The sequence below is a fragment of the Dendrobates tinctorius genome, unplaced genomic scaffold, assembly GCF_039654945.1.
Source record: "Dendrobates tinctorius isolate UK_male_01 unplaced genomic scaffold, ASM3965494v1 ptg000138l, whole genome shotgun sequence".
In the NCBI taxonomy this organism is placed as follows: Eukaryota; Metazoa; Chordata; class Amphibia; order Anura; family Dendrobatidae; genus Dendrobates; species Dendrobates tinctorius.
The window spans coordinates 9,464,237-9,536,325 of record NW_027361806.1 but is presented as its reverse complement, the minus strand read 5'-3'; the positions used below and the strand labels follow the sequence as shown (position 1 = coordinate 9,536,325).

Below are 72,089 nucleotides of genomic sequence, written 5' to 3'. Positions count from 1 at the left end.
GGAACCAAAGAAGTGGGGGAAGGGAGCTGAGGCAAGGAAAGTTGTGAAGTGGGAGGTGAGGGAGGGTCAGAGTCCTCCTCTTTGTTTTTTTATGACGGTGGCCCGTCGTCTTGCTGCTGTCCTCGCTAGAGCCTGAGGACTGGCTAGACCCCGGGGACCGCCTTGAGCCTCTGGACCGCCTTGAGCCTCTGGACCGCCTTGAGCCTCTGGACCGCCTGGAGGCTGTGGACCGGCTGGAGCTGGGGGACCGCCTGGCGCTTGTGGACCGCCTGCCAGGATCTTGTACCTGCTGTGGCATGCTGGTGGTGGTGGATGTCCTGGCAGGGGCCGTAAATATTGAATGCGGGTCCCCCAGCTGATGCTGCTCCGAGGTGGTGGTGCTGGTGGTGGTGGTGGTCCATGCAGGCGTGGTGGCCGTGGCGGTCCATACCGGGGTGGTCCTCCCGCTGGTGGTGGTTGTGGCGGCGCTACAGGCAGGGGTGGTGACGACGGGCCATCCAGTGGTGGTGGCGGCAGCAGTGGTGGGCCAGGCAGGAGCAGCGCTTGGCATGGTGTTGGCGGGTAAGTGTCCAGCTGCACTCGGACTTGGGGTGGTATATTGGTGTCCGGGGCAGCTTGATGAAGGACCGCTTCGGGCCCAGGTTGCAGGGTGCTGCTCCAGGTGCTGTGAAAAGAAAAGAAAGAAAATACTACCATAAATTAACAATCGCCAACTCCTGTGGAATAGAAAAGCACAGAATAAAACACAATACAGCTAGAAAATACTTACGTTCGGGAGGCAAGGACCGGTCTTAAAAATGCCAAGGCACGATGGTATCTGTACTTCGTGCCGGTCCTTGCCGCAGCACCACTGCGAACCTGCTTCTCCTGACGGATATCCCTGTTGAAGCGGTCCTTCATCGAGCGCCAACGGGTTCTGACTTTGTTCACTGTGGTGGAAAAAAAAAAAAAGAAAAAAAGTAAGACTATGCACTGGAGGCTGTGATCATCCAACTGTGTGTGATGATAGAAACTCCATGGAGTTAATAGCATCACACACAGTTGGGTGATCCCGGCCAAGATCACTGCTGCATCACACTGCATTTAAATACTTACGAAAATCCTTGCGGACCCGGGGAGAGGCGTTGTCCCAGCCATCCATCAGCGATGCGGCCACCTCGTTCCAGAGCCGCCGGATCACCACGTTGTCCGAGTGCAGTTGGTGACGGGTGTCCCACAACGGGACTCGCTCCTGGACTAGACGGATGAGCTCGTCGTTGTCCAGGGCGAGGTCCTCCTCCCGCTGTGGAGCCTAGAAAAGAAAGACAAACATTAATCTTTGAAAGATTTTAAAATGAAAAATCTAGAAAAGTAGCTGAAGAGCCCGGCGCTGCCTGGGCATAGTAGAACTGTGGTTAGTTATAGAAAATTATAATTATCCTCCATCCCATAGTCCCGTGCCCATATACCATCATACATATCCTCCATCCAATAGTCCCGTGCCCATATACCATCATACATATCCGCCTTCCCATAGTCCCGTGCCCATATACCCAAACATACAAACAAACATACACACACACACACACACACACACACATACACACATACACACTTTGAGCTTTAAGATATTGATACACAAGCCATGAAAAATTTTTTTGTTTTAAATGAAAATAAATGCAAAAAAGCAACAAACACGGAAAAAAACAACCATGAAAATTAAAAAAAAAATCTTTAAAAAATGATTACCAAAAAAAAAAGAAAATAAACCAGCGTAGAAATTAAGTTTTAAAAAAATCTGTAACCAAAAAAGCAGCAAAAAAAACTAGGAAAATTACCAAAAAATACTAATAAAAATTTACCAAAAACATAAAAAAAATACAATACAATACAGTTCCAAAAAAAAAGAAAATAAACCAGCCTAGAAATTAAGTTTTAAAAAAATCTGTAACCAAAAAAGCAGCAAAAAAACTAGGAAAATTACCAAAAAATACTAATAAAAATTTACCAAAAACATAAAAAAAATACAATACAATACAGTTCCAAAAAAAAAAGGAAATAAACCAGCATAGAAATTAAGTAAAAAAAAAAAACAGTCCGTCTGTACTTACATCACGTCTTCCCGCCCGCACTTGGCCTTGCTGCTCCTGCCGTTCCTCCGGTGGTGGTGGCGTGGTGGAGGATGAGGTCTGAAAATTAAACAAAAAAAATTAACCACATGTGTTTATTTTTACCAATCCATACGGAAGCATGGTACTCACTTCTTCTGCCTCTTGCCCTGTCCCGGGGACATATTCCTCACCAGATGAAGACATGCTGCAATAAAAAAAAAGAGACATAAGTACATAGAAATGTATTGAAATTTCAGCCAGACATTAGGTTTTTCATACTTACATTGGTGCAGCTTGCTGTGTGTCCACTCGTTGAGCAGTCTGTTAAGTATTGTGGAATCCCAATGCCCACACCATTTTATCACCTTGTTTTAATTTTTTTTTTTTACTGTCTAGACCACATTCCAGACATGTTTATCTTAGAAACGCATGCGCATAAAAACGCAAGCGTGCGCAAGACCATGAGCACGCATGCGCTCCCATAGGCTCCAATGTGGTGTTTTTGCGCACTCCGTGCGCAAGCGTGCGCATGCGTTTTTTTGACGAGACAGGGCGGAACCAAAAATGCAACATGCTGCGTCTGACGCGCCTGGCGCAAAAGACAAAAAAACGCATGCGCACGAAAACGCAAGTATGCGCAAGACCATGCGCACGTCATGTTAAATATAGGTGCGCATGCGCACTGGTGCGCACGATGCGCTGCGCACAAAAGCGCAAATGTGAAACCAGCCTTAACTGCACTAAATAACACATTTTCCCAGTAGCCCATAAAATCCCATTATGTGTATTTTTTGCTAATTCGGTGTAATCGGGATTATGTTTCTAACTGACACCTTACAAGGCCACATGGCTATGTTAAATGTATGTAAAATTGTTGCTCAAATGTGCGCAATGTAATAACACATTATTGTGTCACATTGCAGTTGAGGATGTAATGAGACGCTGGCGCAGCATCCGCGACCAGTACAGGCGGGAACGTCAGCAGCGGGCCAGGAGTGGGGATGCAGCACCGACCAAGCGGAAGTATATCTATTATGACCGCCTGGCATTTCTGGCTCCCATTCTGGATCTCAGACCGTAAGTACAGACATCACACCACATTACACATATGCTGTTTGGGGTCAGATCTCCAATCTTTTTTTTTCTTTCACATTTCATAACAGAACTCAGTCCAACCTCACTGAGAGGAAGACAGGGTCAGATTCTGAGGCCATTATAGACCCGGTTGGGGGAGGTGAAGAGGTGGCTGGCCCATGTTCTGAGCCTTCCAGCTGCATCCCCCAAGCTCCACCTGCACCAGCATCAGTACCTGTACCAGTACTTGTTCCAGCAGCTGCACCAGCACCCAGCAGCCTTGAGGACCAGGCCAACAGCAGCAGCCCAGGCCTCCTGTCACATCATCCCGCCATGGGCGACGAAGGCGAGAGATCCCTGCCTCTGATACCAGGAGGCATGTTGACACGGGGATGCTCAATTACCTGTCCAGGGCTGCCCAGGATGAGGGTGAGGAGGCATATTCCCGCAGCCTGGCCCGGTACCTCCGTCCCCTACCCCGTGAGGTGAGGCTACGTGTGCGACGATCCTTTCAGATCCTCATTGATGCATGCACACCCCCCAATACCCCATATGAGGTATTTGAGTTCTGAGAGTGGTGACAGCTGTCACCCCGTAACCTGCTCTGAGTTTCCACCAACCCAGAAGGGCATGTTCAATATGGATCTGAGGCACCTCCTACACGGGTGCCTACACCTCACCCCTTCCCCCCCAACCCAACCTTGGCCACCAAAGGCCTAAATGGCAACCTATAACCCACCTGCCCAATATAGCCACTTGTTCAGACCCAGTGTTGGAGGCTGGTCCCAACCTGGCTTTGGACGATATGGCCATATTGGGGGGTATGACTCACGTGGCTACCAGAATCCCCAGGAGTATCGTCTAAATTATCCCTCTGGCCACTTCTCAACTCAGCAACATGATCCTGGCCACATCATACATCATGGCCAAGATTATGCACCCACACAGGGTGAAGGCCAAGTTGGGCCACCAAACCCAGCAACAAACTGGGGCTGGACTCCTGCCATCACCACCCCCAACCTACCAAAATTTGTAAATATTATTTTTATCTGATTTTGCTTTAGCAAAGTTCTGTTTATGTTAAAATATTTGGTTTAACAAATATTGTAAAAAAGGTATGCCCAAATTTCTATGGGCACAAAAGCCATATGACTGTAATATGGTTTTCGGTACCGAAAGTTATATTTTGGCTACATAAAAAGTTTCGTCTCTTATTGATTTCATAACTTAAAGCTCAAAAATAGAAATTGTATAAGATAATGTAACTGAAAACACACAACAACTTAAAGGAAAAAAAGATATTTATATCCACAAACATTTTGAACATACAATATAGATACAGCATGCTCTTGCCAGGGAGAAGCACCCTGAGGTGTTACAAAACAATTTGCGAAAACATCACGTACTTTCAGTCCAGAAAGCGGATGACGGTGAGGGATCACATGTGGTCTAGGCCCAACACACCTTCAGCACCATCAGATGAGGAGCAATCATGAATTCGGGTGAAGTTATGTAGGACCACACAAGCTTTTATGACCTCATTGACGTTGGCTTCACTCAGCTGAATGGCAGACTGGAGGACCCGCCATTTGGAACAAAGACTGACGAAGGCGCACTCCATCAGCCGCCGTGTGCATGACAGGCGCAAGTTAAAGATTCTGCGCCGGTGGTCCAGGTTTCGACGGGGATATGGCCTCATTACATGACGGGTTCAGGGAACATTTCTGCATATTACGACCGTAAAATACAAACCATATTTTTATACATTGGGTCCGACTCCAGCCTAAGTATCCAACTCTTCTCTGCAAAATGGAGTCTGACGCCTGAGGTATTTGCTGCGTTTTTTACAGTGCTTTTAAAAATTTTTGCTTTTAATACCACCAGCAAATGAGACATCTGAAATCTATTCTCCAGCACATGCTGATTTATTTTTTTACTTGCGGATTTTAACCATTAATTGGATTTTTCATGACTGCAAGATGTCATTTTTTAGCATTTTTGTGCATTTTTTCAATCATTCAAATTATGGTACAAAAAAGCAAGTAAAAAGCTATCAAACATGCATAAAAAATGTGCGTTTATTTTACGCTGCATTTTTCCTGCCAATGAAACGCGTTGGTAGTGCAGAAAAATCTGTTGCGAATACTCAACTTGTGCACGTACTCTAAGGCTGGAGTCAGCGTTTTCTATCAATTTATCTACAGTACCTTAGGCGTCTCCACTTTACTTGTTATAAGAGTCTCTCTATAATAAACTGAACAAATGTGTTCTAGTGGCCTCATTCACAGATCCCGTCAAATCTGAAAAGTGTTTTTATCCAATTTTGTGTCAGTTTTTTGCCCTCTTTGTCCTTTTTTTGCCATCAGGGTAGCATCCATTATTATTATATGCAAAAACTCTTCAATCTTGTCTTACCCACTAGAAAGTTAAGAAACAGACAAAACAGTGATAGAACAATGGTGGCAGTAATGTGTTGTGACTTTTTTTTCTTCCAAGGACTCATAGAATTATTTTGATCCACATATCTGTTTTTTTTTTTCTTCTATTTCTTTTTTCGGATAATTGGTCCACAATAACATAGATATTTGATGAAGCCAATAAACTTCAATGGGAACGAGAGCTATGCATAAAAAAGACGGATAAAACATGTAGGAAAAACACAGATGTGAATGGGATTAAAGTGTTCAGAATATAAAATGGACTAAGTACATGGACTGGCTGGCGGCTCTCCTGACCTGAAATTGACAGCTTCTTGTATTTCTGGTTGGGAGAGCCGCCAGCCAGTCCGTACGCTGCGATTCGATCTCGATCCGATTTATACAGCCCTAATAAACACTTTTTGAGTGCAAATGAGAGGAGAAAGAATAGTGGTTTATCAGGGAGTGTTGTTTTATTGTGACAGCTCTGCTTTAAAATTGGCCAAGGAAAAAATATTCTCCAATACTCGTTTTTATTATAATGATTAATGTTTTGCATCTGGCTCCTTTAAGAAACTGCAAGGAGAAGCTTTACAGTAGGAGCAGAATGGTTTAACCATCACACATATTAAATGCTCGGATATTTTACAACGCACCGAGAGGACCGGCGTAAGTAACAAACCATGTGTGCGCTGCTGTGTGCAGCCTCCACACTTTATGGCGGCTCCGGTTACACAGTAGAGAGAATATCACTGTAAGCTTACAGGACGTTACTCTACACATCTTTATACGGTTGTGGAGCCAAAAGTTGCTTTTTTTTAGGTTTAAAAGGGATGCAGGGATCACAGATATATGGCCTTCTTGTTGGAGCAAAATGTCAAAAAATTCTATATCGTTATATTATTACAATTTAACGTCCTTCGGCTCGACCTCAAGCCGTGGTGACTTGATGAATGAACGCTCTGCAGGAAGATGGATCTTGTGCACCCTAGATAGATCCACCAGGGTCTTCTCCGCCATATTCTTGATTGTTTCACGCCATCAGGTTCCTGGTCTTCATCTTCGCCTTGTTCTTTCTGATCTTCCGACCATGATGTCCTTCTCCAGAGATCGCTCTCTGCATATAGCCGCAGTGGACATCTGCAATACATCCCCCCAACCCTACCACTACGAGGAATTTGGGTGTGATGGCCACCTCTGCTGCTCCTATATCTAAGCCCTTCTATAGCAATATGAAGGCGTCATATGGTGATATGATGATAGTGTGATATGTTAGGAAGAACTCCCGGAGTGGACCCGCTGGACCGTGGCAACGAACCTCCCACGGACGAGCTGACCAGGTGGACCACCCCCTATACAGGGAGTGTTAGGGGCAGGCCCGTGGGTAACTATCACCACGACAGCTGGTACCCTGGGGAGGACACAGGAGTCACAACAGGAGGTCGGAGAGACTGGAGGGGGATCTCCCCAAGACAGGAACACAGATGGCGATCAGGACTGCAGTGACGGCAAAACGGCAAGGACCGGACACGGACTGGAAGACTGCACAGGACGGAGTGGAGCCCCGGAGTACTAGGACCTAGAAGAGAGAACAGCGGAGAGCACGGATAAGATATAGAGCAGAAGCTGCAGGCAGAGGAGCAAACAGAGGGACGAGGGGCCAGAATCACTAGCTAGGCACAAGTGATCATCAGGCACCGCCAGGAGGAAGAGGCGGCCGGATATAGGGAGTGTGCCTGGGACTTCCGGGTCATGACCTCCCCCCAGAGCAGAGAGAAGAAGAGGGCGCGCGCCTGCAGGAGAACTGGAGTGCGTGAATGCTCCTGAGCATAGTGTGGGCGCGCGTCCGAGGAGCAGGAAGCCAGGCAGGGGAGCAGGAGACTGAGCGGGAGCGCGTGCTGGGTGAGTGCGCCGGGGAGCTGGGAGCTGCGGTGAGGACCGAAGCGGGCGCGGTAGCGGTGTAGGAGCCGGGAGTGAGTGGGACGGCTGAGGCAGCGGTGAGGAGGCCGGCGGGGACTGTGGCAGCAGCCGCAGCAGAGGCGTGACAGTACCCCCCTCCTTACGTGTCCCCCTCCGCAGACTGGAAAGAAACTTAGTCATAATTCTGGGAGCCTGGATATTCTCCCGAGGCTCCCAGGATCTCTCCTCGGGACCAAAACCCTTCCAATCAACTAGAAAAATGGTTCTCCCCCTTTGCTTCTTCATGGCTAAAATGTCTTTAACCTCAAACACATCGTCAGTGGAGACAGGTAGAGGAGAATGGGTAGCAGAGGCATGGAACTGATTGAGGATGACAGGTTTTAGGAGGGATACGTGAAAGGAATTAGGGATGCGGAGCAAGGCGGGAAGTCGCAGTTTGTAGGCGACATCGTTGATACGAGCCAAGACCTCAAAGGGTCCAATGTACTGGGGTCCCAGTTTGCGTGAAGGGATCTGTAGGCGAATGTACTTGGAGGATAACCAAACCTTATCACCCGAATGATATAGTGGGGGGTCCAAGCGCCGTTTGTCGGCGTGTCTTTTCACCCTGTCACAAGCTAACTCAAGAGCGGTCTTGGTCTCCTGCCAGATCCTAGAGAAATCCCCAGACAGAAGATCTGCCGCCGGTACACCCGAGATAGGAGGAACCAGTAAAGGTACACCCGGATGTTGCCCGTAGACGACAAAAAAAGGTGACTTGGCAGAAGATTCGCTGACGTGATTGTTATAGGCGAATTCAGCCCACGGGATTAAGTCAGTCCAGTCATTCTGGTGGGCATTAGAAAAGTGCCGGAGATAATTCACCCAATTCTGGTTAGTCCACTCTGCTTGACCGTTGGACTGAGGGTGGTACAAGGAGGAGAAGTCAAGCGTGATGTCCAGAGACCGGCATAGGGCTCTCCAAAATCGAGAGGTGAATTGAACTCCTCTGTCTGAAACAATATGCTGGGGCAGTCCATGGAGTCGGAAGATGTGATGGATGAAAACCTTCTCCAAGTCAGGTGCAGAGGGTAATCCAGGGAGAGAGATGAAGTGGGCCATCTTGGAGAATCTGTCTACCACCACAAGGATGACGGTGCAGCCTGCAGACTTGAGCAGATCGGTGATAAAATCCATGGCCACATGTTGCCATGGAGTCGAAGGAACAGGAAGCGGATGTAGAAGGCCGGAGGGCAGCTGCCTAGGAACCTTGGTTTTGGCACAGGAAGGACAGGAGGCGACAAAACTCCGTACATCTTGGGGAAGAGTAGACCACCAGTAGTAGCGGGACACAAGGACAAGCGTCTTCTTAAGGCCGACATGACCAGCAAGTTTGGAAGCATGCCCCCAGCGTAAGACCCGTTTCCGGTCCTTCTCAGGCACAAAAGTCTTACCAGGAGGTGGCGAAACTAAGGCGACAGGTGCCACCGTAATGAACCTGGAAGGATCCAAGATGTGCGTGAGTTCCTCCTCAACATCTGCAGACAGGAAAGACCAGGACAAAGCATCAGCCTTGAGGTTCTTGTTACCAGGACGGAAGTGCAGGTCAAAATCGAATCGGCCGAAGAACAGGGACCACCTGGCTTGCCGAGGGTTGAGTCTCTGTGCCGATCGAAGGTAAGCTAGGTTTTTATGGTCCGTGTAGATTGTAAACGGATGTACGGCTCCCTCCAATAGGTACTTCCATTCCTCCAGGGCTAACTTGATGTCAAGCAGTTCCCTGTCTCCAATGGAATAGTTCCGTTCCGACGTGGAGAATGTCTTGGAAAAGAAACTGCATGAAACAAGCCGACCGGAGGGGGATTTCTGAGAGAGCACTGCTGCGGCCCCAGTAGCCGAAGCATCAACCTCGAGGACGAAGGGTTTGTTAGCCTCAGGGCGATGGAGCACGGGGGCTGTGGCGAAGGCTTGTTTCAGAGACAAAAAGGCGTTCTCGGCCTCGGATGGCCAAACATGAGGATTAGCTCTCTTGCGGATCAAGGAGGAGATGGGACCGGTCAAGGATGAAAAATGAGGGATGAACTGCAGATAATAATTTGCGAAGCCAAGAAACCACTGAATTGCCTTAATGCCATGGGGACGCGGCCAGTTGAGCATGGCTGACACTTTCTCTGGATCCATGCGTAAGCCTGAGTCGGAGATGTAGCCTAAGAATGGAAGAGAGGACTGTTCAAAGGCGCACTTCCCCAGCTTAGCATAGAGGCGGTTCTCCCTCAGGCGCAACAGTACTTGACGGACATTTCTCCTGTGGGCGGACAGGTCAGGAGAGAAGATGAGGATATCGTCCAGATACACGACCACACAGGAGTACAGAAGGTCTCGAAAAATGTCATTGACAAATTCCTGGAATACTGCGGGAGCCCATCCCTGGTGTTGAAAGCGGTCTTCCATTCATCTCCGGAGAGAATACGGATGAGATTGTAGGCTCCACGGAGATCTAGCTTGGTAAAGATTTGCGCCCCTCGCAGCCGATCGAATAACTCGGGAATGAGAGGAAGTGGGTACTTGTTCTTGATTGTGATCTCATTAAGACCCCGATAGTCGATACAAGGACGAAGAGACCCATCTTTCTTCTTGACAAAGAAGAAACCTGCTCCAGCGGGTGAAGACGACTTCCGGATAAAGCCTTTGGCCAAATTTTCCTGAACGTATTCGGTCATGGCTTGGGACTCAATGGGATTCAGAGGATAAATTTGCCCCCGGGGTGGAGTAGAACCTGGAACAAGGTCGATCGGGCAGTCATATGGCCGGTGCGGGGTAGACTCTCTGCCTCCCTCTTGTTAAAGACGTCGGCGAAGGCCCAATAGGCTGAGGGTAGACCGGATGGTCCCGAGACTGATGGCGAAGTCTTGGGAGGCTGCACAGGAAGGAGGCACTTAGTATGACAGGACTGACCCCAACAAAGAATGTCCCCAGATCGCCAATCCAGAACAGGTTCATGTGCTCTTAACCAAGGAAGACCTAAAAGCAAGGTATGAGATAAAGAAGGCAGTACGAAGAAGGCTATCTTCTCACGGTGCAAGGCTCCAATCTGTGACTCCACCTCTTCGGTTACCAAGGTAACGGTGTCACGCAGGGGAGCACCATTGACAGAAGCTAACTGCTGGGGAAACTCCAAGGACCTGACAGGTATCCTCAATCTTTCTACCGCCTCGAGTTGGATGAAGTTCCCTGCTGCCCCTGAATCAATATAGGCCACCTCAGAAAAACGTTTGAAACCCAGGATCAATAAAACAGAGAGGGTCAAGGGTAGAGAGATGTCAATGACACCTAGGGAGGCCTCTCTTACCTGTCCTAGGCGGAGGCGTTTCCCGACCTTACCAGACAGGAAAGCAGGAGATGGGCGGCCCTGCCACAATAGAGGCAAAGACCTTGCGTGAGCCTCTCCTGGCGACGATGTTCCGCTGGTTTGAGTCGGTCCACCAGCATGGGCTCCGGTGCAGAAGCCGCGATGGAAAATCGTGGACGAGAAGGGCTGCATGTAGAGGGAACTGAACGAGGAGGTCTTCTCTCCCTGGCGGCTTCGGGGGAGCGCTCCTGGAAACGGAGGTCAATACGGGTCGCCAGGGAAATGAGGTCATCCAAAGACGTAGGTGTGTCTCTCCCAGCCAACTCGTCTTTAATTCGAGCGGACAGGCCACGCCAAAAAGCCCCTACCAGCGCCTCGTTGTTCCATCCTAGCTCTGAGGACAACGTACGGAACTGGATAGCGTACTGCCCCACAGAGAGAGCACCTTGGCGGAGATTGAATAAGGACTCGGTGGTTGAGACCAGGCGACCGGGCTCGTCGAAGACTTTGCGAAAAGTCTCGAGGAAGGTTACAAGATGAGAGACTGAAGGATCGTCTCGCTCCCACAAAGAATTTACCCAGGCCAGCACCTCACCCTCCAAGTGGGATGCCACAAAGGCTACTCTGGCTCGGTCGGAGGGATACTGCAGGGGCGACAATTCAAAATGGAGGTGGCATTGATTAAGGAACCCCCGACACAGCTTGGGATCTCCGCTATAGTGCGGAGGTTTGGCCAAACGGGGTGACGGATGCGGTACCGCCGCCTGAACTGGAGCAGCAGCGGCGGTCTGGAGAGCTAGCAGACGGTTATCCACTGAGGCCATGTAACTCAAGATGTGGGCCTGGGTTGTCGCGCTGCTGGGCGAGCTTGTGCTGGAGACCGGTGATCAGGGAGGCACTCCCAGGATCAGAAGTCTGTAACGACGAGAGGCGGGACTCCATGGATTTAAGGAATGACATTATCCTCGCCTGATTTTCCCGGAGGAACAAAAGTTCCTTTTGGGTTGGGGTCAGGGTACCAGCGGGATCCATGGCCTGATAATTCTGTGATATGTTAGGAAGAACTCCCGGAGAGGACCCGCTGGACCGTGGCAACGAACCTCCCACGGACGAGCTGACCAGGTGGACCACCCCCTATACAGGGAGTGTTAGGGGCAGGCCCGCGGGTAACTATCCCCACGGCAGCTGGTACCCTGGGGAGGACACAGGAGTCACGACAGGAGTTCGGAGAGACTGGCGGGGGATCTCCTCAAGACAGGAACACAGATGGCGATCAGGACTGGAGTGATGGCAAAACGGCAAGGACAGGACACGGACAGGAAGACTGCACAGGACGGAGTGGAGCCCCGGAGTACTAGGACCTAGAAGAGAGAACAGCGGAGAGCACGGGTAAGATATAGAGCAGAAGCTGCAGGCAGAGGATCGAACAGAGGGACGAGGGGCCAGAATCACTAGCTAGGCACAAGTGATCATCAGGCACCGCCAGGAGGAAGAGGCGGCCGGATATAGGGAGTGTGCCTGGGACTTCCGGGTCATGACCACCCCCAGAGCAGAGAGAAGAAGAGGGCGCGCGCCTGCAGGGGAACTGGAGCGCGTGATCGCTCCTGAGCATAGTGTGGGCGCGCGTCAGAGGAGCAGGAAGCCAGGCAGGGGCGCGCGCCCGACGGAGAGCAGGAGACTGAGCGGGAGCGCGTGCTGGGTGAGTGCGCCGGGGAGCTGGGAGCTGCGGTGAGGACCGAAGCGGGCGCGGCAGCGGAGTAGGAGCCGGGAGTGAGTGGGACGGCTGAGGCGGCGGTGAGGAGGCCGGTGGGGACCGCGGCAGCAGCTGCAGCAGAGGCGTGACAGATAGGCGGTGTAATGTTTCATCCACACACGATTTGTGGCCAATCAAACCTATAAGAACACAATGGAAAGAGTTTCAACGTTTTTAAGGTTAAAGGTAGACTTAAGTCCATCGAGTTCAACCTATAGCCTGACATAAGACAAAAACCCATGGGGGCAGACACCAATAGATCCAAACTCAGGGAAAAATGATTTCCCAACTCCACATCCGGAAGTCTGACTAGTTCCCTGGATCAACGCCCCATCACAGAATTCCATTTATGGTTCTCAAGCATCAATAACATTTTGTTTATTCATTTTGTTTATTATTTAGAAAATAATATCAAATATGCCAAAAAAAAAAAGGCGAGAGATCTGGGTGGTGCTCCCGCAGACCTTCTGCAACTTAAATTCCTTCATTTGCCTGATATGTGCGCACGGTCTCCATAAAAAATTACAAACAGTCCGTGACATATGTAACGTGATCTAGAAGCCGCAGGTGCACCATTTCCTGTTCTCCAGAAAGAAATCCTGTTTAAACTTCATAAATTGAGTAATTGGATATTTCTGAGCATTAAAGAAAAATAAAAAATATAAAAATACTGAACGTCCTTTGAAATGTGTCCGGGGTTTTATGTGCAAAGCTCAGGTCCACGGGCCGGTTCCATTTACTTAGTGTAAGACCCTGAGGACTATTTCTCTGCAGTCTCTGATAGACATTCCTGCTGTTACGTGCCAGACAGAGAACACTGTCAGCAAGAACCAATGCACCAAATCAATCCCGACCCGGCATGAAATGCTCCTAATCTGCCGGATTACGTGCAATTTATTCAGAAAATCTCTACAAAGAGCAACAACTGATCTGAAGTGTAAAATACACAAATAGGAGAAAGAAACTTCTGAGACATCCGGATGAAGAGAAATAAATATACGGCTGAAGGGCAAAATGTAGTGACAAGGTTGTATAAAACAATCCTGACAGACAGCAACAATCCCGTGTGCCGTAATGCCAAGAGAATTAAAGGGATTGAACTTTTGTTTTTTTATTTGTGTCCCCTTGACAACACTTTCTGGCTGGGAATTCACTGACACATTGGAAGTAGGAAAGTTGAACTAGAACTAGAACTGCAGAGGTAAAATCAAGAATTGCAGTGTTTAATTCCTGGTGATCGGCTCCTATGATCAAGAGTGACTGTACAACTCTCCTACAGTGGCCACTACAGGTAATATGAGGTATTACACGGTGCCATTCAATGCAGCAGCTCTCAGCTCCGGCTAATACAGGTTTAGGGGAATATCTAATGGGGGTGCAGAAGTAGCAGGTGCATTAGTGTTTGGTTCCTTTGCCACATTAGAAAACACCAGTATTTTAAATGACAAACACTTATTCATTGGGGCCCAATGGCTTCAGGTTATACATTTGCAGGGGTCCTGAGCAGTGAACAACCCCCCTCATCTATTATGTCCAAGGACTTACGTTGTTCTAATGGGACAAATACTTTATGAAACTGAATTAATATTAAAGAGCATTTTGGCAAAAACAAATTTTCCTTTTCTCTTACAATGTTGCAATAATTCTTTGTGATGTCTTAAAGGGGTTGTCCAGTGTCCAAAAGTGACTGCAGACTTTCGACTCCCCTCAGCGCATGCACTGTGCACTGCGGGGATTCGCTGGTTTCTGAGCTGAACGGAGGGTATGTATGAGTTGTACAAACTCACGGACAGTGGGCGCAGCCTCGCTCAAAACACTTGCAGGGAACGAGACCGCACCCTGACTAGTGATGCAATTGTCCAGTGGGCGTGGCTGACTAGTGGGAGCAGCCTCGCTCCAAACAAGTGTATGGAGCGAGGCCACGCCTACTGGATGGGCTCTGGCCGGGAGTATTTATAGCTCATACATACCCTCTGGTCAGCTCCAAAATTGGCGAATCCCAGCAGAGCACAGTGTGTATAGTGTGTACAGAAAGTATTCAGACCCCTTTACATTTTTCATTTTTTTGTTTCATTGCAGCCATTTGGTAAATTCAAAAAAGTTCATTTTCTTTTCGCATTAATGTACACTCTGCACCCCATCTTGACTGAAAAAAACAGAAATGTAGAAATTTTTGCAAATTCATTAAAATTAGAAAAACTGAAATATCACATTCTCATAAGTATTCAGCCCCTTTGCTCAGTATTGAGTAGAAGCACCTTTTGAGCTAGTACTGCCAGGAGTCTTCTTGGGAATGATGCAACAAGTTTTTCACCCCTGGGTTTGGGGTTCCTCTGCCATTCTTCCTTGCAGATCCTCTCCAGTTCCATCAGGTTGGATGGTGAACGTTGGTGGACAGCCATTTTCAGGTCTCTCCATAGATGCTCAGTTGGGTTTAGGTCAGGGCTCTGGCTGGGCCAGTCAGGAATGTTCACAGAGTTATTCTGAAGCCACTCCTTTGTTACTTTAGCTGTGTGCTTAGGGTCATTGTCTTGTTGGAAGGTGAACTGTTACACACTCTGATACTTAACTGGGCTCCCCTGAGCCCCCGGCGCAATGCTGTTCGGGTCCTACGCCGCGTCTCGCCGGCACTTCCTGCTCTTCGGAGGGTCTGCTGCCCGTGCATGCGCCTTAGGTCGCGGCCGCGCGCTCCTTCAGCGCTTTATGCTGCGGGAGGGTCGTGACCCGCAAGCACCGCCCTGTCATGGTGGCCTCCACCGAGTATTTCGGGCTGCTTCCTGCTTGAAGTAAGCGCCTGATTGTTTGTGCCTGCTCTGTTGCCAGCCCTCGTGCTGGCACTTGTGCTGATCTATAGTCAGGTCCCTGGTTTGCCTCCCCGCGCACTTCCCACGAGTGCTTACACCTACTCTGCTCTTTTGTTTTCTAGTGCCCGTCTGCTCCACGTCTCTAGTCGTTCCTTGGATCCTGCTTCACCTCCCGGACCCACGGTTCCTGTCCTTATATCCCCATCCCTCGCTACCATCCCCGCATTCCTGCTAGCTACTAGCCAATCCTCCTGGTTCCCTGTGCCCTCTGTCACCTTTTCAGTCTTAGCCTCTTGTTCTTTTGTCCCTTAAGAGCCGCCCCTTTGGTACTGGCCGTCGAGATATTAACCCCTTTGGGCCTGCCCCTGACGCTCCCTGTATAGGGGGTGGTTCCATTAGATCAGCTCGCTCAGGACACTCTGGTATCCACTCTAGGTGGCGCGTCAGTGTTGTTACATGAACCTTCGGCCAAGTCTGAGGTCCAGAGAACTTTGGAAGAGGTTTTCATCCAGGACATCTCCCTACTTGGCTGCATTCATGTTTCCTTCAATTGCAACCAATCGTCCTGTCTCTACAGCTGAAAAAAAAAACCATAGCATGATGCTGCCACCACCATGTTTCACTGTTGGGATTGTATTGGGCAGGTGATGAGCAGTGCCTGGTTTTCTACACACATACCGTTGAATTATCACCAAAAAGTTCTATCTTCATCTCATCAGGCGAGAGAATCTTATTTCTCATAGTCTGGGAGTCCTTCAGGTGTTTTTTTAGCAAACTCTATGCGGGCTTTCATATGTCTGACAATGAGGAGAGGCTTCCGTCGGGCTACCCTGCTATAAAGGCCCGACTGGTGGAGGACTGCAGTGATAGTTGACTTTGTGGAACTTTCTCCCATCTCTCTACTGCATCTGTGGAGCTCAGCCACAGTGATCTTAGGGTTCTTCTTTATATCTCTCACCAAGGCTCTTCTCCCACGATTGCTCAGTTTGGCTGGACAGCCATGTCTAGGAAGACTTCTGGTGGTCCCAAACTTCTTCCATTTAAGGATTATGGAGGCCACTGTGCTCTTAGGAACCTTGAGTACTGCACAAATTCTTTTGTAACCTTGTCCACTTCTGTGCCTTGCCACAATTCTGTCTCTGAGCTCCTTGGCCAGTTCCTTTGACCTCATGATTCTCATTTGGTCTGACATGCACTGTGAGCTGTGAGGTCTTATATAGAAAGGTGTGCGCTCAAGTCCTATCAGTTTAATTAAACATAGCTGGACTCCAATGAAGGAGTACAACCATCTCAAGGAGGATCACATGGAAATGGACAGCATGTGACGTAAATATGAGTGTCTGAGCAAAGGGTCTGAATACTTATGACCATGGAATATTTCAGTTTTTCTTTTTTAATAAATTTGCAAAAATTTCTACATTTGTTTTTTTTCAGCCAAGATGGGGTGCAGAGTGTACATTAACCCCTTGCTGTCATGTGACATACTATCCAGTCCATGTGCCCTGGGACTTAATTCCCAGGGACGGGATAGTACGTCACAGCGATCAGCGGCGCCCACGTAGTGAGCGCCGCTGATCGCGGCCGGGTGTCAGCTGATTATCACAGCTGACACCCGGCACAATGTGTCAGAGGCGGTCACGGTCCGCCCCCGACACGTTAACCCCTTGCACACCGCGATCAAACACGATCGCGGTGTACCGGGGGTTAAAGGGAAGCATCGGCAGGGAGGGGGCTCCATCCGTGCTTCCCTGAGCCCCCCACAGCAGCGCAATATGCAATTGATAAGATGGCAACGGGGACCTTCGGGGGCCTGCAGGGAGCTGGCTTCCTCAGTGCCTGTAAAGCGCAGGCATGAGGAAAGCCTGTGCAGTGCCTGTGACAGATCGCTGATCTGTCACAGTGATCTGTGATGTGAGAGATCAGCGATCTGTCACATGACAGTTATGTCCCCCCTGGGACAATGTAATAAAAAAAATAAATAAAAAATAATTTTTAAAAAATCGCTAAATAAATTAAAAAAAAAAAAATATTCCCTAATAAATTCATTTTTTGGAAATAAAAAAAAACAATAAAAGTACACATATTTGGTATCGCTGTGTCCGTAACGACCCGCCCTATAAAACTGTCCCACTAGTTAACCCCTTTAGCGAACCCCTTAAGAAATAAAAATAAAAAACTAAGCAAAAAATAATGATTTATTATCATACCGCCAAACAAAAAGTGCAATAACGCGCGATCACAAAGATGCATATAAATATCCATGGTACCGCTGAAAACGTCATCTTGTCCCGCAAAAAACGAGCTGCTACACAGCATCATCAGTAAAAAAATAAAAAAGTTATAGCTCGCAGAATAAAGCGATGCAAAAATAATTATTTTTTATATAAAATTGTTTTCATTGCATAAAAGCGCCAAAACATAAAAAACGACCTAAATGAGGTATCGCTGTAACTGTACTGACCCGAAGAATAAAACCGCCTTATCAATGTTACCGCAGGCGGAACGGTGTAAACGCACCCCCCAAAAGAAATTCATGAAACGCTGGTTTTTGTTCATTCTGCGTCCCAAAAATCGGAATAAAAAGCGATCAAAAAATGTCACGTGCCCAAAAATGATACCAATAAAAACGTCAACTCGTCCCGCAAAAAATAAGACCTCACATGACTCGGTGGGTCAAAATATGAAAAAAATTATAGCTCTCAATATGTGGTGATGCAAAAACTATTTTTACAATAAAAAGCGTCTTTTAGCGTGTGACAGCTGCCAAAAATAAAAACCCGCCATAAATAGTAAATCAAACCCCCCGTTATCACCCCCTTAGTTAGGGAAAAATAATAAAATTAAAAAATGTATTTATTTCCATTTTCCCATTAGGGCTATGGTTAGGGCTAGGGTTAGGGCTGAGGTTAGGGTTAGGGGTGTGTTGGGGTTAGGGTTGGAGTTAGAATTGGGGGTTTCCACTGTTTGGGCACATCAGGTGCTCTCCAAATGCAACATGGCATCTGATCTCAATTCCAGCCAATTCTGCGTTGAAAAAGTCAAATGGTGCTCCTTCCCTTCCAAGCTCTGCCATGCGCCCAAACAGTGTTTTACCCCCACATATGGGGTATCAGCCTACTCAGGACAAATTGCAAAACAACTTTTGGGGTCCAATTTCTCCTATTACCCTTAGGAAAATAAAAAATTGGGGGGCAAAAATATCATTTTTGTGGAAAAAAAGATTTTTTTTATTTTCACGCACGGGCGTTATAAACTTCTGTGAAGCACTTGGGGGTTCAAAGTGCTCACCACACATCTAGATAAGTTCTGTGGGGGGTCTAGTTTCCAAAATGGGGTCACTTGTGGGGGGTTTCCACTGTTTCAATAGTTTAGGTTCATCAGGGGCTCTCCAAACGCACATGACACCCGCAGACCAATCCATCAAAGTCTGCATTCCAAAACGTCACTACTTCCCTTCCGAGCCCCGACGTGTGCCCATACAGTAGTTTTCTCCCATATACGAGGTGTCGGCGTACTCATGACAAATTGGACAACAACTTTTGGGGTCCAATTTCTCCTGTTATCCTTGGAAAAATAAAAAAATGGGGACTAAATGATAATGTTTGTGGAAAAAATATGATTTTTTTATTTTCACACCCGGGCGTTATAAAGTTCTGTGAAGCACTGGGGGGTTCAAAGTGCTCAGCACACATCTAGATAAGTTCCTTAGGGGGTCTAGTTTCCAAAATGGGGTCACTTGTGGGGGGTTTCCACTGTTTAGGTACATCAGAGGCTCTCCAAAAGCAACATGACACCCGCAGACCATTCCATCAAAGTCTGCAATCTAAAACGTCACTACTTCCCTTCCGAGCCCCGACGTGTGCCCATACAGTAGTTTTCGCCCACATATGAGGTATCAGCGTACTCAGGACAAATTGGACAACAACCTTTGGGGTCCAATTTCTCCTGGTACCCTTGGGAAAATAAAAAAATTGGTGACTAAAAGATCATGTTTGTGGAAAAAATATTATTTTTTTATTTTCACGCCCGGGCGTTATAAAAGTTCTCACCACATATCTAGATAAGTTCCTTGGGGGGTCTAGTTTCCAAAATGGTGTCATTTGTGTGGGGTTTCCAGTGTTTTGGTACATCAGGGGTTTTCCAATCGCGACATGTGTCCGATCTCAATTCCAGCCAAAAAAGTCAAATGGCGCTGCTTCCCTTCCGAGCTCTGCCATGCACCCAAATAGTGGTTTACCCCCACATGTGGGGTCTCAGCGTACTCAGGACAAATTGAACAATAACTTTTAGGGTCCTGTTACCCTTGGAAAAATAAAAATTGGGGGTGAAAAGATCATTTTTGTGGAAAAAATATGATTTTTTAATTGTACGGCTGTACATTATAAACTTCTGTGAAGCCCTTGTGGGTTCAAAGTTCTCACCACATATCTAGATAAGTTCCTTGGGGGGGTCTAGTTTCTAAAATGGGGTCACTTGTGGGGGGTTTCCACTGTTTAGGTACATCAGGGGCTCTCCAACCCCTTTTAATGGTGTTTTCAAGTTTGGGAGACTTTTTTTTTTCTACTTATTGGGTTATCCAGGACTAAATTAGCTTTTTTACTGTGAGCCAACAAAATAAGACGGGTAGTTGTTAAGTAGTTGACTACTGCCGCTTGTTATATACATGGTACCTGCTCAGAGTGGTCCTGACAGCGATACAGCTGCTCCACCTCAACAGATCGACTCTCCATCTACTGGGCTGCTCTGTCAATGTCATGCTGATTGACAGCCAACTTCCCGCAGTAATGGCCCTTTTACATTTAGCGATGCACCAGCGATCCCGACCACGAGACGACCCGGTCAGGATCGCTGGTGCATCGCTAAATGATCGCTAGTGAGCTGCCACACAGGCAGATATCACAGCGATGCAGCAGCGATACAGCGGACAATACTTACCTTTCAGATGCGGCTATCCTGACGTCTTCCCGCCCGCCTCCACACGTCGCTCGTCGGCGCCACAGGAAGCCCAGCAGGAAGCGCCCGACGAGAAATGGAGCCGGCCGATCTCACACGATCAGCGACAGACAGCGGGGGAGCCGGTCGGAGGTAAGTATCACACATAGCGAAATCGGCGACGTTATAGCGATATTGCTAGCGATATCGCTATGTGTAAAACCCCCTTTAGGCAGCGGGGAGCCGACTGTCAATCAGCATGACTTCAGCAGTCATGCCCAATCAACCGAACAGAGCAGAAGAGAAGCCACAGAATCGTCAGCAGCTGTGATCTGTGACCGCTATGTGCCGGCAGAGATCGGTGCCAGGCACAACAGGTAGGTAGTTAGAAGCTACCTGACTGTTAGTTCTTTGGTCCACAGTAAAAAGTTAATATAGTCCTGGATAACCAATTTAAATGCATTTGGGGCTAAAAATATTTATTTCTATTGGGGTTTCATTGCAAATATTGCATCGTTTGGGTTTTAATTTCCCTACAAATTCAACTTTGTCGTGGTCAGTGGTCATAAAATACCTGAGAGGAAGTACAAAAAGACAGACAGAAGAGCTATAAACTCTCTTTTCAGATCACCATAATGAGCTCACTGATGGTATTTCAATTAAGTCATTCTGCAGTTAGACGTAGGCAGCGCAACACAAACACTAGAGTAGGCATACGGTGCAAACGTTTTATGAAAACCCAATTGCCAAAGTGATTTTTAGCAACAAATACATGCAAATAAAAGAACATTGTCTCCAAAGGTAGAAAACCCTTAAGTTGTGTGACAGCCAAATAGTCGTGGACCACCCCTTTTACAAGTGCACAGTGGGGAACATAAATCTATACAATTGCACTAGTTGTGCCCACTCTATACTAGACGGGTAGGGGAACCATCACAGGGATGATGGGATCTGTCACATTTTTATTGATTTTGTTGGTTTGGGGACATATTTTTAAGGTCTCGTAAGATCAGATTTATTAGTTTGAACTTTTGGATGTTTTTACCCCATGAAGCACTTTGTGTTAAGCCGATAACTTTGGTGATGACCGGTTTCCCCCACTTTTGTTCTGTCCGATTCTCCCCTCCATGGCGCAGTTGTAGCGTTACGTTCCCTACAGCGCAGTCTCATCTTCCATCCCCGGTGGCGTTACTTACTGGTATCTTGCTGTAAACCTTTAATAGAAAACTTACCTGTATGACGTGAGAATATAAATCTAATATTTTTATATAAAATTGACTTTCGTTCTGCATTTGCTTCTTTTTCCAGTCTGCGGCAGGAGATGTTATACATTTTCTCTCCTCTCTGTGAATCCCAGGGCCTGTCAGGCACCCCGTGCTACAAAGGCAGGATCGTCCGCAGCCTCCAGCGCCGCGTTCTCCAGCAATCAGTGTGTGCCGGTCTGGAAGCCCCTCGGCCAAAAATAACAATAAATAACCTGTTCTCTTCATTGCTCCGAGGAGCGGAGAGCGTCCAAGCTCAGCTGGGGCCTTTCCCTCTTTGTCTGAAAAAGTCAGAGCACGCCACTACATTAATAATTACATCTGATCACACTCACATATAGAAATATATAAAAAATTATTAGCAAAAAATAAATCTCATTTCACAAGAGTTAAGTAAGAATCTATAATCGGCACCAAGATCTCATGGAAGCGCTGTCCATTTGGGAATTTTTGAGAATGTGAGGACTAGAGTTGAGAGAAACGGGTCGGTCAATTTCAAAAGTTGCCGACTTTTGGCAAAGTCGGGTTTCATGAAACGAAACCCGACCCTAGGATGAGGTCGGCGACTTACGCGCCAAAGTCGCGTTTGAAAAGTTTGTTTTGCGCTCTTTTTCAGCCAATCAGGATCCACGGACACTGTGGGCAACGTGATGACATAGGCACGGGTCACCACCATCTTTGAGAAGGGCATGCAAGTGATTGGCTTGCTTTGGTGGGCGTCACAGGGGGTATAAAAGGGCGTGCACGCCGACCGCCATCTTACTTCTGCCGATCTTAGCATAGGGAGAGGTTGCTGCTGATTCTGTAGGGAGAGCGTTAGGCAGGGAAGAAGAAAAAAAAACTGCTTCTGCTGCTAGCGATTGTGCCTGTACAACACACCAGTCACTGTGTGTGCAGTGCAAGGGGAGGCTATATTGTGGTGTATCAGTGGTCTTGGTTGTTGGGCTGCCTTCTAAGGCTTCCTGACAGCTGCATTGCTGTTTACCCACTGCTCTGCAAACTGCTTTTTTAAAAGCAATCCCAATTTTTTTTTTTTGTCCTGCTGAGGTACTGAGCTTGCATTTTTTCACACCATACAGCGGTGTACGCTCCTCACACAGTACCGTGTAACGGCTGTTATCACAGCCACAGTGAAGCTATCTGTGTGTCACTCTGTGAGAATAAGTCGAGGACATGTTCCGTTCTTACAGACCTGCACTCTAGGGAGATTCCTATTCTGCCCAATTCTACATACACCTTGTAGTTTGTGATACACTAGCCAATTTCTGCCTGTGACATAGCGCTCAGATATTCAGTGGGCCTCACACAATCCAAAAGTGTCCAGTGTCCACAAGTGTCTGCAGAAATTCAAAATCTCACTTATCCTCTAGTCACTTTGGTCACAGCTGTGCCATCGAGCCTGTGACATAGCGCTCAGATATTCAGTGGGCCTCACACAATCCAAAAGTGTCCAGTGTCCACAAGTGTCTGCAGAAATTCAAAATCTCACTTATCCTCTAGTCACTTTGGTCACAGCTGTGCCATCGAGCCTGTGACATAGCGCTCAGATATTCAGTGGGCCTCACACAATCCAAAAGTGTCCAGTGTCTGCAGAAATTCAAAATCTCACTTATCCTCTAGTCACTTTGGTCACAGCTGTGCCATCGAGCCTGTGACATAGCGTTCAGATATTCAGTGGGCCTCACACAATCCAAAAGTGTCCAGTGTCTGCAGAAATTCAAAATCTCACTTATCCTCTAGTCACTTTGGTCACAGCTGTGCCATCGAGCCTGTGACATAGCGCTCAGATATTCAGTGGGCCTCACACAATCCAAGTGTCCAGTGTCTGCAGAAATTCAAAATCTCACTTATCCTCTAGTCACTTTGGTCACAGCTGTGCCATCGAGCCTGTGACATAGCGCTCAGATATTCAGTGGGCCTCACACAATCCAAAAGTGTCCAGTGTCCACAAGTGTCTGCAGAAATTCAAAATCTCACTTATCCTCTAGTCACTTTGGTCACAGCTGTGCCATCGAGCCTGTGACATAGCGCTCAGATATTCAGTGGGCCTCACACAATCCAAAAGTGTCCAGTGTCTGCAGAAATTCAAAATCTCACTTATCCTCTAGTCACTTTGGTCACAGCTGTGCCATCGAGCCTGTGACATAGCGCTCAGATATTCAGTGGGCCTCACACAATCCAAGTGTCCAGTGTCTGCAGAAATTCAAAATCTCACTTATCCTCTAGTCACTTTGGTCACAGCTGTGCCATCGAGCCTGTGACATAGCGTTCAGATATTCAGTGGGCCTCACACAATCCAAAAGTGTCCAGTGTCTGCAGAAATTCAAAATCTCACTTATCCTCTAGTCACTTTGGTCACAGCTGTGCCATCGAGCCTGTGACATAGCGCTCAGATATTCAGTGGGCCTCACACAATCCAAGTGTCCAGTGTCTGCAGAAATTCAAAATCTCCCTTATCCTCTAGTCACTTTGGTCACAGCTGTGCCATCGAGCCTGTGACATAGCGCTCAGATATTCAGTGGGCCTCACACAATCCAAAAGTGTCCAGTGTCCACAAGTGTCTGCAGAAATTCAAAATCTCACTTATCCTCTAGTCACTTTGGTCACAGCTGTGCCATCGAGCCTGTGACATAGCGCTCAGATATTCAGTGGGCCTCACACAATCCAAAAGTGTCCAGTGTCTGCAGAAATTCAAAATCTCACTTATCCTCTAGTCACTTTGGTCACAGCTGTGCCATCGAGCCTGTGACATAGCGCTCAGATATTCAGTGGGCCTCACACAATCCAAGTGTCCAGTGTCTGCAGAAATTCAAAATCTCACTTATCCTCTAGTCACTTTGGTCACAGCTGTGCCATCGAGCCTGTGACATAGCGCTCAGATATTCAGTGGGCCTCACACAATCCAAAAGTGTCCAGTGTCCACAAGTGTCTGCAGAAATTCAAAATCTCACTTATCCTCTAGTCACTTTGGTCACAGCTGTGCCATCGAGCCTGTGACATAGCGCTCAGATATTCAGTGGGCCTCACACAATCCAAAAGTGTCCAGTGTCCACAAGTGTCTGCAGAAATTCAAAATCTCACTTATCCTCTAGTCACTTTGGTCACAGCTGTGCCATCGAGCCTGTGACATAGCGCTCAGATATTCAGTGGGCCTCGCACAATCCAAAAGTGTCCAGTGTCTGCAGAAATTCAAAATCTCACTTATCCTCTAGTCACTTTGGTCACAGCTGTGCCATCGAGCCTGTGACATAGCGCTCAGATATTCAGTGGGTCTCACACAATCCAAAAGTGTCCAGTGTCTGCAGAAATTCAAAATCTCACTTATCCTCTAGTCACTTTGGTCACAGCTGTGCCATCGAGCCTGTGACATAGCGCTCAGATATTCAGTGGGCCTCACACAATCCAAAAGTGTCCAGTGTCTGCAGAAATTCAAAATCTCACTTATCCTCTAGTCACTTTGGTCACAGCTGTGCCATCGAGCCTGTGACATAGCGCTCAGATATTCAGTGGGCCTCACACAATCCATAAGTGTCCAGTGTCCACAAGTGTGTGCAGAAATTCAAAATCTCCCCTGTCCTATAGACACCTTGTACCTTTTTTTACATTACTATATAGTTTGTTGGATTTTGTCTACATTTCTGCAAAAAATGAGGAAGGCTGGTGGAAGAGGCCGTGGAATTGGGCGGGGGTTGGCAGCTGGTTATGATGGTGTTGGTGGTGGATCTGATGGTAGTGGCAAGAGCAAAATAGGACCGAATGCAGGAGGTGTTGAGCCTGCGTCATCGTCTGGCTCCATAAGGCTTCGAAGGCTTAGTTTTCTAGGAGTTGGCAAACCGCTTTTAAAGCCAGAGCATCAGGAAAAAGTTTTGTCTTACATTGCTGACTCAGCCTCCAGCTCTATCGCTTCCTCTTCTACAGTTGTAAAAAGTAAAAGCACTGAGTCGTCATTGGAGGCTCATGTTCATGAACCACACCTTTCCTTGTGTCCTTCACCCCAACCAAGATTGAAGGATGACGCAGGCCATACTACTGATTACTCCATGGAGCTGTTTTCACATACCATGCCTGGATTATCAAGTGAAATGGTGAATTACCCAGGCCAAGATGAATCTGACATGGAGTGCACTGATGCACAGCCGCTGATGGATGATTCTGCTGGTACATTCACTCAGAGCACTACATTGTCCTCGCAGTGTACAGAGCCAGATTCTGATCCTGATGAGACTCAGGTGCCCCTTCCCGCACACTATACCACCATACACGGTGACACAGAGGAAGGTGCACATGACATTGAAGAGGAGGTGATGGATGACCCAGTTGTTGACCCAGATTGGCATCCATTGGGGGAAGAGGGTGCTGCTTCCAATAGCTCAGATGAAGAGCATCCACAGCAGACATCGACATCGCAACAGCTGTTATCTGGCAGGCCCGGAGCACTCCAAAGACAGGTTCCAAAAATCAAAAGAGTTGCTGGACAGCTTGTCCAGAGGGTCAAAACATCACAGCGTGCTAGGCCGCAAAATGTCTGCCAAAGTAGGAAGAGTGCAGTGTGGCACTTTTTTGAACAAAATCCTCATGATCAGGCCAAGGTTATGTGTAAGAAGTGCGCAAAGACCTTTAGCCGAGGGAAAAATCTGAAAAATTTGAATACCAGTTGCATGCTTAGACACTTAACCAGCATGCACTTGCAAGCGTGGACACAACACCAAACCTCAAGTGCCACATGTGCAACTGATCACAACGAAGGTAGTCAGCAACGCTACATTGTTTCCCCCACTGTAAGCCCACCGGTTAGCACAGCAGCAAATGTTGAGGTGTCGTTGCAAGGCCACAGCAGTCAGGGAATCCCACTGTTATATCAATGAAAGACTGATTCTAGGCCATCAGAAAGAACACCAACTCCATCACCATCATCAACCCTCTCTCAGTCCGCCCTGTCCACCGCTACTTCCACCATATGCAGCTCTCAAGTCCAGCTCACCCTTCCAGACACTCTGAGTAGGTCAAGAAAGTACTCAGTCTCTCATCCGCGTACACTGGGTTTGAACGCCCACATTGCCAAACTAATCTCGTTTGAGATGATGCCCTTTCGGTTGGTGGAAAGCGCAGTACCACGCTATGACCTACCCAGTCGCCACTTCTTCTCTCGCAAAGCCATCCCAGCCCTCCACCATCATGTGAAAGACCGCATTGTCCATGCACTCAAGCAGTCAGTGAGCGGAAAGGTGCACCTCACAACTGATGCATGGTCCAGTCGGCATGGCCAGGGCCGTTACATGTCCATCACTGCGCTCTGGGTTAATGTGGTGGATGCAGGGTCCACAGGGGACAGCGGTGGTGGGACAGTGCTGCCTAGCCCACGGTATAGGAAACAGTTGGCTGTAGGCATTTGACCCTCCTCCTCCTCCTCCTCCAGAAGCGAAGGCTCGTCCACAGAGCGCAGTCGTACGAGCACTCCATCTGCAGCTGCCACTGTTGCACACGAGGTGTCCCCCTATCGAGCAGCTAGTGGAAAGCGTCAGCAGGCTGTGTTGCAGATGATGTGTTTGGGCGACAGACACACCGCCGAGGTGCTGGCCGAGTACTTGAAGCGACAAACTGAGTCATGGCTGGGCAGTGTACATCTTGAGGCAGGCAAGGTAGTTAGTGATAACGGCCGTAATTTTGTGGCAGCCATAGCCCTTTCAAAACTCAGCCACATACCTTGCTTGGCTTACACCTTGAACCTGGTGGTGCAGTGCTTCCTCAAAAATTATCCGGAGTTAACAGCCCTGCTCCAGAAGGTGCGAAGACTGTGCGCGCACATCCGCCGGTCGCCTGTACACTCCGTTCGTATGCAGAAGCTGCAGCGATTGCTCCACCTTCCCAACCACCGCCTCATTATCGACATTGCAACAAGGTGGAACTCCACCATGCACATGGTGGAGCGGCTGTGCGAGCAGAGGCAGGCCATAATGCATTTGTGGGAGGATACACGGCCAGGCACTTTGAGAGCAGACATGGAGTTGACCGGTGTGCAGTGGTTGAAGCTGAAAGACCTCTGTAAAGTCCTTCAGTGTTTTGAGGAATGCACACGGCTAGTAAGCGCAGACGACGCCATCCTAAGCATGAGCATCCCACTTATGCGTCTGCTCATGCAAACTTTGACGCACTTTAAGGAGCAGGCTTCTGCAGCCAATGTTGATGAGGAGGAAGAGGAGGAGGGAATCCTTGATGACATTCAGCCATTGTCTGCTCAGGGACCTCTCCTGGATGAGGTGGAGGAAGAAGAGGAGGAGGATGATGGGGATGATTACTTAGGGGAGGAGGATGCATCTCGTGGGGCAAGTGAAAATGTTGGTGTGGCAAGGTCTGGTACAGGGTTTGTGCGTGACTGGAGGGATGTGGATTTGCCAGAAAGTGCTCCTCCAACCAGCACTCGCAGTGCATCATTGACACCGGGAACATTGGCCCACATGTCAGATTATGCCTTGCAGATCCTAAAAAGGGACCCCCGCATTGCCAAAATGATGAACGATGACGACTACTGGTTGGCCAGCATCCTGGATCCACGCTATAAAGGCAAATTACAAAACATCATGCCACAGGAGAACCTTGACCTAATATTGGCTAATAAACAAGCAACTCTGGTAAATCGGTTGCTTGAGGCATTCCCAGCACACAGCAGCGGTGATGGTTCTCATACGAGCCGTACGGGCCGGGGGCAGCTTGGCAGAGGTGTTCGTGGTGCACACAGCAGAAGTGGCGTTGGAGACAGGGGTTTCATGACAATGTTGTGGACTGATTTTTCAAGTACCGCTCACACAACTGGTAATACTGCATCGATGGAAAGTGACAGGAGACAGCAGTTGTCAACTATGGTTACAAACTACTTTTCCTCCCATATCGATGTTCTCCCACACAGGTCATTCCCCTTTGACTATTGGGCCGCTAAACTGGACACCTGGCCTGAATTGGCACAATATGCCTTACAGGAGCTTGCTTGCCCAGCTGCAAGTGTGCTATCGGAAAGAGTCTTCAGTGCAGCTGGATCAATCCTGACAGAAAAAAGGACCCGTCTGTCAACCCAAAATGTGGATGATCTAACCTTCATTAAAATGAACCATGCATGGGTTTCCAAGGATTTTGTCCCACCTTCCCCTGATGACACATAGGGTGACAGAAAAATGGCTTGCTTTGGTCCACCTCTTCCTGGGACTTGACCTATTTCGCCTTTTGCATCAGCTGAATGTCCAACATCAACATATGCCACTTTCAAAAACTCCCTAACTGTGCTGCCTCCCCCCCATGGCCGGGGTCACCACCTAGCGCACGACACCGTGCGAGTGCCGTTGCCCTGGACAGGTGGGTAGGCCGACTCTTGGGCGCGGGCACTGGCACAGGGTCCCTCATAGTGCAATCAAGTGTCTGACGGTGGTGGTGCACACCCGCCGTCAGACACACCGCCGTACTATGAGGGGCCCAGTGCCAGTACCGACGCCCACGAGTGGGCCCCCCTTGCTTGGGCAGGGCCCCAGCATTTGCAGTCTTTACCTCTCCCTGCTCCTCCGCTGTGTAGTCTGGGCCGTCAAATCCATACTGGGCCTAACACCGTCTGAGCCTGCCTCCTGATGTATAGACATATATTTTGAATGTGTACGCTATCCATACATGTTATCTGGGGATACGGTAACCTTTCTAACCTTTGTGCAATCACATGCAATCCATACTGGGCCTGACACCGTCTGAGCCTGCCTCCTGATGTATAGACATATATTTTGAATGTGTACGCTATCCATACATGTTATCTGGGGATACGGAACCCTTTCTAACCTTTGTGCAATCACGTGCAATCCATACTGGGCCTAACACCGTCTGAGCCTGCCTCCTGATGTATAGACATATATTATGAATGTGTACGCTATCCATACATGTTATCCGGGGATATGGTACCCTTTCTAACCTTTGTGCAATCACGTGCAATCCATACTGGGCCTAACACCGTCTGAGCCTGCCTCCTGATGTATAGACATATATTTTGAATGTGTACGCTATCCATACATGTTATCTGGGGATACGGTACCCTTTCTAACCTTTGTGCAATCACGTGCAATCCATACTGGGCCTAACACCGTCTGAGCCTGCCTCCTGATGTATAGACATATATTTTGAATGTGTACGCTATCCATGCATGTTATCTGGGGATACGGTACCCTTTCTCACCTTTGTGCAATCACGTGTAATCCATACTGGGCGTGAGAACGGCTGCCGAGCTGTTAAGCAAGCTACAGCACCTGTGGTTTGCACACGTAAGTTTTTCATTTTTTCAGGAATGACTGTTAGGCCTAATTCAGGAACTGCGGTTGACCTGCACTTACTGGGAAATCATTGTTCGCGGGTAATAATTGTAATCAGTGATCCCCATCACTAACGTTGTTCAGCGGGTTATCTGCACCTGTAAGCGACAAACGCTGGCCTTTTCAGTGTAGTGCACATGCAGCCACGGACATGTAAGGGCATGACACACCAGTTATTGGCCAATCTCATGTGCCAGAGCCTCACGTGTCCCTCTAGTAAGCCGGACTCGGACCGCGGGGCATGACGGAGTCTCGTTCGTTAACGGAATTAAGCTTGCAATGTGTGCATCTGTTCTGTAGCTGGCATGGTTGAGGTTTCCCAGGTGGAGTCGAATTTAACCGTAGGCTCCACTCCTGGTGGTGCCCTTCTGGACATTCCTTTAAGGTTCAGCTTTGCAACCATACTGCCCACGTAAAACAAACACTTTGCCTTCATGAACGCTGTTTGGAGGGTCATGACTCGTGGGAATAACGCCGCCCAATCAGTTAACCTGCTAGAGAGATCGTTCGTTGCTCCCAAGCATGACATCACACTCCCTAGGAGGAAGGTAATGCCACTGTGGCGACCGTACTCCTGGGGGCGACACAAGTGCACTGATGCCCAGCCACTGCTCGATGAATCTGCTGGTACATTGACCCAGACCACTACATTCCCCTCGCACGCTACACTACACGGCCTGAATCTGACCCTGATGAAACTCAGGTTACCCTTCCCATATACAGTTCCATCTTACACGGTGACAAAGCGGAAGCTGCAGATGAAAGTGCAGGTTCGGCCCACCCGCCATCAGACACACCACCGTACTATCAGGGGCCCTGTGCCAGTGTCGTCGCCAACAAGTGGGCCCCCCCTGCTTGCTCAGGATCACAGCACTTGCAAAGTTGAAATACTGTGCAGTGAGATGGAAGATGGGGACGACGAGGAGTCCAGACAAGTACAGGGATTCCCTAGCGAGGAGACTTATTTGATTGTTTTCAATGTTGGGACAGCAATTTTTGGGGAGCACTATACTCTGGAGAATGATAGATGGGGCCCACCATACACTGGAACATTCCAAAGGTGGACATCAGACACTGGAGCAGCATTTACAGGGCCCATTATACACTAGAGCATTAGAAATGGGGCCCATTATGTTTGGAGCATTATTTGGGCCCATAAGACAGTGGAGCTTCATCCATGGGGACCAACATATACTGTAGCATTATGTGGAGCTCATCATATACTGTTTCAAACATTATATGGGACCAATGATTCTGTATGGAGAAATAGATGGGCCTCGTCATGAGATGTAAAAAGTGAAGTATTTTTCATTGTACTATACCGCTATTTCTCTGCCGTATCGGAGCATGATGATTTGTGGTATGTGTTAAAGGGGCGCTCTTTCGCCCAGGGCACATGAAAACCTGGAGCCAGCCCTCCCCCCCCACAACTGTAGCCAAATAACCCCCATTTTTCAGTGCGTAACTTGTATTATGAAGTTAATTAAGGTTGACAAGCTTAAGTAAGAAGAATTGATGCTTTTGGCATTCAAATGGGCACTGTTGGTGTGTTTCCTGTCCTCCTCTCACTGCCGACTTTTATTCCACATTGACTTACATTGGGTTTCGTGTTTCGGGACGACCCCGACTTTTCCCTATAATCGGACGATCTTGCTCGACCCGACTTTTGGAAAAGTCGGGTTTCACGAAACGAAACGCGACCCTAAAAAACCAAAAGTCGCTCAATTCTAGTGAGGACACATGAGGAGCCCCTAGTATTTTTTATTAACATGACTTTTTTGACCCTCCTCCCTAGCGGTAAAGTGAAAGGTACACCAAAAAATGTAAAAGAACATGGGCAAATTATCATTGGTCTGTGGCCACCGGAGCGGAGCCCTGCCCACATCCTGCCACCCACCAGCATCCTCAGCACCTCTTTGGATTAGTAGGTCCCATATTATGACATTTTTGGCTTTTCTCATGCATGTCCTTCTTATGCCCAATTCTGCCATTGGCCTCCTTCTCCTTCAAGTCATTTCTGCGTTTCTGGGTCTTCTTTCTTTTTTTTGGCGCTGCCATTAACCAGTCCCCACATAGTAAAATATGACACGACGCATGGCATTGGCATCAAGTGTGTCATGAGGGCTCATAAGTGGTGGTGCCCGCCAGAAGATCCAGAAGGAGAATAAGACCGAAGTGGAAATATCCGAGGACCTTGCAGGGAGTGATGGGACAGGGCTGAGGAGAAGTGAGTATATTCGTTTAAGCTAGGTTCACATTTGCGGTTGAGTCCGCAGCGTATCGTCCGTAACCACAAACGCATGCAAAAATGCATGCTAACGCATAGTTTTTTAGCCGTATCAGCTTACGCATGGCTTAAAAAAAACGCTGAGTTTTTAGGCGCTTGCATGCGCTTTTGCATGTGCTTGCGTTTATTATGCGCATGCGTACCGTAGGAAAAAAATTTCAAGGAGATTTTGCTTGACACGAGCCATACCCAATGGGCATGTTTCATGGGATTTCTGTATATAGACCGTTGTACCGATGAAATCTTCAGATTTTGCTCCTGCATCCCGCGTCAAGATGGATCTTCGCATGGAGAGTTTCTATCGGAATCTGGATTTGGATATCAACTTGTTTCTTGCCTTTGCCTTTGCTTATGAGCAAGAACGGAAAAGACAAAGACGGAGAAGACTGCGTTGGCGCTTTTGGCAACACCCCATTGTTAAAGTCCGGGAGAGCCGTGGAGCCTACCACTCCTTATACAGTGAGTGCTATGAAAACCCGGATAAATATTTTGATTACATGAGGATGTTTCAAGAGAGCTTCAGGGATTTGCTGGGTCGTGTACAAGGAGCCATCAGCAGGCAGGACACCCAGCTCCGTAGAGCGATTCCTGCTGAGGAACCTCTGCTGGTGACACTAAGGTGCGTAATATATTAATGCCTGTCATAATTATTATTGTTCTGCAATGTACTTAATTTTTTTCCCCTTTTTTGTTTTTCAAAACCCCTGTCCTAAATATTATTGTTCTGAATATTTTTTTTCTTTCTCTGTTCGGCGGATTCTTGGCTACTGAAGAGAGCCTATCACCGCTCCATTTCCAGTTCCGGATTGGAGTTTCCACCCTTTCTGAGATTGTTGCAGACACCTGCCGGGCTTTGTGGGACGTTCTGCATGTGGAATTTATTCCCCTACCCACCATGGAAATCTGGCAGGAAACTGCAGAAAAATTCTTGGAAATTTGTAATTTCCCCAACTGTTTGGGAGCAGTGGATGGGAAACATATTCGTATTACCAAACCGGCTCTAAGTGGGTCCGAGTACTTTAATTATAAAAAAAAAATTTCCATAGTGCTCATGGCCATTGCAGCTGCGGACTGTAGGTTTGTCATTGTGGACATTGGCGCTTTTGGCCGTGGTAATGACTCGCAGACATTTAAAAACTTGGACATGTGTGGGGAAGGTGACTTGACGGACAGACGTGACTGGTAGTAGGAGGGGACGGTTTGTGCACAAGAGACGAAGATTGACAGGATAGAAGGGTGACAGCTAGAAAAGGTAGATAGGAGGGTGTAATACCGAGAAATGACCACAAGATGGCAGGGGAGAGTAGTTGAAGACTGAACATCAGCTAATGGCTCAAGAAACGCTTAGTCATGGGGGGTGGGGAGATAGGAACCCAGGAGGGGAATTCCCAGTGAGAGAGGGGATAAATAGAACTGATTGGGGTTCCAGAGAGGCTAGTCCCGGGAGGAGCTCAGGAAAGGAAGACTCAGGACAGAAGATCGGAGACAGTGGAAGAGCTCGACCAGGAGACTGACCGAGAAGAGACAGTCAGGGGGGTGGCCCTGACCCGAGGGACCGCAGGACAGACTGTCTCTGTCTCGCCTTTGCATCGCATGTTGTCTGTGTCATCTGGACAGGGTAAGCAGTGGTCCACCCCCCAAGCCCGGCCCCTACCACACATGGGCCAATGTTTATATGGGAATAATTTTAATTTCCCCCTCCCATGACCTCTTCCCAGCACTGAAGGCCCGCCAGTGCCATTTGTTGTGGTAGGGGATGAGGCCTTTCAGATGTGTGGAAACCTTCTGAAACCATACTCCAGCTGGGACTTGAACCACACAAAAAGGATTTTTAATTACAGACTGACCAGGGCCCGAAGAACTGTTGAGTGTGCCTTTGGTATTCTTGTGTCAAAATGGTGCATTTTAGGGACAGCAATTAATCTCAAAATTGAGACAGTCGATGAGGTGGTCAAGGCGTGTGTGGTTCTCCACAACTACATAATGGCTAAAGAGCGACCAAACGTCGAACTTGATGAACCTGTTTGTAACCCATTGCCAGATTACCATCATCACCCTCTTCGGACAACAATGGAAGTTGCCCAAATGAGGGATACATTTGCGGACTACTTTGTTTCTGAGATTGGACATCTGGCATGGCAAGATGAAATGGTTTAGTAAAATGTTCTTGCAACTTTATGTAATGTTATGTACCTGGAATGTTAAAATGTACCTTTAATGTTTGCTGACAATAAAAAACTAGTGAAACACCTGTCCACTCCCTGTCTCATGCAGATTGGGTTATGTCACCCATGCTTTACACTACACCTGTTCTCTCTGTCAGTGCTATGGTAGGTGACTTCTCATTAGCTCCATCGTGTCATGGTTATGACATGGTTAATGTCCTGTTCTCACAGGGTTAACTTTTGCCGGCCTCTCTTTGGATCTGGGAGGGGTATTTATACTCACTCCAGACCAGCATTCTCTGTCAGCTATACTGTTATTCTGGCTGTGTCTGACCAACCCCCCTGGTGTGCGTGTACTGCATTGCTTTGCTTGTTTGATTCCCGTGTATGGCCCGGTCTGTCCCCTCACTCTGAACTCCGTCTCACGTTTTAGGTACTATTGTCTTCTCTGGTTCTGACCTCCTGGCTTGGCTATTGTTACTCCGCTACCGTTTGCCCCTATTGTACCGTCTATTGCCCGTTCTGGTTTTCTGATCTATTGCTACGTCCTGACTATTCGCTCTGTCTAACCCTTTGATACTGTCCTGCTATCTCGTGCATTGACCCCGGCTTGATCTGGTTTCCGCCCCTGTCTATGCCCCTTGGTAGCTTGTCCCTTAGTTACCTTTCTAGGACTTTCCCTGCAGCTCCTAGCTCTGTGGAGCTTAGGCCACGCCCCCAGCAGTCACGTGCTTCAGGTCCTGATACTCTGAAGCACGCATTGTCACCACTGCTGCCCTGCTCCACAGGTATCTTTGAGCACTGTTTTTGTACTCAGGACATGCGCACTGGCTCAGTGAGCGAGTGTAGTGCGGTGTTCCTGACACATCGTCTCTTCTATATTTCAGTAGATTAATACACACTGAAGAGATAATGGAGCTAATCCACCTCATAGCTTTACTCGCCTGCCCATGTGTCAGAACTAGTGCACTCAGGATGCCGAAACAACATCCTGAGTGCACTAGTGCTGACACCTGGGCAGGTAAGCATTGCTATCCCCTGACTCTTTGTGCTGTATTACTTAATTTTTTTGGGAGGATTTTCAGTCCTCTTTGTGTTTTTTCCACCTCATAGCTCCATGACAGACGGAAGAAGCAAAGCTTCAGCGTAAATCAAAGAAAGAAAAGGAGGAGCAGATTGTGTGTCATGGAGCTATGAGGTGGCGAAGCCTAATAAATTGGGTGGTTATAGATAAAAAAAAAAAAAAAACTTCTTATAAGTGCTCTTTATGTAGCTGGATAATAGCGAGAAAATAGCAATTAGTAATAGTCAATTGTAAGGCCTCAAAAGAAGTGCTTAAGGGAAAAAGAATATATATAGATGCTGGTGGCAATCTTAGTTCCAACCTGAACAATCACAAACTAAAAAGGCATGAGTGAGGGTAAAAACCTGAAGTCACTGAACAGGTTATATACTGCAGGGTAATTCTCCCTGATAGTAGCTTAAAAAAAAAAAAGTCAAAGTCAAATTGCTCGTCGGTGGCAGCCTCCTGTCAGTGTACCTCCAGCTGTGGAGCAGACATGAGCGGCCTCTCGTGCTCCCGGCGTCTGTGAGCTGCTCCAGGTATACAGGACCTTCATGATGTGAGTCAACACATGACCACGTCAGTTTCACTTGCTGGTGGTTGCGACGGGGATCAATGGACTTTCCAACATGTTTCAAAGACTAACTGTCTTCTTCCTCACGTCTGCTCCACAGCTGGAGGTACACTGACAGGAGGCTGCCACCGGCCGGGGCAGGCCCTGTAACTCGTCTATACCCCAGTGTACAAACCCCCCCCCTCTTTTTCCAAGCGCTGGAGCAAAAAGCGCTATTTTAACCTGCACCGCTTACTGGAGTGAGGACTTCGCATCGCATTATCTTTACAGGTACCGCTCTCTGACTTGTGCATTTACTATTGCGGCTACTCTGCAAAGCCGTTCACAGGCTGCAATTTGACTTTGACTTTTTTTTTTTTCTTTTTTTAAGCTACTATCAGGGAGAATTTCCCTGCAGTATATAACCTGTTCAGTGATTTCAGGTTTTTACCCTCACTCATGCCTTTTTAGTTTGTGATTGTTCAGGTTGGAACTAAGATTGCCACCAGCATCTATATATATTCTTTTTCCCTTAAGCACTTCTTCTGAGGTCTTACAATTGACTATTACTAATTGCTATTTTCTCGCTATTATCCAGCTACATAAAGAGCACTTCTAAGAAGTTTTTTTTTTTGTTTGTTTTTTTTCTATAACCACCCAATTTAGATTTCCCTCTTCTTTGAGTGTTCCAAGCGCACACTAATATTATTAGTTATTTTACCTTATTTCTTTGACGCCCTTGTGACAGGTGTCTTAGTGTTTGCTGCTGGAATTACACTCATACACAAGCGCCACTGAATCTCCATTTGAAGCCTAATAAATGTGTGGGGTCTGGGAGGTCACGGATGGAAGTAGACACATTAGGAGTGGAAATATGGGACGAGAGAGACACATTGGAAGGGAGAGACAAATTGGACAACACAGATGCACTGGGAGGTGAGGGTGGTGGCGGTAGCCCAACAGTTCTTTTTTCACGTCTAGTTTCCCATCTCTTCCTCTTGTGTTTTCCATGACTTTATTCCTTGCTTTTTCGTCTTCTTGGAAGGGTCGGAGTGGTGGGTTCCGTAACCGGCATGGTGGTGGCGGTGGACGGCCGTGTTGTTTCCGTTACCGGCATGTTGATGGCGGTGGACGGTGGTGCAGGAACAGGTCTCTGCGTGTTGGTAGCGGTGTATGGCCATGCAGGAGCAGGACTCTGCGTGTTGGTAGCGGTGTATGGCCATGCAGGAGCAGGACTCTGCGTGTTGGTGGCGGTGGACGGCTGTGCAGGAGCAGGACTCTGCGTGTTGGTGGCGGTGGACGGCCGTGCAGGAGCAGGACTCTGCGTGTTGGTAGCGGTGTATGGCCATGCAGGAACAGGTCTCTGCGTGTTGGTAGCGGTGTATGGCCATGCAGGAGCAGGACTCTGCGTGTTGGTGGCGGTGGACGGCTGTGCAGGAGCAGGACTCTGCGTGTTGGTGGCGGTGGACGGCCGTGCAGGAGCAGGACTCTGCGTGTTGGTGGCGGTGGACGGCCGTGCAGGAGCAGGACTCGGTGTGGTGATGGAGTGACTTTTAACAGCACCCGGCATGGTGGTGGCGCTGTAGTGGAGTGCGGCAGGACTGGGCATGGTGGTGGCCATACAGGAGTATGCAGCAGAACTCGGTATTGAGGTAAAGCGTGTAATTGGTGGCACAGTTGGAAATGCCACGTGTGGCTGCTGGTAGTATTGAGTCTGCTGCATAGCCTGAACGTAAGCAGCATTGCAGGCCTGCATCACATTGAGCTGGAGTTCAGGCGTATGGTGTTCCAACATGCCCCACTCTATCGCAGAAAAAAAATGGTGTGCTGGCCTCTGGAGGTCGGCTTCCAGACCGTCAAGGCATTGGTGGACAGACTGGAAAAGAGTGTCAATATTGTTCAAACCACTTTCCAGTCTGTCTCCCACCGCCTTCTGGCTATTCTGGAAGACCGAGCTCAAGTGAATAGACTGGGGTATAAGTGTCCTGTCCGAGGCCTTCTGCCGCTGTTGGGAAGACCCAACAAAAAAAGAGGCTGAGGCCTGGGACAGGGGAACACCTGAAGGACCAGCTGCCTGTTCTCCAGCCTGTGACACCGGCCCACTTGCTGCATTGCTGGTGGATGGCTGGGAAGTGCTCCGAGGCTGTTCGCTAAAGGACCGCTCCAGAGGACGATCCAAGTTCGAGGGGTGCTGCTCCAGGTTCTGTGAAAAGAAAAGAAAAACATTACTACGCAAAAAAAGAACAATTGTACAAGCACCAACTCCTGTGGAATAGAAAAATTCATATTAGGGAACACAACACAATGGTATACAACACAAAAATACTTACGTTCTCTGAGCAAGGACAGGCCTCCGGAAAGCCAGCATTCTGTGATACTTGTATTTTCTTATCCTTGCTGCAGCAACACTGTGAACCTGGTTCTCCTGTCTCAGGTGCTTCTTGAAGCAATCCTTCATTGAATGCCAACGGGTTCTGTTCACTGTGAACTCGCAGGAGTTCATCGCATCACACACGGTTGTTGTGATCCTGGCCTTACAGGTTCACTGCCCTGTCAGTCCACATTGCAATACTTATGAAATTCCTTTCTGACTCATGGCGTGGCATTGTCCTAGTCATCCATCATCGCTCGGGCCACCTCATTCCACAGCCGCCGATTCATCGCGTTGTCCGAGTGCTGCTGCTACCGGGTGTCTCACAAGGCAACTCGCTCCTCCACTAATGTGATCATGAGGTCGTTATCCAGGTAGTCTTCCTCCCTTTGTGGAACCTAGAAATGAAAGAAAGATATTAATGTTGGAAAGATAAAACAAAACAAAAAAAAGAGAAGGAAAAAACAGTCAAGAAAAACTATAAACAGTCAAGAGAAAAAAAAAAATTTACACGCCGTCTTGCCACCGGAACTTGGGCCTCCGTCTGCTGCTCCTGCCTGCTCCTCTGCACTTGTTGAAGTGTCATGTAATAGAAAATACATGACTTTGCCACATATGTAAAGTGACAGTGAATACTTACCAATCAGTTTCAAATTTACTCACTTCAGACTCCTGTCCGATGTGTTCAGTGTGCTCTGGACTGGTGATATGGTGATGAATGCTGCAAGAAAGAGACAGAAATGATTACAGACTGCAGGGAGAAAAACAGACACACTGACATTAGCTTGTATACTCACATTTTGATAATTCAGTGTCTTCACAGATCTCTTCCACAGTCTGGAGTCTTCCAATCTCTTCCACAGTCTGGAGAGTACTGGACAATAAGTGCCTACACCCTCTTTTTATACATATTTTTGTGGGGGGGGTAGCTAAAACCAGTTCCTGGACATGTTTACTCAGAAAAATACATGCGTACACAAACGCAAGCGAATCCATGTGCTTGCGTACGCATGCGTTCCCATAGACTGTCATGTGTTATTTAGAGGCACTCCTTCCGCAAGCGTCCGCATGTGTATGGCGGCGGCAATTTGAAACCTCCAAAATTGCAACATGTTGCGTTAGCTGCGCCCCGCTGCACACCCCGAAACGACGTATGCGTAAGCAAACACAGGCGAACGCGTGCAAACGCATGCACCTGCATCCACAACGTAAAAGATAGGAAAACACGAGGCATGCGGACGTATGCGTCAGAAATGCTGCGGACACAACCGCAAATGTGAAACCGGCCTTATTGGGGGTTCAATCCCTTCCCAGCCATCATAGTTTCATAGTTTTAAGGCTGAACTTAGACTAACGTCCATCAAGCTAATCCTATAGCCTAACATGTTGATCCAGAAGAAGGCAAAAAAACCCATGAGGCAGACATTAGTGGCTCCATATTATGGGAAAAAATCCTTCACAACTCCACATACGGCAATCGGACTAGTTCCTCAGATCATTGTCCCATCACAGAATATAGTGAACATAACCTGTAATATTATATTTATCAAGAAAGGCATCCAGACCCTTCTTGAATCTTAGTAGTGGATCAACTGTTCTAAAGACATTCTAAAGACATACTAATAGGGAATTTAGATTGTGAGCCCCATCGGGGACAGTGATGATGATGTGTGCAAAATGTAAAGCGCTGCGGAATATGTTAGCGCTATATAAAAAAAAAAAAAATAAAGAAAGAAAAGAAAGAACTGTTACAACATCATGCAGCAGAGAGTTCCTTAGTCTCACTGCTCTTACAGCAAAGAATCCATAATCTCACTGCTCTTTCCTCATGTGCAGGCATTGCAGGACCTTAGGTGTCCATGGTTATGACCACTAATGTAGTGACAGCTAGTTGCTAGTGGTCGTAACCATGGATACTTAAGGTCCTGCAAAGCCTGCTCATGAAGAAATCTTGGATCTTGGAGATTGGGAATACCCTTTAAATGTTTGTGCACTCCTTTAGGCATCAGAGACATGGAGTGACTGCGGCCTGTGGACCCTCAGGTGCCATGATCTTCATACGGCCCAATAGCAGCATAGTCAGGAGTGCAGGGGCGGACATATCATTGATCCAGTCTGGGCAATGCACAGGGACCCTCAAAGTCAGGGGCCACTACCATCTCCAAAGCAGGTAGAACTGTGCATTATGATCAGATATTGGACTACAAGGGGCCCATATATCCTTCTGGTACAGGGGCTCTACTGTCATGGGCGTAGCTATAAGGGGCAGAGGAAACTGTCACAGCCAGACCCTTCCGGCCAGAAGGGGCTGTACGTACCCCATAAGAAGACACGAGGAAGATGGAGAAAATGACACGAGCAAATGACACGAGGAAGATGGAGAAGGAAATGTATAAAAACGGCCGTAATCACAATAAGACGGCTGTTAAAGGGACGTGGCTGTTTATCGTCAGCGCTCACGTGTCGCAAGGTATTATGGGTAGAGCTCACATACAGATCATATATGACAACACCCAACATATAGCATGAGTAAACACTATGTAAATCAGCGCTGACCGTCCCCCACCTGCGCCACCCAACACATAGCATGACTCTGCTACCAGGAACTGAATTGCTACACGCGATCCTCTGGATCTATAATCAACCAATCAGATAGCAGCTGTCATTTTACCAGTGCAAGTCAGCAAATAAAAGCAGATGTCTGATTGGATCTCCTGAATGATCAGGAGGAGCTATGGACTGAGTGCCAGGTGCATGGATCCTGCAGATCTGGGGTCGCACAGAACAGAACTCTGGAGCAAAATCTGAGCAGAAGGTGCGCGGACTGCATAAATTCAGGTTGTTTTACAAAATTGCAAATTAAAAGACATCCCTTTTAAATTACAGAATGGCAGATTACCAGGAGCAAAATCTGTAATTTGGTCACTGTATGGCGGTGTTGCTTCTGCACTGTATGACGGTGTTACTTCTGCACTGTATAGTGGTGTTACTTATGCACTATATGGCAGGGTTACTTCTGCACTATATGATGGTGTTACTTCTGCACTGTGTGAAGGTGTTACTTCTGCACTTTATGGCGGTGTTACTTCTGCACTGTATGACGGTGTTACTTCTGCACTGCATGGCGGTGTTACTTCTGCACTGTATAGCGGTGTTACTTCTGTGCTGTATGGCGATGTTACTTCTGCACTGTATGGCTGGTTTCACACTTGCGTTTTTTTTTGCGGGATTTTAGCGCTAAAAAACGCATGCGATTTTTTTTCCTATACTTTGCATGGGATGCGCTTATGTGTGCATACACATGCGTTTGTATGCGTTTTTCCGCGCATGCGTTTTTTTGCGGTATGCGCTCGGGCGCACAAAATGCATCCTGTTGCATTTTTTGAGCGTCTGACTTGCCTCAAAAAAACGCATGCGCACGCAATGCGTTTTTTTACAGCAAGACACCCATTATAAGTCTATGGGTGCGCATATGTGCGCATTGGCATGCTTATGTATGCGTTTTTTTGCGCATGCGTTTTTTTTTTTACCATTAGTTGGACAATGGAATTTAGGGGTTTGGGTTAGAGTTAGGGTTAGTTAAGGGGGTTTAGGGCTAGGGTTAGGGTTAGCTAGGGTTTAGGGTTAGGGTCAGGGTTAGGGTTAGGGTTAGGGTCAGGGTCAGGGTTAGGGTTAGGGTCAGGGTTAGGGTTAGGGTCAGGGTTAGGGTTAGGGTTAGGGTTAGTAAAGTCATGGTTTGGGTTAGTGTGAGGGGCCACCTAATGTTGGAAAAAAACGCAAACGCGGTAAAAACGCACTAAAAACGCATACAAAAGCATAAAAACACTGCGTTTTTTTCATGCATGCTCATAAAAATGCTTGAAAAAAATGCAGCATTTGTATGCGTTTGTATGCGTTTTTTCAATGCGTTTTTTTGCGGGAAAAACGCACTGCAAAAAAAAGCAAGTGTGAAATTAGCCTATGACGGTGTTACTTCTGCACTGTATGGCGGTGTTACTTCTGTGCTGTATGGCGATGTTACTTCTGCGCTGTATGGCGATGTTACTTTTGCACTGTATGGTGGTGTTACTTTTGAACTGTATGGCGGTGTTACTTCTGTGCTGTATGGCGGTGTTACTTCTGTGCTGTATGGCGATGTTACTTCTGCGCTGTATGGCGATGTTACTTTTGCACTGTATGGTGGTGTTACTTTTGCACTGTATGGTGGTGTTACTTTTGCACTGTATGGCGGTGTTACTTCTGCACTGTATGGCGATGTTACTTCTGCGCTGTATGGCGGTGTTACTTCTGCGCTGTATGGCGGTGTTACTTCTGCGCTGTATGGCGGTGTTACTTTTGCGCTGTATGGCGGTGTTACTTCTGCATTGTATGGTGGTGTTCTGCACTGTATAGCAGTGTTTCTTCTGCACTGTATGGCGATATTACTTCTGCATTGTATGACAGTGTTACTTCTGCACTGTATAGCAGTGTTTCTTCTGCACTGTATAGCAGTGTTTCTTCTGCACTATATGGCGGTGTTACTTTTGCACTGTATAGTGGTGTTACTTTTGTACTGTTTGGTGGTGTTACTTTTGCACTGTATAGCAGTGTTTCTTCTGCACTGTATGGCAGTGTTACTTTTGCACTGTATGGCGGTGTTACTTCTGCACTGTATGGCGGGTTACTTCTGCGCTGTATAGCAGTGTTACTTCTGCGCTGTATGGCAGTGTTTCTTCTGCACTGTATGACGGTGTTACTTCTGCGCTGTATGGCAGTTTCTTCTGCACTGTATGACGGTGCTACTTCTGCTCTGTATGGCAGTGTTTCTTCTGCACTGTATGACGGTGTTACTTCTGCGCTGTATGGCAGTTTCTTCTGCACTGTATGACGGTGCTACTTCTGCGCTGTATGGCAGTGTTTCTTCTGCACTGTATGGCGGTGTTACTTCTGCACTGTATGGCGGTGTTTCTTCTGCACTGTATGGCGGGGTTACTTCTGCACTGTATGGTGTCATTATGCACTGCATGGTATATTATTTTTGCAGTATGTGATGGTGAAAACTCTGTATAGCATTGGTAATTTTGCCATCCATATGGAGGCGTTATTTGACCAACTAATGGCTTGTAATTCAGAGCTGTATGGCGTTCTCATTTTTGCACTTTATGACTGTATGTCATGGTGGGTGAGGGCTTAAAAGAAAGGTCCACCCAGGCCACTTCCCGAAGAAAACCTCTCTGTATAATTTTTCTGTTTCATTGGGATAATGCATTAAACAAAGTCAATGATTATTATCTTCAGTTGTATATAGTTATACTTGTTATAAAATATATTTTTTAATATCGCCAAATTGTTAGTTATGTGACTTAGTGCCATGACTAATCTTCAGGAACTGGTCCCTGAAGAGCGAAAATCCAGGTGGTTCATGTTTTCGGCTGGTTCTATGTTATGTTTTACATCTACTCATGCCTTTGTATACAGAAGGCTCAGCCCATAGGACCCAGATGACCCGTATATCCCGTCCGCAGCTCTAATTGTTTGGGTTAAAATAATTAACAAAAAATAAATAAATTACCATCTGAAAAAGCATTTTGCAGGCTTAGCCCCGAGTCTTCCCATAAATGGTTTAACTCTCGGTTTTATAAGACTCAGATGATGTGATTCATCAAACAAGTGTCGTAGCTGGGCCAGCATATATGGCGGACTAATGGGAAATAGTACACAGAGCAATAAAAACACTGCCGACGGAGCCGGGGCCAGGCACCGAAGCTGATGCCAAACTTCAGGCGTTCCCATGCACCGCTTCATTAACCGATGGCCAAAAAAAATGTAGCATTGTATGGGAAGCTGCTCCTAGAGTAGTGGGGTGGAGATGTAGAACAGGGAGGATTAACACTGAGAAATGCACCTAGGTCTGGAATTAAGGGGATTGATTTACTTTAAAGGGTGTGAACACTTATGCACAAAACAATAATTGCAACAAGGCATCTGCAACTGAAAAATAAAGCGAGCAATTTGATTAAAAAATCCAAATATTTTGCTTTTACCGCTTCTACACAGATCTACGTGTATCCATTTCAATGGGGACGCAGAGCTCGCCTGAAGGTAAAGCCATTAGTTCATAGTCATTAAAAGGCTGTTTTCTTTCTATTTCCATAAGTGAAATATTTTGCATACGGTGGGAATAAAGTAGAGTAAGGTCGCAGTTCCAGGAGCGGAGGAAGCTAAGGGGGGAGGCAGAGGTAACAGGTGAAATCGAGTCCTGGTGCATAAGGGGTCAAAACACTTGACATTGTCAGCACCATTGCCAGCTCTCTCGGAAAGTCCGAGCGCCTCCAATATGCCCAGGAAGAGTTGTCATGTCTCCCCAGAACCTCCTGGAACGTTGCGCTCCATATTGCACCACAATAATTTGCCATCAGACTGAGCCCCCCGTCCCCCCCCGATGAAAATTTAGGAAGGAGATGGAACGTGGAAGAAGCTTGGACTGTAGAAGCCGCACAGCTACAAAAATTCGGCATCTTACATTCTGACCTTTGTGACCACCACCCTGACCCAGAACGACGCACCCCAAAATCATGTTTTTGGCCTAGATGTTTCAGAGGATAAAGGACGCATGCAGAAAACGGACATAAATAGGGGCTAAACTAAAGATGGTGGGCCAGAAGACATTGTGGCTTTTGCAAGGGTATTTAGCTATAGGGCTAGGGCAGTGCGCTGAATAATTGCCCCAGTGATGAAAAGCCTGGAGGTGAGTCTGATAAACACCGATAATCCATGGAAATAAAGGTTACTTTTGGAACACTCTTTACTTTCCAGCGCTGGGGTCCTGGATTCAGATCACACCAAGCACAACTTGACATTTCTGATTATCAGCACGCAATTCATGATTTTTGCAAGGATCAATCTTCTCTATGGGCCTGATATCATTAGGAAAGGGAGGCTGGCCGCCTGCTGCCTATTAATTATTATTATTATTATTATTATTATTTATATAGCACCATTGATTCCATGGTGCTGTACATGAGAAGGGGTTACATACAGATTACAGATATCACTTACAGCAAACAAACTAACAATGACAGACTGATATAAAGGAGAGAGAGGACCCTGCCCTTTCGGGCTTACATGCTACAGGATGGTGGGGAAGGAGACAGTAGGTTGGGGGGTTACAGCAGCTCCAGTGATGGTGAGGCGATAGCTCCAGTAGTGATGAGGGGGTAGTGGGATCATTGCAGGCTGTAAGCTTTCCTGAAGTGATGGGTTTTCAGGTTCCGTCTGAAGGATCCGAGTGTGGTTGATAGCCGGACGTGTTGGGGCAGGGAATTCCAGAGGATGGGGGCTATTCGGGAGAAGTCTTGGAGGCGGTTGGGTGAGGAGCAAATAAGTGTGGAGGAGAGAAGGAGGTCATGGGAGGACCGGAGATTCCTTGAGGGAAGGTATCTGGAGATTAGTTCAGAGATGTATGGAGGAGACAGGTTGTAGATGGCCTTGTAGGTCAGTATTAGTAATTTGAACTGGATGCGCTGAGGGAATGGGAGCCAGTGAAGAGATTTGCAGAGGGGAGAAGTGGAGGAGTAGCGAGGAGAGAGATGAATTAGTTGGGCTGCAGAGTTGAGAATGGACTGGAGAGGTGCAAGGGTGTTATCAGGGAGGCCACAGAAAAGGATGTTGCAATAGTCAAGGCGGGAGATGATGAGGGCATGCACAAGCATTTTAGTAGATTGAGGGTTGAGGAAGGAACGGATTCTGGAAATATTTTTGAGCTGGAGGCGACAGTAGGTGGAGAGAGCTTGGATATGCGGTTTGAAGGACAGGGCAGAGTCAAGGGTTACTCCGAGGCAGCGGACCTCCAGTACGGGGGAAAGCGTGATGTTGTCAATTGTTATAGAAAGGTCGGGTAAGGAAGATCTGTGAGATGGGGGAAAGAAGATCAGTTCAGATTTGTCCACATTGAGTTTGAGGAAGCGAGAGGAGAAGGAGGATATGGCTGATAGACACTCTGGAATTCTGGAGAGCAGAGAGGTGATGTCTGGGCCAGAGAGGTAGATCTGAGTATCATCGGCATAAAGGTGGTACTGGAATCCTTGGGACTTTGAGTTGCCCCAGACCAAGTATATAGATTGGGAAGAGTAGGGGTCCTAGAACAGAGCCTTGGGGGACTCCAACAGAGAGAGGGTGGGATGAGGAGTTAGTGTGGGAGTGGGAGACGCTGAATGCACGGTTGGAAAGGTATGAGGAGATCCAGGATAGGGTGAGGTCTTTGATGCCAAAGGAGGAGAGGATCTGTAGTAGGAGGCAGTGGTCAACTGTGTCGAAAGCAGAGGACAGGTCTAGAAGCAGGAGTATAGAGTATTGTCCATTAGCTTTGACTGTATGTAGGTCGTTGGTAATTTTAGTCAGGGCTGTCTCAGTGGATTGATGGGGGCGGAAGCCAGATTGCAGATTGTCAAAGAGCAAGTTATATGAGAGGTGGGAGGAAAGTTCAGCGTGAATGTGCTGCTCCAGGAGTTTAGAAGCGAATGGGAGCAGTGATATTGGGTGATAGCTGGACGTGGCTGTTGGATCGAGGGTTGGCTTTTTAAGGATAGGTGTGATTGTGGCATGTTTGAAAGCAGAAGGGAAGGTACCAGAAGTTAGTGATAAGTTGAAGAGGTGGGTTAGGGATGGGATAAGTGTGGTGGTGAGGTTGGGGAGGAGGTGGGATGGGATGGGGTCAAGTGCACAGGTTGTGAGGTGCGATTTGGAGAAGAGGCGATTAAGCTCCTCTTCAGTGATGTTGGAGAGAGAGGTTATGGGGTTTGGGCATTGGTCTGGTATACAAAGGGGTTGAGGTGGCTGGGCAATAAAGACTTGCCGTTTTTGGTCTATCTTGTTTTTGAAGTGTGCTGCAAAGTCCTCGGCAGAGATTAGGGAAGTCGGAGGTGGCAGTGGTGGGCGGAGGAGGTTGTTAAAAGTATTGAACAACTGTTTGGGGTTGTGGGATAAGGAAGATACAAGGGATGTAAAGAAGGCCTGTTTAGCAGAGGTGAGAGCTGATTTGAATGCAAGTGTTGCTTGTTTGAGTGCAGTGAAGTTGTCTTGCAAATGTGTTTCCTTCCAGCGCCATTCTGCAATTCTGGATGCTTGCCGAAGCTTTTTAGTGGTGTTGTTGTGCCAGGGTTGTCTATTGGTTCGTCGCACTCTGTTATGCATGAGAGGGATGACTGAGTCGATGGCTGATGCAAGAGTGGCATTGTAGAAACTAGTGGCAGTGGCAGTGTCGTGGAGTGAAGCTATGGAGGACAGTGGTAGAATAGAGTCAGAGAGTGTGCGAGTGTCTAAATGTGCGAGATTTCTGCGGGGGTGCGCATGCTGCTGGACATGGGTGACAGGTGAGGAGGACAGGGATGAGAAAGTGAGTAGATGGTGGTCAGATAAAGGGAGAGGGGAGATGGTGAAGTTAGAAAGAGAGCAGAGGCGGGTGAAGACCAGGTCTAATGTATGTCCATCTGTGTGGGTGGCTGAGGAAGACCACTGAGTAAGTCCAAAGGATGAAGTAAGGGACAGGAGTTTAGAGGCTGCCGACTGGTGGGTGTCAATGGGGATGTTGAAGTCACCCATGATGATGGTGGGAATGTCAGCAGAGAGAAAGTGAAGGAGCCAGGTAGAGAATTGGTAAATAAAGGAAGTAGTCGGGCCTGGAGGTCGGTATATGACGGCCACTTGGAGGTTGAAGGGAGAATACATGCGGATGGAGTGGACTTCAAAAGAGGGGAGGACAAGGGAGGGAAGAGTTGGGATTGGGCTGAAGGTGCAGTTGGAAGAAAGGAGAAGGCCCACTCCTCTGCCATGTCTGTTGCCAGGGCGAGGAGTGTGGGTAAAGTGGAGGCCGCCGTAACATAGCGCAGCAGCGGAGGCGGTGTCAGAGGGTGTCAGCCATGTTTCGGTGAGGCCAAGGAAGAAAAAGTTACGAGAGGTAAAGAGGTCATGAATCACATGGAGTTTATTGCAGACGGAGCGGGCATTCCAGAGTGATCCAGAGAGTGGGAGCAGGGTGGTGGTTGTCAGGGGCACGGATTTGAGGTGGGAAAGATTTCTGGTGTTTGTGTTGGTTTGGGAACAATAGAAGGGGGTAGTAATGGGAGGTATGAGCTGTGGGGGTCCAGGGTTGGGAGATATGTCTCCAGCAGTGAGGAGAAGCAGAGAGAGAGGGAGAGCATGTGGGAGAAGGAGGGTGGGTGGCTTGTTTTGTATTTTATTAGGAGATCTCTGAGGTTGAGGAACAGGTCATCTGAGGAGGTCAGGTGGGGAGGCAAGAGGGAAGGAGAGATTACTATTTGGTTAGCGGGTGCTGGGGTTTGTGGATAGCGAAGGAGAGTGAGGATTAAAGGAGCCAAAACAGTTACAGCGTATGTCATCATGGTAAGAGTAATTTTGAAGGCAAAACAAATTTAGTACATTTAAATGCAGCGTTTAGTTGTACCTTCTGGTCACTTCAGCCTCATTTCAGGCATTATTTCAGATATTATCCTTAGACGACATCCTTGGACAGACAGACCTTAGAGTCTGAATTTATAAGAAGTCAATTGCACATCAAACAAGCCAGGTGTGATCAGAAGGAGGGAGGAGCAGTAGGGAGACTGGTTAGACACAGGAGACGATTAATTAGAACTCAGAGAGAAAAAAAAATGGTCAGATCTAAAAGGACAGATAAAGCATTGATAGGAAACAGACACAGGGGTGATTGATTGGGGTTCAGGAGAGATGGGTGATGAAGGTATTGCAGGCAGGACACATACCTGAGGAAGAAGCAGATCGATTGTCAGATTGATAGTAATAGTGAAGCATAGTAATAATAATAATGAAGCATCTATAGCAGGGAGTTATTTTTCAGGCATTATTTCAGATAATATCCTTAGACGACATCCTTGGAAAGACAGACCGAGGCTAGACTGGTCTATAATGGTAAGTGAGACAGACTATGATGAAGCCATAGCAAAACGGGGGTGTGCACCCTCAGCTAGAGGGGACATGAGAAATCAACAGAAGGACAAAACAATAATGGCCTGTTTCACTAACAAGGGATACCTGGGGTAAGATGCGCAAAATGTATTAAGAGCAACACGACACTTAATGAATTCAGCACATCATCTCAGTGCTGTTCCCATTTTGGCACAGCTGCTTCAAACTGTAATGTCAAAAGTCGCAAACTTTTGCAACTTTTGAAAGTGTTTTATATAAGTATTCTTGCAAAAATGTTTTGATTATAAGAATATTCTTCTAAATATGGGGCAGTATTATAGTAGTTATATTCTTGTACATAGGGGGCAGTATTATAGTAGATATATTCTTGTACATAGGGGCAGTATTATAGTAGTTATATTCCTGTACATAGGGAGCAGTATTATAGTAGATATATTCTTGTACATAGGGGCAGTATTATAGTAGTTATGTTCTTGTACATAGGGGGCAGTATTATAGTAGTTATATTCTTGTACATAGGGGCAGTATTATAGTAGTTATATTCTTGTACATAGGGGACAGTATTATAGTAGTTATATTCTTGTACATAGGAGGCAGTATTATAGTAGTTATATTCTTGTACATAGGGGCAGTATTATAGTAGTTATGTTCTTGTACATAGGGGACAGTATTATAGTAGTTATATTCTTGTACATAGGAGGCAGTATTATAGTAGTTATATCCTTGTACATAGGAGGCAGTATTATAGTAGTTATATCCTTGTACATAGGGGCAGTATTATAGTAGTTATATTCTTGTACATAGGGGGCAGTATTATAGTAGTTATATTCTTGTACATAGGAGCAGTATTATAGTAGTTATATTCTTGTACATAGGGGCAGTATTATAGTAGTTATGTTCTTGTACATAGGGGGCAGTATTATAGTAGTTATATTCTTGTACATAGGGGCAGTATTGTAGTTATATTCTTGTACATAGGGGAAGTATTATAGTAGTTATATTCTTGTACATAGGAGCAGTATTATAGTAGTTATATTCTTGTACATAGGGGACAGTATTATATTAGTTTTATATATTATATATAGTGTTTTTTTAATATGGTAATACAGAATATACTATGTATTTGAATATAAGGGGCTATATCATAGTAATTTGATTTTTCTGGCCTTTAGTAATCTGCGATCTGTCCCTCATAAATTCTTCAGCATATCAGAAGAATTTCTGTGTCACCTCATTAGTCACATGTAATGAAATGTGTGGCGGTCGTGTTCACGGTGATCGATTACTGTGCGGTCCCTTTGCATGTGAAATAAGAGCCTGTCTCTACTCACTGTGGCTCTTGTCGCATTAGGGAAGGTTTGACTTTTATTCTCTAACTCCCAGAGAACTAGAAGGATTTAATGTGTCAGGCCTCTGAAGCAAGTCAGAGGTCAAACGTCACATTAAACTTTCTTTGCTCCTCTGACTGAACTCTTCCTTGTACAAATATATATATATTTGTAAAAATGGCCATTTTTTTATAGCATGGCATCTCATGTTTATTAATTCTCACTGGCTAATATTTAATGACGAAATAATCTATAGCAGTAGCGTGGCAAGATTTTCCAGCACCAGAGGCAAGGTAAGTATTTTACTTCCACTAACCTGTGGCCCTTTAGCGTTACCGACGTTCTTCCACCAGTCCAGTATTCAGCGTCGGACTGGAGCACCTTGAGTCCACCAGAGAAAATCATTCTTGCGACCCACTATGTAGCTACATAGAAATAAATGCAAGACCACCAATTGTGTGGTAAAATGCGCTAATACCCAGGGGTATAATAAGTTAGTCCACATCTTAATGATATAGCAGGGGTTGGGGTAGCCCCCTCATGGAATATAATGTAGACCCTTCATGTAGTATAATGAAGCACCCCTCATAGAATATAATGTAGCCCCCTCATAGAATATCATGCAGCCCCCATAGAGTATAATGTAGCCCCCTCATAGAATATCATGCAGCCCCCATAGAGTATAATGTAGCCCCCTCATAGAATAAAATGCAGCCCCCATAGAATATAATGTAGCCCCCTCATAGAGTAAAATGCAGCCCCCTCATAGAATATAATGCAGCCCCCTCATAGGGTATAATGCAGCCCCCCCATAGAATATAATGTAGCCACCTCATAGCCCATAATGCAGCTCCCCCCATAGGATTATAATGTAGCCCCCTCAAATAGTATAATGTAGCCCCCTCTTAGAATATAATGTAGCCCCCCCCATAGAGTATAATACAGATCCCTCATAGGGTATAATGTAGCCCCCCTCATAGAATATGTTGTAGCCCCTTCATATAGTATAATGCCGCCCCCACATAGAATACAATGTAGTCCACTCCATAGAATATAATCCAGCCCCACAGTCCTACAGTCTTATGGCCACCAGGACTCACTGATAGATATATATATATTATAACAAACACAATACTCACCTCTTCTCCTTGTTCCCCCGCTGATTCCGGCTCTGCTTCGGTATCAGCAGCTGCACAGTCATCTGCCTGGCACACAGCGGGTACTCGATGGAGTGACGTCAATGCGCACCAGTTGTGTCAGAGGCAAATGTGGGTGTGGGGAGCAGTGAATATTCATATCTATTTAGCAGCAGGCACAGGCTTTAGCCGCAGCAGCTGGCTCCTGCCTCCTGTCACCCGATGCTCCACTGCTGCTGCTCCACCACTGGTGCCGGGCGGGCACCCCTGACTCATTGGCCCCATAGCATTCATGGGCCCTGTAGGTATGCCGCTATTAGCGACACTCCACTGGCTGAGGGCCCCTGGGTAGCGGGGGCCTTAGGCAGCTGCCGACCCTGTATACCAGAAGATGTAAGTGCCTCGGCCCACCGGAGAATTCTGTCAGTCCAACCCTGCCATTATTGAACCCCTTCTCCCCCAAGCACATATATTATGATTTGAGGAAACTATTGGTGGAATAGTAGATAGCACTTTGACCTTTTAGCTTTTTATGCTTTTTAGTGGTGAGACATATTTTTTTTAATTTATGCAACGCTTTACTTTGTACATTTTCATTATGTAGCAATTTTAGCGTTTTTATTCTGTAAACCTAGCCCTAACTCTGTCCCTGATCAAACCCCTATTTCTAGTTCTAACCCTAAGGCCACGTTCACACGTTCAGTATTTGATTGGTAATTTAACATCAGTATTTGTTAGGTAAAACCAGGAGTGGAACAATCAGAGGAAAAATATAATAGAAACACGTCACCTCTTCTGTATTTTTCTCTTCAGTTTTCTCCTCTCTACGGGTCTTACTGTATATCTGATGCCATCACTGGCTGGACTCTACAAGGTCCAGTTGGGCATCATATTGAGTCTTTCTTTTTGGACTTTAACTTATATCACATACATTAAAGTTGAAAAGAAGAAGACCATAAAGGAGTCAATTGGGGATCGGCAGCGGTGGAAGAGCTAAGGGGGTAACGGGAGATGGGAATTCCACCTCCACCCAAATTAAGCAAATTGGCCTGAATTGAATTTTGGGAGTTTTGCTCAACTCTAATTAATTTGTATTGTATCTGTACATGAGATCATTCCATTTAGTAGTTCCCTGCTGACATCGCCACCAGTTGTGGTGGTGACATTTACTAGCTCGGCTGCACCATGTTGTAGGTCTGGTTAATCCTCTGAGGCTTTCACTGTTGACCGCGGCTCCGGCTCCACATACGGCCATTAGCCGCTCACACAGGGCGGGCGAGAAGTCCCTCCGGCTGTTTATTTGACACATTTGACAGCGTTCACTGACAACTTCTGAGAATAAAAATCCACACATGAGCTGCAAAAACTAAACACAATAAAATGAAACCCACCACCCCCCTCCCGGACCCCATCATAAGGAGCGCTCACAGCGTTACCCCAGCAGCACCCCTACTCCATGCACCCGCAACATCTTGATTTCATTTAGTAAACTAAAAGTTCTCCTGAGATCTCCAGCAGAAATCAACAAGGGGGCAGAATTGGGAAGTTAAGAGGTCAAGTTGCTTTGCACGTGTAATGGCAAAGTTCATGTTTGCTGGAGAAAAGAAAACTCTGCCAACCTAGAAAAACCGGATTCACGCAACTGCCAAGAGGTAAATATAAAAAAGAATGTTACAAACCCTGCAAATTTTAAGAGCAAAGTCCCCTGGAAGAAAAATAAAATAAAAATACAAGTCCCTGAGTTCTATTATTCTGCAAAGCTGCTTATATTGTACTTCAGAGCTGAAATCTCCCAGCGTTCCCTAATTGAGTTTCTGCACAAAATCTTCATAATGTTGACCTCCAAACGTATGCTCTGTTGACTAAGCGCCATCCCGAAGCCAAGACCCCATCATTGCTTTCCAAATCCATGACTTGTTAGGCTCATGCTGCATTCTACTACTCGACGCTTCTTCTCTTAGAGACCCTTCTGCTGATTTCTGGGCCGTTTGCAATGACTCTGTTGACTTATGATATATAAATAGTGGGGCAGAGGTCGGAGGTGGTGACTATCTGGCCAGTAAGGAGCATTGGGTGGAGGTCACTAGAATTAATTGACCTTAGAGTGGATGACAACTCAGCTTGTTAATATTAACATGCAAATTAAACACATTTCCCAAGTAACCTGGGCTCTGCTTCCTTCACCTCGGTCCTCGGCCCTCTGTTGTGCTCCACATTAAGTTTTATAATTGCCCGTCATGGCACAGTGACTTCATCTCCCTAATCCTACTTAAGGCCTATTATGACACACAGGTGGGTCTTAGGATTGAGACTCAAGACTTCGAATTGTTGTACTCCATCTCCTGTGCAAACCGTACTTTAACTTACTTCAATCCCTGCTGGCTTCGCTTCGTCCATCCTGCTCCCAAGATTACTGAATGTGCCAAGTCCTCACTTCCCACGTGCTTTCCTGTTTTTCATACCAACGCCGGGGGCCCACCCGGATCGGAGGATTAGAGTGTGCACTTTACCAGGTGGGCCTAAGCAGAGATATCTTTGTGGGCTGCTTACTGTTCGGTATTGGCTAAAGTGGGTCATCAGCCCTTGTGATTATCCTTGAGAGTCTGCTGTTGACTTTGGAAGCCATGTTGGTATAGCTAAACCCAACTTAGGTCATAGTCAAGTCCCTTTTGTAAAAGAGGTTTACAGGTGTTAGGTATTGATGACCTGTCAATGGGATAGGTCATCGATATTACATCGGTGAAGGTCTGAGACCCAGCACCCCAATCACCTTCTTCCAGTAAAGAACTGGAGCAGCACACTTTCATACACTGGTTACTGGCCGTTCCTCATTACTAAACCTCAGCTCCCAGTCTCTTTAGTTGGAGTTGAGCTGCAGTACCGGATAAAGACCACTAAGCGGTGTATGGAACGGGGCTGTTCCAGCTCTGACTATGGGTTTAGGTATGGATAGGTAACAGGCTAATAGTGGGGTATAAACCTTTTCTGCTGGAATCTTCAAACTTAAGTGATAGTTTAGCCTACACCTTAGCGAAAATACTACATGGGTCCATAACCCATTGCTCGGCAAACAGGCAGGGAATTGAAGTTTTATCGTGGCTGTAGAGTCACAGAATGGAATCCACTACTATTTCAGGACTTAGCACCATTCCTTTGACATAGCACGGGGAGCAGGTTGGCAATGATTTTGCATTACGGTCATGTTGCTTCTTGTCTCGCCAGATCTGGGCTTTCCTTGAGAAGACCTGCAGAAGTGTCCCACAGGTGACAACAGCTCGATGGTTGATGTAGCAGCAAGTCTTGCAGATGTTCTAGACGGCCGATTTGCAGAATAAATATCCCTTTTTACACTCGGCTTCATTTCTTTAATGTAACATCAGCCTCCTAATAGTTTGTGCCCGGGGGTCATTACTCCTGACATTGCAGCAGGTTCCTTGTCCGAGCAGCTCTGAGCCATTAACTATCATTTTGTTCAAACGCCGATGCCGCCGACCGGGGCAAGTGCATCCCGAGACGCCACAAAGGGACCTTTCAGAGGGTTTCTTTAAAGTGGAAAATGGAAACCTGATCTGTGTTAATCACTGAATGAAAATCTGCAGCCAATATTCAGTCGGTCCTGAAGTCTGACCCTGCGGTGAACTGATTCAGGGCAATTAGGGGGCTGTTGGAGGTAACAGGGACCACCACTCACAAAACAGGCTTAATATTAAGAAAATGCAAACTGACACCCAAAGTGTAACCTCTTGCCTCTCCTGAAGAGTTCAGCAGATATTTTTTCTGGGTTTTGGTTTTTGTTTGCTACAGTATATGATTGAATGAGAGTTTCCAATGAAAAAAAACAAACCAATAAATATCAATGGTAGATTTTTTAGCTTGTAACAGCGAGTAGCAGCCAATACAGCTCCCATAATGGGGGGGTCTCCTATTTTTATTAGGCTTTTTAATGGTAAGCATCTATAGGGGCAGGCAGAAAGCCACACTGCAGAGGGGTAGGTGGATAATGGTCAAAGTGGCTGGAGTGATGACCCCCCCAGTGTAGCTGATTGTGGGAATGATGGTAATTGCAGCCCCCTCCCTCTGCTTAGGTACTGATAGTGATGCCAATGGCTGGAGAGTCTCCCTGTGGGGTGTACATGCTTGGTTTTTGTGGTGACAGTGGCAGCCAAACGTTGCTCAAATTCTTCCCAAGTCTGTGGCAGACTATGGGGAATACATTATACTATATGGAGGACTATGGGGTACATCTTTCTATATGAAGGACTATGGGGAGTACATTATACTATATGGATGACTATGGGAAGTGTATTATACTATATTGAGGACTATGGGGAGTGTATTATACAATATGGACGACTATGGGGAATGTATTATACTACGTGGAGGACTATGGGGAGTGTATTATACTATATGGAGGACTATGGGGAGGATATTATACTATATGGAGGAAAATGGGGTGCATTATACTATATGGAGGACTATGAAGAGTCTATTATACTATATGGAGGACTATGGGAAATGTATTATAATATATGGAGGACTATGGGGAGTGTATTATACAATATGGAGGACTATGGGGTATGTATTATACAATATGGAGGATTATGATACACATTATACTGTATGGAGGACTATGGTGCACATTATACTATATGGAAGACTATGCTGCTTAACCAGCATCACCTTTGGTTTTACAAACCCCCTAAGTTATTAAAAAAATTAAGTCTGTGTATTTTTGCAACCATTGCTTTCAGTTGAAATTTAATTAACTAGTCTTTTTGTACACAGCTCTTATGCAGAATTATGCATAAGTATAGTTACCGACTACAAACAAGCCCTGTGTCGTCTGATCCTGCAGTCTTGAGTGACTCCACCGCCTTCTTACCTCCACTTCTACTATCTGTAGATTATTATGAAGAGGAATATGAGTGACTGCAAGATCAAACTACACAGGGGTCGATTGTAGTCTGTAACCGTGGCGAAACAAAGGTTTGGATAGACGTTGTGTACATAAAATGTTAAGGAATGTTTAGATCAAAAAGTTGCTTCATATTATAGTAGAACTTCTTAAGATCGTGCTGACTTTTTGTATTTAACATTTGTTTTCCTTTCTCTTCTTCCAAGAGTGATACATATTTTTTGTTTTACATCTACATAGCATTATTAGGGCTTTTTATTTTTTGTAGAATGACTTGTGCTTTTGATTGACACCATCCACTTTACTAAATAATGCAATGAAAAACATAAGAAAAAAATCCAAGCGTGCCGAAAAGATGGAAAAAAAAACAAATTCCACCATCAATTTTATGGTTTTGTTTTACAACATTCTTAAGGTTATAGAATTATGGTGATCTCAAGCTTTTACAGTTTTTTTTTTATATTTTAGCAGTAAAAAAAAAATCAGAATATTGTAAAAAAAAATTTGGATTGTGTCCTCATTTTCTGAGTTACTTACCTTTTTTATTTTTCTGTCTACTATGTAAGGGCTTATTCTTTGCTTGCAAAGCTTTAGTTTTCATTGGAATCATTTAGGCTGAGTTCACACGTACCGGAACTCTCGCGGAAATTACCGCGAGAATTCCGGAATTCCATTCCGCGGGAAAATCGCATTTTAAATTCCCGCGATTTTCCCGTGGAAAAACTAGCATTTTGTAAGCTTAATTAGCTTGCAAAATGCTAGCGTTTTCCAAGCGATCTGTAGCATCGCTTTGAGAACTGATTGACAGGTTGGTCACACTCGTCATACATAGTGTTTGACGAGTGTGACCAACTTTTTACTACTGAGGCCGCCTATGCAGCATCAGTAGTAAAAGATAAAAAGTAAAAAAAAATAAAAAATGGTGTTATTCTTACCTTCCGACGTCCCGCGCAGTCTTCCCAGTAATCCTTTGCGAAAATGCCCGCGATGGCGTCCGTTGTCGTGGGATCGCGACGTCTCGCGGTGATTCGCAATGACGTCGCGCGAATGACCGCGACACTTCGCGATCCCGCGAGAACGGACGCCATCGCGGGCATTTTCGCAAAGGATTACTGGGACCTGGAGCGTGGAGAGAGGCGGGAATGCTGCGCGGGACGCCGGCAGGTGAGAATAACAATATTTTTTATTTTAAATTCTATTTTTTACAGGGATATGGTACCCAAAGCCCGGAGGACAGTCTCCTTTCCTCCGGACCGTGGGTGTGGTGTGCACAGCCACATGCGGAAAGTAAGCAGAACAATGCATTCCTATGGGTGCGGGATCGCCGCGATTCCCCAAAATAATGAGCATGCTGCGGTTTTTACTGCAAAGCGATTCCGCCGCAGTAAAAACCGCAGCATCAGCACAGCATTGCGGAATCCCATAGGAATGCATGGGGTGCTTATTTTTTGCGTTTTCGCGGCAAAATCGCGCGGTTAAAACCGCCGCGGAAACGCGAAAAAAACGCCACGTGTGAACTCAGCCTTAGGGTTACATACAATATTTTGATCCCTTTTTTGTAGCATTTTTAAGGGGAATTTCATTGACTGGCTATGTGCACACATAGGAAAAGTGTTGCAGAATTTTCTGCACAAAATCCGCATCTCCTGGCAGAATCCGCAGTCGCGGATTTGCCGCTGTTTTTATGCAGATTTTGTGCGGATTTGCCGCGGTATTGATGCGGATTTTCTGCAGTTTTTGCCACTGCGGATTTCTATCATGGAGGGGTCCAGAAACGCTGCAGATCCGCACAATAGAAGTGACATGCACTTCTTTTAAATCCGCAGCAATTCCGCACTGATTTTTCTGCACCATCTGCACAGCGCTTTTTTTTTCCATTGATTTACATTGTACTGTAAATCACAGTGCAGATCTGCAGCGTTTCTGCGCGGAAAAATCCGCTGCGAATCCGCAGCAAATCTGCATCGTGTGCACATAGCCGTAAACTAATTCTGGTATTTTGATTTTTTTTTTTACACTGTTTACCATATGGATTAATTAATTTTATATTTCCCTTGATTGGACTTTTACAGCTGCGGCGATACTGAATATGCTAACTTTTTTAATTTCCATATTTTTAAATGGAGGAGAGAGGTTTTTATTTTCTTTTGTATATTTTTATTACATTTTCACTTTTTTTTTTCTACTAATTTTAGTCCTCCTAAAGGATTTGAACCTGCCATCATTTGATCGCTTGCACTAAGTCCTGCAAAATATCAGTTTTACAAATCTATGAAGCATAAAGAAGAGGTACCGTTTACATGACATTTCCAGTTCGTGTAACCCCCAACAATGAAATATTACGTGGATATAAACAAGTGATACTAATATGTTGTGTGCTACCTATTTCAGGGTCAAAGCGAGGCGAGGGATACCTCCGGATTTCTCTCTCATGCTATGCGCCGCCCTCTGCGGAACACAATGTATCAATTTTGTTCGGAATGTTCCTTTATGTTACAATGTTTGGTCGTCTCTTAATTTTCTCCTAAGTGACTCTTATGCTCATTCCTTTAAATAGCAATCACTACGGGGCTTATAATTAATTAAACGCAAGAATAGGAGATCCATCAGGCTGACAGCGGGTTAAGGTCTTGTGTACACTGAGTGAAGACGGGAGGATCTGGGGGCTGAATCAGAGCTTCAGTGTAAATGTCAAAGACACCAGACAAGTTTCCTACAGCCCACAAGACTCAGGTCAGCCACAGTAGAAGAATAGATATGAGTCATGCCCATGCTAGGCCACATCAAAGCCCTCTCGTGTCCACCTTCTCTGACAGATTCACTCACGACTTGACCTTGGTTTGGCTTTCATTACCTGTAACAACAAAACTCTTGGGAAAAAAAATGTTACTTATTGGCATGAAAAGTGAACTCAGGAGGAAAAGTCATGATTCAGCTTTCTAAAAGTAATTTTAGAGGGTTGGTCCACTGCCGACCTTCCCACTCTCTAAGTAGATGATGACTCCCTAAGTCTTTAGTTGTCCTACTATCCTATCTGTGGATCAACTGACCTCATGACTTCAAGCTGTAAGTGATAAATTAGCGTGACTGAGCAAATACTGTAATTCTTACACCCGGCGTTAAATGAGTGAGTTGGCCACTATTCGGCCATATTGGAATTTAAAGTGCTGCTTATGTCCCCGACAGGTAATTTCAGATAAGTTGTAATTATAGATGGTGCATATCACTTTGTAGGACCTGATCCAGTGGCCATGTTGGTGGCAGTTGTATACGCGCCTCCCCTTACCTGATGGCATCGGTGGCTTATATGATTAGCCGGAGCGAGGTTCTCCGATTCACAGCTACTCCATTGGAGTTATTTTATTGGCCGCCCTCCCATACTTGTTGTTTTAACAATTGTATTATGATGGATGTTGTTTCTTTGTAGATCATCAAAAAAAGAGAAATGCAGATTGAAAACTTATTTTACAGAAGCCCCTCATGTAAATCCATCTTTTATACAACCCAGGTACGATATTTTGAGGCTTGTATCTTTTCAAAAAGTTGCACTTTTTTTTTTTTTTTTTTAAATCTAATTGTCTTGTAGAGAAGAGCAAATCAATTCAATGCAAATCAAATTGTCCAATTTTAAGCAAATTCTTAATTTGCAAGAAAAGCATGAAATCCATCCCAGAAGATTACATAGGCCAGAAAAGGATCACGTGATGATCATTGGTGAGTCTGGAGGGTTTTCCCATAATGCCTTGAACTTTACGCATCACATGGTATAGCACAGTCCATCAGGAGGGACCATCAGAGCCTGTATAAAAACAGAGGCAGGGAATGCAGCAGCCACTTTATTGTTAATCTGGATAGCAAGAGGATATTACAACTTACAATTAAGAAAAGAGATAGGGAGAGAAAGTCATAAAACACTCAATAAACATTACACATAGTGTGTGACAGCACAGCAGCGAGTGCAAGGAAAAGAGTCATGCACATTTTTTAGCTGGGCAATTGAAGGTTTTCGCAAACTTTTGATTGAGCTGCCAAAATTTCTAAAGGTTCATTAATCTCTACCTGCATTAATCTTGGGTTACTCCGGTCACATTCAGAGCTGCATTCAGAATTCTTCTGCTTTTTTGTTAATAGGATGAATTGCATTGTGGGAGACCATATGACGGGCACTTGTAATGTTACATGTCTGATGTGCAGATCAGAAAAAAAATGCTGGAGGAGCTGTGATGGTGAAAGGAGAATCAATCGAAATCTGAAAAGCAAATTAAAGAATTTACTAAATGACGCCACATGTTACAAAGAACTAATGAAATATTATTAAAAGCGGAGATTGAAAGACTATAAACACCTCGTGCATTATGTAAAATAAAACATTTCTGCAAATCGTTACAAAATAATTTTCTTGTATTTTTTGGGCAACAGATTTTTGCTGGGGTCGACCATTAACAATTGTTTCCCTTCCAGTATTCACTATTGACATTTTCTAGATTTTTAAAGGGGTCATTAAAATATTCGATCTGTTGGATGAAGCTGATTGTTGGCTTTTAGTATCACAGTAGAGGAAATGTAATGAATTTATCATTTTCAGGAATAACAAGTAAATCCTATACCGGGGCGCCACACAGGAGACCGTGCAATTAGGATGTTAACAATAGGGAAAAAGAAAATCTCATGGATTACTGATGTCATACCTTTGAGAACACAATTTTCAAAGCACAACTCACAATTTCGATTTCTTTGGGGAAATACATGGAATTCCTGGGCTATTAATTCCAACTGCTAATTGTTACTCAGCCGTTCAAGGCCATAAGCAGTTTCCCTCGTTACACAGCTCTGATCTGAATCATTGACATATGTAAGCCAATGAAACAAATCCCTAATTACGTTCTAAAGCATAACATTACACAATGACTGGACAATGCCTTTATTACTGTAAGACTCAAAATCATCATCCACAATACAATTTTTGGCCAAAAATCTCCCCCAAAAAAAGAATTTAACTACTGTAAAACTGCCCCCGGTGTACAAGAATATAACTACTATAATACTGCTCCCTATATACAAGAATATATCTACTATAATACTGCCCCCTATGTACAAGAATATAACTACTATAATACTGCTCCTATGTACAAGAATAGAACTACTATAATACTGCCCCTATGTATAAGAATATAACTACTATAATACTGCCCCTATGTACAAGAATAGAACTACTATAATACTGCCCCTATGTACAAGAATAGAACTACTATAATACTGCTCCTATGTACAAGAATAGAACTACTATAATACTGCTCCTATGTACAAGAATAGAACTACTATAATACTGCCCCTATGTACAAGAATAGAACTACTATAATACTGCTCCTATGTACAAGAATAGAACTACTATAATACTGCTCCTATGTACAAGAATAGAACTACTATAATACTGCTCCTATGTAAAAGAATAGAACTACTATAATACTGCCCCTATGTACAAGAATAGAACTATAATACTGCTCCTATGTACATGAATAGAACTACTATAATACTGCTCCTATGTACATGAATTTAACTACTATAATACTACCCCTTATGTACAAGGATATAACTGCTATAATACTGCCCCCTATGTACAAGAATATAACTACTATAATACTGCTCCTATGTACAAGAATATAACTACTGTAATACTGCCCCTATGTACAAGAATATAACTACTGTAATACTGCCCCTATGTACAAGAATATAACTACTATAATAATGCTCCTATGTACAAGAATATAACTACTATAATACTGCCTCCTATGTACAAGAATATAACTACTATAACACTGCCCCTATGTACCAGCGGCGTATCTAGGGGGGGGCAGCCGGGGCAGTTGCCCCGGGCGCAACCAGCAGGGGGGCGCAGTCGGGCCGCCTAATGCAGTGGTCCGCAGTGTCCTCCTTGGCGGCTGCGTTCTGCCGCCCCCCCTGGCCTGAGAGTCGGCGGTTCTCTGTGTCAGCTGTCAAGCTGACAGCCGGCGCAGAGGAGCGCGTGCCGGCTCCCAGGCAGCAATTGTATTTGTAGAGGGGATGGCGGTTAATGTGTGGGGATATTTAGAGTGGGGATGGGGGTTAATGTGTGTGGGGGTTAATGAGTGGGGATGCCATGGGGTTAAAGTGTGGGGGGATTTGGAGTGGAGATGGGGGTTATTTAATGTGATGGGGGTTAATGAGTGGGGATTGGGTTAATGTGTGCGGGGGTTAATGAATGGGGATGGGGGTTAATGTGTGGGGGCGTTAATGAGTGGGGATGGGGGTTAATGTGGGGATGGGGGTTAATGAGTGGGGATGGGGGTTAATGTGTGTGGGGGTTAATGTGTGGGGGTTTATGTGGGGATGGGGGTTAATGTGGGGATGGGGGTTAATGAGTGGGGATGGGGGTTAATGTGTGTGGGGGTTAATGAATGGGGATGAGGGTTAATGTGTGGGGGTATTTGGAGTGGAGATGGTTATTTAATGTGTGGGGGGATTTGGAGTGGGGATTGTGTTAATGTGTGCGGGGGTTAATGAATGGGGATGAGGGTTAATGTGTGGGGGCGTTAATGAGTGGGGTTGGGGTTAATGTGTGGGGGGATTTGGAGTGCTGATGGGGGTTAATGAGTGGGGATTGGGTTAATGTGTGGGGGGATTTGGAGTGGGGATGGGGGGTTATTTAATGTGTGGGGGGGATTTGGAGTGGGAATGGGGGGTACTTAATGTGTGTGGGGGATTGGGGATGGGGGGATTTAATGTGTGGGGAGATTTGAGGACACAAAATAAAGAGTATGTATGAGGAAACAGTATGGGGGATTGGTGCAGACAGTATGGGGAGTGAATGGGTTAATGTAAGTGGACACAGTATGGGGAGTCAGGGGTATGTGTGAGCAGACAGTATAGAGAGTGAGGGGGTAAATATATGAGGAGACAGTATGGTGAACAGAGGGGATGTTAGAGGAGACAGTATGAGGAGGGAGGGGAATAGTGTGAGGTGACAGTATATTGCAGATATATTTATTTAGGGGCATTATAATGACACTTCTGTCTTTAAGGGCGTCGTGTGGAGATTTGCTGCAGGAGACCGGAGAAGATGGACATCTACAGAGACGAGATGTGGATGAGAAAACTCATCATGGGGTCTAGAAGAAAAGGAGAACGACTCCAGAGACTACGTCATCTATGAGGTACCTGGATGTAAATGTTATTTGTGATTCTGACTAATTCTCATGTTTTTATTTGTTAGGAACATTAAAGGGGTTGTCCAGGTTTGTGCTGAGTCTGCTGTCATTCTATGTGACTGCAGACTTCTGAATTCTCACAGTGCTCACTGAACACTGTCAGAATTCTCTCGTGCCGGTAATTTACATACATGCGGTCACATGCTGACTAGACATGTGTGGCCTCACTCAATGAAAATGAACGGAGCGAGGCCGGGCACGTCTAGTCGGAATGTGGCCAGAAGTATATAAACCACATACTTGTGCTGACATGACTGTATATCGGCAAGGGAGAATCCTAAAAGTGTGCAGTGCATTCGTTGTGAGAATTCAGAAGCTGCAATGTCAGGATTCAGCTCTGCAGGCTCCAGTAGTCATCACATGGACACTTCACTCATATGCGATTTTCATAGGTATGGTCCTGTGACAACGAGCTTCTCTTCCTGCTTCTCTCAGTTTTTTACTGAACATTGAGAGCATTAGGAAGAGCAGCTCGCAGGTACATGGCTAAGTGTGCAAGTCACATGTGTACTTGGGCGGGGGGGGGGGCGCCGAACCGAATTCTTGCCCCGGGAGCCAGAAAGCCTAGATACGCCTCTGCTATGTACAAGAATATAACTACTATAATACTGCTCCTATGTACAAGAATATAACTACTATAATACTGCTCCTATGTACAAGAATATAACTACTATAATACTGCCCCCATGTACAAGAATATAACTGCTATAATACTGCCTCCTATGTACAAGAATATAACTACTATAATACTGCCCCCTATGTACAAGAATATAACTACTATAATACTGCCCCCATGTACAAGAATATAACTACTATAATACTGCCTCCTATGTACAAGAATATAACTACTATAATACTGCCCTCTATGTACAAGAATATAACTACTATAATACTGCCCCTATGTACAAGAATATAACTACTATAATGCTGCCCTCTATGTACAAGAATATAACTACTATAATACTGCCTCCTATGTACAAGAATGTACAGTAACTACAATAATACTGCTCTAGTGTGCTAAAATATAACTATTATGGGCAGCACAGTGGCCTAACACTGCTGCTTTGCAGCGCTGGGGTCCGGGGTTTACATCCCACCAAGGACAACATCTATAAGGAGTTTGTATGTTCTCCCCATGTTTGCGTGGGTTTCCTCCGGGTTCGCCTCATTCTGAAGACATACTGATAAGGAATCTAGATTATGAGCACCAATGATAGTGATGATAATGTCTGTAAAGTGCTGTGGAATTAATGATGTCATATAAGTTAGTAAAATAATTAAAAATACATACTATAATCTAGAAAGTTTGTTCCTCTATTACTGAGAAATCAATCATTTAAATTTATATGCAAATTACTATGGTAGAGCTGAAGCCTCTGTCACTCCAGATCTATTTCCAAACCATCACCTCCTCGTCTTGCTTGACTGACAGCTCTTTTGCCTGAAGTCACACAGCATACAGGCCATCAGTCAAGTAAGAGGAGGCAGCGCGGGGTGGAGAATAGAGCTGGAGTGACAGAGGCTTCAGATCAACAATTCAGGAGAAGAACCGGGGATGCCGACAGGTAGGAGGCGATCGCAAGGTTCCAATCTGGCAACCGCAGACTGCTGACGTGGCGCTGGACTTGGTCCTGAAGTTTGATTCAATCATCTGTAACTAATACTTTCCCTTTAAAGACAAATCCTAGCAGTGTATAAGTTTTTAGATGCAGTCATTTGTGTAACGTTTCTGATTTAGTAAATTACTTATTACCATTGATTAATAGTTGTCAGTTTTGTAAATAGCGTCTTTTTTAATGTTTGTTAATACAATTCCCATGGCCTCTTTATTTTAGGGAAAAAAGCATTACAAGAATCCAGATTTTTTTTCTCCTCTTGTTTTTATTGCAACATCATTGATGTATTCCACAGAAGATGTTTCGAAATGTCGAGGCCCCGCTTTGTGGGTTGCTGCTGAATATTGTACATGAGAAGGTCCCAGCTGAACAAAGAATCTCTGGACTTTACCGGTAATTTTGGCTTCGGATCGGATCTCTAAATCTAGAGATGACTAAATAGTCTGCATAATTGTCCAGAACCCACAAAACATGAAGTGTCAATATTCTCACGATAGTCTTAGTAAATGTGGATCCTGAGATGCCCACAGACATCTAACAGTGCCACGAATGGCTTTGTTTCCTCTCATGGTAAACCCTTGGCTCAATATCAAAATCAGAGAATTAAGAACGTCCATGTATCAAGACCATTCAATATTTCATAAAAGCTTTAACTGATATTTTTAAAGATTTTTTTTATGATTTCTGGATCCTTGTTTTCTAAACCTTGATGTTTTGCTTTAGGATCAATGGGATTATAGACTAAGGGACAAGAGATAACTTACAATATGATGTGTCACGTTGTATGGTTGTTTTGTTGATGTTGTTTAATGGGATTCAATCTGACTATTAATGGATCTCGACAATGGCAAATCCTTTCTAATAAATTCTGGTCTGACACTACCATAGACATTAGACTTTACTAGAAATGAACTTATTGGCTCAAATTTGTTAGGAGTTCCCAAAAAACTCAGATTCACCAGAAAACAAATTTTTGAATCTTGCTTCATGAAAATCCTGGAAAATGGTGGCCATCCACCAATCGGTTGGGTTCTGAGGTCATGGAAGGCGTTTATTAAAATAAACTCTATTACTCACTTCTCCTCTGCACTCATCATAAAAGTCTCCCGCTGGCTCCTCTACACCTTAATCGCTTTCCAGCTTCTTATGGATCTTTTCTCTTCTGATGCTGCCGTTGACATGGTCATCCCCAACCTGACAGCGTGGGCCAAGGAGCTAAAAAGAATACCGGGTAAGGACAGAAGAAAAATGACTAATAAGGGGTTTACCCCTTTTTCCTTTTGGCAGGTCAATGTCGGGGAGAGGAGGATCTTGACTTTTGAATTTTACCAGCCAATCCTTTTTTTTCCGAGGAGATAAGCTGCTACTAGAGGAGTCTGGCTGAGGCTTTTTTCGAGAGAACAGAAGAAAGCTTGTTGGAGATGAATGTTCCTGTGTATGGGGCATTGATAGGTGTCAACTGAACAGTCATTTGACCAACAGATATCTACTGTGTGTGGGGGTCAACTCACCCACATTTTGCTTTGGTGGGTAGGATTGGCTATATTACTATCATGAAAACCATGACACTGTGTCAGATCCGTCACTTGATACAGCTAGATAGATATAATGTGCTCCAGGTAAAGTGGAGGCACGCCAGTGTAGAGGTGGTTTCCTCTTTGATCGATCATGGAAGTACAAGTAAAGTGAGTGAGGTAAAGCTTTCTCAGGGGCAGAGCCACCACAAGAGACCAACACCTCAATATTGTAGGAGGGATGATTATATTTACTATAGACACTAAATTACAAGCATGGTGTCACGATACTAGTGGATACAACTGGACACCAGTGGCTAGGTCAAAGAGACTGCAGTCACAGTGTGTTGCGCAAGCAATATTGTATTAGTGATCTGAATGCAATATAGCATATAAGTCCAGATAAATGTTCAGTCAATATGATAAATGGTAATAGCAGAGTTGATACTCTGCGACACAGCATGCAAAGTCACTGAGCAATGAGTGCACAAGACCCAGACTCTTGCAGGGCGGAGGAACACACTAGCTGGCTGGAGTTCTTACTTCACCGCAGGTGTAGTCAGGCAGAGGTTCCTGAAGTCAAGTGTTCAGCAATCACTCGGTCAGCAGGCAGGGATCCAGACGTGCAGGTTGGCAGAGGACTCCGCCGTTAAGAGAGGACCAACAGGGATAGTAAGTCCAGGCTTGGGACTGCAGAGGCACAAGGTCCAATACATAATACACAAGCAATGAATCAGAGCAGGTGCTGGCTTTATATACAGCTTTGGCAGGAAGCAAGATGGCCGACGTGAAAACATCAAGATCCATGTTAACTAAGGGCAATTCTAAGGGCAAGAGAAACAGATTCCAGGACTAGATACTGACATTACTCCCACCTCAAGAACGGCCTCCGGACGACCCTAAACCAGGCTTGCCTGGTACCTTTGATGGAACTGCTCAATCAGTCGGGAGGCGTTAATATTATCCACGGGTTCCCAGGAATTCTCCTCTGAGGAATAGCCTTGCCATTTAATCAAATACTGCAGTCGATTTCCGTAGATTCATGAATCCAGAATCCTCTCAACGATGAACTGCTCTTGACCATCCACAAGAACGGGATCGGGAGGAGGAGATGAACGTCCTGGAAAAGGATTCGGTACTACAGTTTTTAGTAGGGAAGTATGAAAGACAGGATGTATCTTCAGTGTTCTTGGGAGTTTTAAGCGACATGCAACAGCACCTACCAGACCACTGATCCTATAAGGACCAATGTACTTCTGTCCCAACTTAGGGGAAGGGATCTTCATCTTTAAATTCTTCGTAGATAACCAGACTAAATCTCCTACCTTAAATGTTGGTGTTGGTTTGCGAAATCTGTCAGCTGCTTTCTTGTACCTCTCTTGTTCGGAACCCAAAGTCTCTTTCAGAAGTTCAAGGTTCTGTTGAAGTGAAGAGATCCTGTCGGCAACTGCTGGCAAAGATGTATCTACCGGTAATCTGGGAAGAATGCTAGGGTGATATCCCAGGTTAGCGTAGAATGGAGACTGTTTGGTGGAGGCACTCTGGGAGTTATTATAAGAGAATTCAGTCAAGGGGAGTAGCCTTACCCAATCATCTTGCAAATGGCAAACGTAGCAGCGAAGGTATTGCTCTAGTGTTTGGTTGGTACGTTCTGTCTGCCCGTTGGACTGTGGGTGGAAAGCAGAAGATAAGTTAACTTCTACGCCTAATGCTGAACAAAAGCTTTGCCAAAACTTTGAAGTAAATTGAACTCCACGGTCAGAAACAACTTTATCCAGAACCCCGTGCAGGCGAAAGATGTTCTGGATAATTAGGTCAGCAGTGTCCTTCGTAGAGGGTAAACCGGAACAAGGGATGAAATGGGCCGCCTTGGTCAGGCGATCGACCACCACCAAAATCGTACTCTTTCCCTCGGAAAGGGGCAGTTCTACAATAAAGTCCATAGAAATGGATCCCCACGGGCGAGACGGCACCGGCAAAGGCTGTAACAGACTAGTAGGGGAGGCACGTGGAACCTTGAATTTGGCACATACCTCACAAGATGAAACGTACTTCTGGACATCCTTCCGAAAACCTGGCCACCAGAAGAAGCGAGATAAGAATTCTTGAGTCTTCTGAATTCCTCTGTGTCCTGCAACCTTAGAATCATGAACCAATCTCAACACTCTTAACCTCACGGCTTCAGGAATGTAGAGGCGCCGTTCCCAGGTCCAAACTCCATTCCTAAAAAGAAGGCTTACCTCATCAGATGGCTGAGACAGGAAAAGATCAGAGTTGTAAGCTTCTTTGATGACCTGCAGCAAATCTTGATTTTGAATGACTCATACAAAATTGCAATCAGAAAGTATGGTCTTAGGTGGAGCATCTGGAACAGCGTCAGTGGAGAACATCCGGGATAGAGCATCTGCTTTTCCATTGCGAGAACCTGGTCTATAAGAGATTGTAAAATTGAATTGATTAAGGAAAAGACTCCAGCGGGCCTGCCGTGGGGTCAGGCATCTTGCTGACCTGATGAACTCAAGGTTGCGGTGATCTGTGAGGACCACGATTGGCTGTGAGGCTCCTTGCAGAAGATGTCTCCACTCCTTGAAGGCGGCGATGATAGCCAGTAATTCTTTATTTCCTACATCGTAGTTCTTTTCGGCAGGAGACAGTCGCTTGGAAAGAAAAGCACAAGGATGAAGTAAATTCTTCTCACCTGTTCTTTGGGACAGTATAGCCCCGGTGGCACAGTTTGAGGCATCCACTTCAATAATGAAGGCGAGTTCCGGGTCAGGGTGGATCAGTACTGGTGCTGACGTGAACTCGGTCTTGAGCCGAGAGAATGCTTCTTGGGCTTGAAGGGACCAAATAAATGCTGTCTTCTTCTGTGTCAACCGGGTGATGGGCGAGACGATGTCCGAGAAGTTCTTGATGAAACGTCTGTAGAAGTTAGCAAACCCAATGAAACGTTGGACCTCTTTGACGTTCTTGGGGATTGGCCACTCCTGAATCGCCTTGATCTTGCTGTTATCCATACTCAGACCCTGTGGAGAAATTACATAACCTAAGAATTGGATCTCCGACTTGTGAAATTCGCATTTCCCCAGCTTGATGTACAGACATGTCAAGACAGTCTTGACATGTTGCTGATGTTCCTCCATGGAGCTAGAAAAAATCAGAATGTCATCCAAATAGATTATGACAAAAATATCAAGAATGTCTCTGAAAATATCATTTACGAGATGTTGGAACGTTGCTGGGGCATTGCAAAGTCCAAATGGCATGACTAAATACTCAAAGTGTACATATCGAGACCTAAATGCTGTTTTCCATTCATCTCCAGGTCTTATATGGACTAGATTGTATGCCCCGCGTAGGTCCAATTTTGAAAAGACCTTGGCCTGACGAACTCTCTCTCGAAGCTCCGGAATTAATGGCAGGGGGTAGCGGTTCTTGATGGTTACCTTGTTAATTTCCCGGTAATCAACACAGGGTCTGTGGGATCCATCCTTCTTTTTAACGAAAAAGATGGGTGCACCGGCTGGAGAGGATGAGGGGCGTATAAACCCCTTAGACAGGTTCTCGTCGATATATTCTTTGAGAGTCTTGAGCTCAGGACTGGACAATGGATAAATATTACCAAAAGGAATGGTAGCAGCAGGCAGAAGCTCGATTGGGCAGTCAAAAGAGCGGTGTGGTGGTAATTTATCTGCATTCTTTTTATCGCACACGTCCAAAAATTCTTTATAAACTGCCGGTAACTTTAGGTCCGATGATGGTAGTCTCCCAGTCAATGATGGGATTTTGAGTCTGCAACCAGGGTAAACCCAAGATAATAGGGAAATGTGGAGAGGAAATCAGAAGGAAGGGCAATTTCTCCTGGTGATCATCTCCCATGAGGACCTTCAGTGGTTCAGTCTGCTGGTCTACGGGCCCCAAGGTCAAAGGGGACCCATCCACAGTCTCCATCAGAATTGAAGACACTCTTCTCTGTGATCGGATTCCATATTCCTTAGCAAAAGAAGTGTCCATGAAGTTACCGCTAGCCCCAGAGTCTATCATGGCGGAACTGTTCACCCAACGGGAGTCAATCCAGATCTTGATAGGAAGGTAACAATGTGAATCTTTTTTCTTATTGCAAGGGTATGAAACTGCAGAAGATAGAATAACAGCATTAATGGGTAGTATCGTTTCGGATGTAACAGAGTTCATATCTGAAAAGTCATAATCAGGAGCGGTTGCTGCAATTTCGGGTGGCCCTGATTCAGAAGTCATGAAGTATGATTCAGAGAAGTCGCGTTCTACCACAGCTGCGGTTGTTCTGCGAGAACGATTGGGGCAGTTGATAATAAAATGTCCTGACTTCCCACAGTAAAAACATAAATTCTCCTTGGAGCGAAATTCCTTCCGTTCGTCACTTACTCGACTTCGTAGGGAATTTACCTGCATCGGATCAGGTGTGGACTCCTGAGGACTTGGGTCCGGAATCTCCTTAGAAAGGAAAGGAAGAAGCGATTTATTGCTGCGGTTCATCTCAGACCACCTTTCTAGTTTTCGTTCGGAGATGCGAGCGTCTAGGCGAATACAGTGATTGATGAAATCACCTAGAGCAGTGGGAGCCTCCGCACGTGCAAGCTTGTCCTTGATAGAACTGGACAACCCCTTCTTAAATATAGAGTACTTCGCTGCACTCTTCCAGGTGGTATCCTGAGCCCACCTTCTAAAATCCATAGCATACTCAGTCACTGGGCGTTTACCTTGACGCAAATTCAGCAGGGCCGTCTCAGCTGTAAGGCCACGGTTCGGATCTTCAAACATCTGCCCCATGGCGGCGATAAACATATTGAAGTCATTCAGACATGCATCCTGTGATTCTATCAGAGGGTTTGCCCAGGCAAGGGCCTTATTAGTCAGCAACATGATGATAGTCAATACTTTGGATCGGTCTGTAGGAAACTGTGTGACATGTGCAGCAAAGTATAAACGACACTGGTTCAGAAACCCACGGTACTTGTCTCGGTCGCCACCAAACCTAAATGGCGGTAGTTTGGGGATGGT

At 46.0% G+C, this 72,089-nt stretch overlaps 1 long non-coding RNA gene across 2 annotated transcripts; it reads left to right on the top strand.

Moving 5' to 3' along the window:
- The first annotated feature begins 35,909 nt into the window (after positions 1–35,909).
- On the top strand, positions 35,910–61,069 carry LOC141048885 (uncharacterized). Of its 2 annotated transcripts, XR_012220173.1 has the most exons (5): positions 35,910–36,275; positions 44,392–44,436; positions 60,103–60,183; positions 60,262–60,389; positions 60,807–61,069. It is a non-coding gene; the product is annotated as an uncharacterized lncRNA (long non-coding RNA). The 2 variants fall into 2 exon arrangements; XR_012220172.1 differs by lacking the exon at positions 44,392–44,436.
- Positions 61,070–72,089: the final 11,020 nt, after the last annotated feature.